Source organism: Pogona vitticeps, chromosome 3, assembly GCF_051106095.1.
Source record: "Pogona vitticeps strain Pit_001003342236 chromosome 3, PviZW2.1, whole genome shotgun sequence".
NCBI classification, from domain to species: domain Eukaryota; kingdom Metazoa; phylum Chordata; class Lepidosauria; order Squamata; family Agamidae; genus Pogona; species Pogona vitticeps.
The window spans coordinates 8,584,927-8,657,015 of NC_135785.1; the positions used below are offsets into that span (position 1 = coordinate 8,584,927).

At 43.5% G+C, this 72,089-nt stretch overlaps 1 long non-coding RNA gene across 2 annotated transcripts; it reads right to left on the reverse strand.

The window, feature by feature from the left end:
- Nucleotides 1–8,400: 8,400 nt before the first annotated feature.
- Nucleotides 8,401–43,626, reverse strand: LOC144587979 (uncharacterized). 2 transcript variants are annotated; one of them, XR_013543249.1, is made up of 3 exons: nucleotides 41,252–43,626; nucleotides 9,633–21,316; nucleotides 8,401–9,522 (listed from the first exon to the last, which is right to left on the reverse strand). It is a non-coding gene; the product is annotated as an uncharacterized LOC144587979 (long non-coding RNA). The 2 variants fall into 2 exon arrangements; XR_013543248.1 differs by lacking the exon at nucleotides 8,401–9,522 and having other exon boundaries at nucleotides 9,552–21,316.
- Between the last annotated feature and the right edge of the window lie 28,463 nt (nucleotides 43,627–72,089).

Consider the following 72,089-nt stretch of genomic DNA (forward strand, 5'->3'; position numbering starts at 1 on the left):
CTGGCATAAGTGGGATTCTTCTTGACAGCATATAATAACAGGAAATGGCAGAAGCTAATGTGAGAAGCCTTTGGGTTTCTGTGTAAGGCTGCTCCATGTGGTGAGCCGAAGAACTACACTTGCGTCATACCTCTGGGTTGGCAGGTTTATCTCTCCAGTCCTTTGGCTGAGTCTGTCTACCATACTGGATCCCAATGGAGAGGAGGGACTCTAGGAAGACAAGAAACCAGCATCTCCTGGGTCAAAATCCTGGCCTTCTAACTCATTATTGTCTGTGCTGTCTGGCAGTGCTTTTAAGCAGATGTTCTTGCACCCGTACCTAAGAGTGCCAGGACTGGTTCCAGGGTCATTCTACATGTCAAGCATGCACATTACTGAGGATGTGCAATGCTTCCACCCACCCCAGAAGGCTTCATGTTCCACTTAAGAAATTTGTTGTTGTTGTTTAGTCGTGCCTGACTCTTCGTGACTCCATGGACCAAAGCACGCCAGGCCCTTCTGTCTTCCACTGCCTCCTGGAGTTGGGTAAAATTAAGAAATAGCCTACCAATTTCTATGAGGGTTCATGGCACATATTTTGGCAGTATGTTCAGATACAAATCATGTGAAGACCTTCTGGTGCTGGCCAGGAACAACCTAACCTATTCTCTGGAACAAAATTTGGAGAAATTCCATTTCGGTAATGGTAGAGAGGTTCAGGAAATCGTAATCCGCAAATAAGGATGACAGTGATTTTTTACCTGAATGGAGTTTTCTCTTCTACCTTGAATGTTGGTTTGTCCATGCCTCCCAGGCTACAGATTGCTGCCCATGGCTTGGCGCTCATGGAGGAGCATCTGAAAGGAACACGAGAGGCAGCAAAGAGCATAACAGCTTCTACTTTGCTTTCTGTATCTGTCCAGTCACGTGTCCCTTCCTGGTTACATGAGTGTAGGTAAATAGCACTGTCTGGAGGTCATCAGAAGAGAATCCTCTCTAGGCTCCTTTGCATGGGAAGGCAGACCATACAGAAATTAAGCAGAGGGCCTGCTTTGTGGTGGCACCTTGACTCTAGAATGCCCTGCCCTTTGAAGTTCACAGGTTGCTGATGGGGCTGCCATTTTAGCACCAGGTAAAGGTAAAGGTTCCCCTTGACAATTCTTTTCCAGTCGTGTTCAACTCTAGGGGGCGGTGCTCATCCCCGTTTCCAAGCCATAGAGCCAGCGTTTTGTCCGAAGACAATCTTCCGTGGTCACATGGCCAGTGCGACTTAGACACGGAATGCCGTGACCTTCCCACCGAGGTGGTCCCTATTTATCTACTTGCATTTGCATGCTTTCAAACCGCTAGGTTGGCGGGAGCTGGGACAAGCGACAGGAGCTCACTCCGTTGCGTGGATTCGATCTTACGACTGCTGGTCTTCTGACCCTGCAGCACAGGCTTCTGCGGTTTAGCCTGCAGTGCCACCACGTCCCTACAGTGCCACCACGTCAACATTTATTTTTTCTGGGTGATTTATTTAGTTCTCTTTTTACATTCTGTGTTGGCTTAAGCATAGTCTGCTCAACTTTTTTAACTGCTCGCATCTTAGGATACAAAGGCATGTTAAAAAGATTGTGGGTAGATTTTTTTTTAAAAAAAAAATCCCATTGCTTTCTCAAAATGTTCCTCGCATTGTAATGTTATATATCTTTCAATCAGCTCCCAGAAACAAAAATAAAAGGAATTTTGCTGAACTTACTAGAAAGACCAGAAGGCCCATCTCTCTCTCTCTCTCTCTCTCACAATGTGACTTCACTCTGACTCAAGTAGGAAAAAGAAAAAAAGAAAATTAAGGCAACCACATTCTGCCTTTGAGTCTATGTTTACATACCAATGCTAGTGGAATTCTCCCCTTGACTCCTGCAGTGCATTTCTACAAGAGCTCCATATGGTTGGAATATTCTTTAATCGCCAGCAAATGTCAAGGACATGTCACCCAGTGAAAGTGTGCAACCAAAGAGGAACAGCAATGAGAAAGGATGAGTCTTATCCAGCCAGAAGGATATTTTAGGATTGGTGTTTCACCTGTCACTTGTTCAACACTTCGGACTCATGGCTGAAGGTGTCACAAACTTAGAAATATCAGCTTTAGAGAGATCTCAGTTGTAGTGTCTTTCTTGCATTTTGTTTGTGCTTCCATGTTTTCTGGTTCCATTCTTTGCCAATTTCTTTTCCTTATGCTTTCCTTTCCTATCAAATTTTTTTGGGGAGGGGTATTTTCTTTGGGGGGGCATGGTTAAATTTCATTTTCTAATACTGCTAAATATTTATATGCATAGGTCATATGTGCAGGACTTTGATGTGGTGGCGCAAAATAACAAAAGGGAGCTTGAGCTATGACTGGGAGATAGCAAGATAATCATGGCGTATAAGGTCTCCGAGTCCGAATGAAGCTAAATCGGCTGGTTTGGCAGACTAAATAGATTAAGTAACTATAATAATAATTGTAATAATGTGAAGTAAAATTCTGTGGATGGAACTAGAGGAGTAAATAGGTTAGTGCTGATAGCAGAGAGATATGGGAACTGTGAGGATGGGTAGCCCTCCGAGATGTTTGCCTAAGAAATCTGAAGGGACTTAATACAAAGACCAGTGCTTCTTTGGTAAGGCACAAACTTACGTTTAAGGAACCCCAGTTGTTGGAAAGGTATTGGAGCAGAATGCTGGGTAAGATGTGTTCTTCCTGAATTCCAGCACACAGTAATAACCTTATACATCCATCACAGATTAATGATAGGTAGATCAGTATAGAGTTATCATTCAGACCTGGCAGATCTCAGGATTCTCTGACTCAAAAAAATGTATTGAAATGAGTTGTTTACCTACAAAGAAAGAGCCTCGTGGCGCAGTGGTTAAACTGCTGTACTGCAGCCAAAACTGTGCTCGCGACCTGTGGTTCAGTTCCAGGTAGCCGGCTCAAGGTTCACTCAGCCTTCCATCCTTCCGAGGTCGGTAAAATGAGTACCCAGATCGCTGGGGGGGAGGGACTATGTGTAGCATGCATAATTAACTTGTAAACCGCCCAGAGAGTGCTTGAAGCACTATGGGGCGGTATATAAGCAGCTTGCTTTGCTTTGCTTTTACAACATGTTTAGAAATGTCTATTTTTAAGAAAGCATCCTCATGTCACTCATTTTAGCACTTATTAACATATCGATTTTTAACTGTCACGGATGATGCACAAATGGGATGAGACCAGCATATGTGAGAAATAGACAGACCTGGTCATTTCTGTGGTGTGTTCACCGCGTCCGTTTGTGGTGGAATGTTCCGGTACAAATCATGTCTGGACCTACTACTGAGGGCTCAACAGAGCCAATCTCTGGAACAGAACTTGGAGAAGTTCTCCTTTTGAGTCGCGTTGGTAGGGAAGGTTTCAGGAAAGCATACTCCAAAAAAGTAACTTTTGATTTGGACGCAAACCAAAGCGTTCTCGAGAGCAAAGCCAAAAATCTACCAAAGAAACAAACAGCCGTTGCCCTAAAATCCCTCTCAGAATGGGAATGGAAAACAGCAGAACAACACTATAATGTGCCAAATTACTAATAGCTAAGGAATGGAAGGCAACATTAGCCCCCTAAGATTGGCGAGATACTGACAGTGGAGTCAACGTAGTCATCAGTTAAGAACATTCTAAGGGATGTCCACTTTTGATGTGGCCGTTCTGTTTCAGGAGGTAATTAATTTTTGTGGTGGAAGAGTGGGGGAAGAGGAGCACACGCTAACCTTCCCTCCCTTCTCAGTCCAGAGCTTGGAAGCTCTTTGGAGTTGGCTACATCTTCTAAGCACTTCTGTGGTGCTGGAGGAGACTCTTGAGAGTCCCCTTGACTGCAAAGAGAACAAACCTATCCATTCTGAAGGAGTGCTCACTGGAAGGACAGATCCTGAGGCTGAGGCTCCAAGACTTTGGCCATCTCATGAGAAGAGAGGACTCCCTGGAAAAGACCCTGATGCTGGGAAAGTGTGAAGGCAAGAGGAGAAGGGAACGACAGAGGACGAGATGGCTGGACAGGGTCATCGAAGCGACCAACATGAATTTGACCAAACTCTGGGTTTCAAAATGGCCGCCGGGTAAACAAAATGGCCGCCTGCTGTGTTTTCACATGAATTCCTCACTGCACAGGCAGCAAAAATGGCCGCGCTATGGAGGATCTTCGCTGGACAGTGAGTTTGAAGCCCCTAGGAACGCATTAATCTGGTTTTAATGCATTTCTATGGGCTTTTAAAATCGCATCATGACATTTTCGTTCTACAGCGATTTCGCTGGAACGAATTAACGTCATGATGCGAGGCGCCACTGTAGTTCAAAAAAGTAACTTTTACATGGCAGCAGGAGCTGTTCGAGGAGGTACCTCAAAGAATCTTGAAAGAGATGGCGAATATATAAACATCTTTCATTCAATGAGCAAAGTGACAAAGTCCTAGAAGCAATATGTCACACCATATGAAGTTTTGCAAACAAAAAAAGGAAGATACCAGTGTCCGTCTCTCTACCCTCTTACCCCTCAATTGGCTGAAGTATTTCTTCTGCTCCATCCACTGGAAATCAAAATGGAGAGACTGGGTTGCAAACACACCTCCTTTGTGTGATTCCACGGGGTGATCCATGTTGCAATGAGATAGCATCTGCTAACAATCAGGCCACTTCAAGATGGCCGGGAGAGACCTGAGACTCAAGCTTCTTCTTGTCAGCATTTCCCCAAGAGGGACACTTGAACTTTTGGGGAGACAAGGAAAAACTGACTGGCAGCAGAGAACCCAAAGCAGAAGCAGAGATATTAGGAAGCAAATGAAAACAAAATCTATGGCCCCGATGGAATGCCGTGAAGCATTCCCATCCCTGCCTCCCTTTCTGCCTTCACATCTTTCTTCAGCAAATGCTTTAATCTTTGTATTCTTGGAGGCTTTCACGGCTTTGTATTCTTGGAGGCTTTCACGGCCGGAATCTGATGGTTGTTGTGGGTTTTTCAGGCTCTTTGGCCGTGTTCTGAAGGTTGTTCTTCCTGACATTTCTGCAGTCTCTGTGTCTGGCATCTTCAGAGGACTGGAGTAGGAACTCTGTCCATGCTCTGTTGCTGTTTCTTGCATAGTTGAGTATTTATGGCTGTGGGAACAGCTTTTGTCCTTTTCAGGAGATTGGGTGATTATGGTGATCAGCATGTTTTTTGTTGTGGGTGTATTGTTGTGATAAGGGGGAGAGATTATCTGTCACTGTGATTGATGGAGGTCTTTAGCTGGTCTTTTTTGTGCAATGATCCCTGGTCCTTGTGCTCACTCTGTCATATGTGCACTATTCACAACTTAGCCAGAGTTTGGAAAAATCACTTCTGTGGCCTACAACTCTCAGAATCCCACAGCCACTGGTTCCATTCCCAAATCTGCATGGATGCTTTTCCAACCCCTGGTGTCATCTCACCAAGCCTTTCTTCTGCAGCCTGGCTTTGTTGTGGGTGTGATAATCTCAAGCCACTTTCAATCCAATTTCAGTTTCCAGTCCAAATTTGGCTTCTGAGGCCAATCCAATTGGCTGACAATCTATAGTTTGTTCTGGTAGTGGAGAGATAGGGAAACTGTCAGGATGAGAAACATTCTAAGATGTTTGTCTGGGTGTGGAAGAAAGGCCATCTTCTCCTTTGCTTCAGGCAGGAAAGTATTTTTTTCTTCCTCCTGCTATGGATAGGTTCCATCTAGAGATGGGCACTAGTTTAGCAGCTCATGGAGGTTCATTTGCTGGCTGAACATGTGCTCTGCACTTCCCTGTCCTGCCTCCTCTGTTGGGCGCCCACTCTGGGGCACTGACTGAAGGAGGCAGGGCAGGGGAGACCAGGTGCTGCCTCTGAGTGGGCACGCACCAGAGATGTGGGCCTGGGAAGAGCTGAACATCTGTTCACACAGTAAACGAACCTCCATGAACTGCTGAATTGGTGAGTTTTGCCTGTTGCTGGTCCCATCCCAGCCAAATCCAAATCTTCAGTGTGAACATCAGTGAGAGTGCCCATTCGTTCAGAACTATGTTGATGAAATTGTTCCACGGGGGTGGGAGTATTAAAATGGACCTGCTGGCCCTGTGATGCTGGATTTCTTTGTGGTAGCTCTGATCAAACACTCCATTAACCCTTCTGATACATCCATAGATTCAATAAAGTCTTCCATAGTTTTTGGGCATCCATAGGTTGGGCTTGGTGGGAGAGGCATTAGGCATTCTTGTTAAGGAGAAAGGTGGGGTAAAAATCAATCATCAGCGTTTGTTATAATCTATCTCTCTATTGATTGCTGATTTGAGGACCAAAGTCATTGAAACCTAGAAAATTGAGTGTCATCTCCAGAGTCACACGTGCATTATTATAAATAATAATTGTGTGCTGTCAAGTCAATTCTGACTCATGGTGACCCTTTCCAGGGTTTTCCAGGTACAGAATACAGTACTCAGAAGTGGTTTACCCTTCCCTTCTTCTGGGGACACCCTGGGACTGTGCAGCTGGCCCAAGGCCACCCAGGTTGGCTCTTCTCCCAGGAGGCTCAATGGGGGGAATCAAACTCTCAACCTCTTTCTATGAGTTATTGGCTCTTGTCTCTATGTGCTGTTTTAGGGCTACATTGCACTCGGTTCCTTTTTGCGCTGGAGGTACAGCTCATGTACTGGGGAGTTTCATCTACCTGTTTAGCCCCCCCTTTTTTCAAATTTAGAACTGTAATACTTGTAGACTTCTAAATTAGGCAGTGACTATATATGGATAAAACTGGCCTTCTGCTGAAGATGCAGAGCTGGTCTCCTGCCATTAAGTGGATGCCGAAAAGTACTTGGTGGGCAGGACTGTACATGTCAAACTGCCTCTCCAAAAATTCGCTGCTGCTCACAGATATTCCCTAATGAAGGCGAGATGAAACCTCTGAGAAAGGTAAAGGTTCCCCTTGACATTTAGTCCAGTTGTGTCCAACTCTAGGGGGCAGTGCTCATCCCTGTTTCCATTTGCTCCTTGCACTACCTTTATTTGCCTATAGATGTTATAAAAATGCATGATTTAGGGGTGGCAGCTTGCAAAAAAAAAAAAGCATATTCCTATCAAAGCAGACAGAAATATATACACACTGTCATGCAGACTTTGAAAACTGAAGCCAGTGTAGAAATGGGACACAACACACTTGAGATGGAGGAGATGAGAACTGGAGAGAAATCTCAGTTGATAGATTTGTGCTTCCCTGTGAAGTAGGCTGTGCACTGGGATCGGAGCTGCAGACCCAGCCATTGTAATTACTGCTGGCAAGGCCCTCTGTGGCTCAGTTTTTGCAGGTCCAACGGGATACCATTCTCTGCACAGTTGGCAGATAATGAATGCACCTCTCCACCATCAAACTGTGTCGCTGCTGCTACTGCTACTACTGAGTGCGTCTAGTATGTGGGTTGGTGAGGACGGAGAAAACTTGGATGCAGTCTACTTTGCTGAGTGCAGAAGCCATGAGCGGAGAGTGGGTTTTCAGCCAGAGGAAAAAGCTGTTTCAGCAAAACCATCTCTGTATTCATCTCTCTCCAATTGTGGCACAGGAAATAATTTTTGCGCATCAAACAGAAAAAGCACGAACCCGTTCGGGAAGCTTCTGGGAAGGTGCCCCCCCCCCCGCTCACTGGGGAGTATCTGCCCTGCCAGCAGATTTGCACGCCGGATGCTGAGAGAGCGCTAGCTCTTTCTTTCTCACCCTGGGGCGGCTGTCAAGATCAGAGCTGGTTCTCCTGCTGAGTCTTGCTCACCTCCCAGGGGGGAGCTATTTACCTGCAGCCTGGGCTCCCTTGTTCGAACAGCTCTTTTGCTGATGAATGATCATGTTTGCAAAGGACCCTTCTCTTAAACCACTTGGTTGAGGGAGATCTGTGCCTCTTCTTCTGCCCTGCCAAACTGATAGTCAGCGCATGAAGATGGTGAAGAATTCCATCAAGGGACTTGGAAAACTTAGAGTGGGAACTCTGCTCCGATTCATCTTGCGTTTGGGTTTGTTAGGTTTCAAGTGGGAAAAAGATGGGAAAGTGTCCCAATGTGTTCCAATGCATCCAAACGTCTTGGTAAAAGTTAATTGGCACACCTCCCAAGACTCCGTGCAAGAAGAAATGTACTTTGCATTGAAAATTTGCACTTTTCTGAGGTTCGGGAAGTGTTAAATTGCATACAAAACTGTGTGCTCATTTTAAAATGGGAATGGCTAAAATGCATAGAACAGGGGGAGGGGAATACACACAAGTACACTCTATTCAGTGAAATGAGTTGGGAAAATGCAACAGAAAAATAATAACTCTGGGTTGCAAACTGGCTGAACTTGCATTTCTGATCCTTATGTCCTTGGCTAACACACTTCAAGATCTAGAAAAAGCAATCACAAAGGGTCTCGGTTATATGATATATTTATGTTTCCTTTACACGATGCTAGAAGCATATTAGAATCTGAAGGAGGTGATGCCTTCCTTACAGAAAAGGATGTCAGAATAAACACATTATTTTTTATCGTTGATGGCAAAAGGTGTCTCGAGGCACGGAGACAGCCTGCCAGAGAGGGCGAGCAGCCTCTACAAGCTTTTCCGCTGGTACGAAAAGACAGGAATTTTTTTCACAAAAGAAAAATGACATTTGTGAGGAAAAGAGGTATTGTGCAAATCACACGCTTTTCGGGGAAGAAATAAAAAGTATGGGGCCAAAAATACTGCATTTACAATTTTTTTCCTAAACTGTGAAAACAGCACAAAAAGTCCTGTCATCTCACCCAGTGGGGAGAAAACTTCTGAAATCTTTCATCCTTGGTTCCAACAAAACAATTGGGGGGGGGGGTTGTAGGTTTTTCGGGCTGTCTGGCCATATTCTTGAGATTTTTCTTCCTAATGTTTTGCCAGTCTCTGTGGCTGCCATCTTCAGAGCACAGGAGTCAGAACACTGTCTGTGCTGTGGTCTAGTTTGTGGGATAGTTGAGAGTATTTATAAGCTGTGGGGCCAGCTTTTTATCCTTTTCAGGAGATTGGGTGATTATGGTGATCAGCGTGTTTTTGTTGTTGTTGTTGTGGGTGTAATACTCAACTATCCCACAAACTGCACCAGAGCACAGACAGAGTTCTGACTCCTGTCCTCTGAAGATGCCGGCCACCGAGACTGGTGAAACGTTAGGAAGAAAAGCCTCAAGAACACGGCCAGACTGCCCGAAAAACCTACAACAACCATCGGATCCCAGCCGTGAAAGCTTTCGAGAATACAAAACAATTGGGCTCTTTTTGAAACTCCTTGTGTCTGCTCCAGTAAACCTCATACTTGCTTCCCCTCTCTGGACACTTTTTCCCCTCCAAAGCTGGTATGTTCCCCTAGTTATTACAATGCCTAATGCTGATCCTCTTTGCAAGGAACAAGTGATGTTTGTTCAGTGCTTCTGGCTCATGATTCCGGCTTCAGATTTTTGTCTTGAATTCTTGCCTTCTCTACTCAGGCATTCCTTTGTTCCGACTCTTCACTGTTTACAGCATGTTTCTTTCTGAAGATAAAAGAATAGAAAGGCTCCAATTCATTTTTAATGCTGTTTATGGGCTTTGAGAAGGTTTACACACCTCTAACCGTTTCAAAGAACCACCGCCGTATACACACCTCCGCCTTAAAGATGGCCCCTTGTTGCGACGCCATTCAAGCTCCCGTCGGTGTCAAGAAAAAGAAAGAGGTTCAAGAGGCACCCCTACTAGGCCAGACATGAGAAGGATACTGGCTCCGTAGACTCACTGTAGGAAACTTCCAGCAGTTATGCTAATCCGCGTAGAAACCATCGACAGAAAACCACCGAGAGTCAAGTTGTATGCTTCCGTTTCATCAGCTGTAAATGTATAAAGTACCACAAAGAAAGATGATTTAAAATCTGCGATGTGAGAGCAGTTACGTTGCCCCATAGTGCCATGCCAAGTGAAATGAGCAAACTGAACATCTTTTGGGAATAAATGTGCAATTCAACAGGACCTTTCCCTCCAACTGCTTAAGAAACAGGTAAAAATGAAAGTCTTTAAAGCAGATTTTTACTAAGGTGGGCCAGGGATTTTTAGTTTGTTTGATTGTTTATTTTTTATCTAAAATTGGTTTTTCATGCGGCCGAGGTTGAACTGTTGTTCAAATTGTATGTTTGTTTGATACCGTGTATTCCTTGACTGAATTTTATTGTTGGAATCCTTTCTCTGCACTACGAGGTGATATCCAAGTTGAATTAATTAATTAATAGAAATCCAGCTTGTTTGTTTTAGCTCCCAGTGGGCTGGCAGAAACCAGAATATTTATTGTTGTTGTCTAGTCGTTAAGTCATGTCTGACTCTTCGTGATCCCATGGACCAGAGCACGCCAGGCCCTCCTGTCTTCAAAGGCCTCCCGGAGTTGGGTCAAATTCATGTTGGTCGCTTCGGTTACACCGTCCAACCATCTCGTCCTCTGTCATCCCCTTCTCCTCTTGCCTTCACACTTTCCCAACATCAGGGTCTTTTCCAGGGAGTCTTCTCTTCTCATGAGATGCCCAAAGTATTGGAGCCTCAGCTTCAGGATATTTATGCTGTAGTACTTGATTGCATGGTATTGAAGAATTGTGTATCCCATCTCATCTGGTTCTCTCTTGGACTACCTTCTTCCATGCCTGCAACCAGAAGCCTCAAGCAATGCTTCTTCGCCATCCTTCTTAGAAGAACACCACTGTTTGTCTCGTCCTCTCCCATGCAGCTGTTGTTTCCAGTGGCTGCCAGTCTCTTGGTGCCCTGTAGCATGGCAACATGGGGTGCTGGAGGGTGAGGCTGGTCTCCATCCACAGAAGTACCAAGGAATCTGTTTACATCCCAGGACTGGGAAGTACTGCAACTTATTCTGATCTGAGGCAGAGCTGTAGCTGACATAAGACTTTGCCTGTAGTTTGGTCCCCCTGCTAAAGACTTTAGATGGCAATTTATTTGCTGTAAATGTATTTTATATATTTGTATTGACGTAATGGAAAGGTATGACTTAACTCTCGGTGGCGTTTTGCCAACTGTTTCCATAGTGATTAGCCTTAGGCTTCAAAGCTCCTTGTGGGGTTATTCGATGCAACCAGTGAGCAGTCCCATCAGGAATGTCCTCCTTCAAAATCTCCGTGCGATGGGGAAGACGGCCACTCATGCATCACTGCAAAAGAAGAGTGATCTCAAAAGAGGACAGGATAAAGGCGGCATATGCTAATGGGGACCGCTGGATAGAAATTCAGGAAGGGCTAGAAGTGAAACAGAAATTCAGCCTTACAAATTGCCCTATCAGGGAAAGGATGGGATCCAGTGACCAATGTGTCACCTCAGCAGGTGGGATTGTGTTAAGTCTACAAGACCCTTCCTCCAGATAGGATGTTGCCCTCTAGAAATGCCTCACCTGCCTCTCCTGGCAGGATGGGATCTGTACTCCAGGACACTTTGGGGTTTAATGAGTAAGGAAGCTGATCTAAGACCTATTTTGTTCCACCTACAAGTTGGGGAAGAAAAAAGAGATTGTACCTCTTTGCTCAAAGCAGGTGTTTCTGTGGCCCTTTACAGACTTTGGGAAAGGGTCCCTTCCAGCTGTGCAGTTCTAAGATGATGATCATCATCTTATTTGGGGCTGAAGGGCAATCATGTAAATCGTTTCTTGACAGATGGGGAAACAAAAAAGGAGAACCCATGATTTGCTGATCACTACATCATGCAACAAAGTCAACAGAGACTGCCAAAAGTTTTGTGTAAGTTTAATGGGGGGATGGAGTTCTCTTTTTAACGGCCTTCAGATGACAAGCCAGAGATTGGAAAAGTGTAGACTGGGGGGCAGGTGCACTTCCTCAGGACCTCCAGTGGGAAACTCCCCAAACCCCCATATCCGGCTGTTCACTCTAGCATTTGGCACCCAGTAAGACCATAGCTTGGTTTCCCATCTTTCTCTCCGTGGTGTACTGTAACCTGCACAGGAAGGGTCAAAGCCCTGGGACTTGCTAAATAGCAAGGACCGTGAGATCCTCTGCCACTTACATCAGACTTTCCTATTCTCTCTAAGTTTAGCTGAAGTCCTCACAGCAGCTGGGAGAGGAACAGAATAGCTTATTGTTCCAAGCCATCCCTGTTGTCATGTATAGTGTTTGAGGATGGTGGGCAGTTGAGTGAGCAATTAAGCATTGTTAGTATTACAATCAACCCTGAGTGCTCACTGGAAGGCTCCAATACTTTGGCCATCTCATGAGAAGAGAGGACTCCCTGGAAAAGACCCTGATGTTGGGAAAGGGTGAAGGCAAGAGGAGAAGGGGACAACAGAGGACGAGTTGGACGGACAGGGTCATCGAAGCGACCAACATGACTTTGACCCAACTCCGGGAGACAGTGGAAGACAGGAGGGCCTGGTGTGCTCTGGTCCATGGGGTCATGAAGAGTCGGACACGGCTTAACGACTAAACAACAACAAGCATTACAAAATACCTGCTCCTCACTTGTTGATCTGGACAGATTGGGCTGCCTGCATTAATATACTTTCTTTCCAAGAGAGCTGGCTATGGTGATTGTCCATAGGTTTAGGGTCTTCGAAGGCAATTTTGTGTATTGACTCCTCCCTGAGATTTTTTTTAATATATAGCAGATTAAAAATACTTTAATAGAGGTGAATTAATAAAATACTCATAGTTGAATACACAGGCCTGGGGGGACTCATTCAGACCCTGATAAGCCATGTTTTGTCATGATGTCCAAACTCAGCCATAAAGTCTGCAAACATACACGGCCATGGTGTCATGCTTTAAGGAAGGCGTCCGACCCAAGAGATGAAAACAGAGCTGCCAAATACTGGCTACGGATTTGTGGGGATGTCCTCCCGTCTGTGCAATCACATCCCATTCTATAGCGTCTGTAGTTATTTTTGGAAATATTTTGATCTGGCAACCAATTTCTGTGGACTGAGGACAAAGGCTCCTGCAGAGCTGGGTAGGAGAAATTATTAAGAGCGAATGGGCATTTCGTAGGCAACGGAAAAAGAAACTGGGAATCAAACGAATGAGTCGCAGCAGAAGTTTAGAGAAGGGAAGGGGGAAGAAATGGGCACACATCACATGTGCAAAGCCATCAGTCACGTGGGAGACTCTCCCCCCACCTGTCTTGGCAATCAATCCATGCTTCAAAGGTAACTTGAAAGTTAACCCTCCTGATGTAGGGATTGAGTTTTGAGCCCCAGCAGCTCAAACAGGAATAGAGATTGCCGCAGATAAGGGAATATATGAGCTCTCCAGGTTTGAATTAACCAATCAGACCTGACGCAACCCACAGTCTGCAAGAGATACGGGGGTGGGTGGGTGGGTGTTGAGGGGGAGGGAGTTGCCAGAAATGGGGAGATGGAGCCATCTGAAGGGACAAACCCATTGTGTTAGAAATTGAGGGATAAAACAGCCACGGAAACTGCCTTGAGAACAGTCATGGAAAATCTTCGCAACCTGGTTTAAGGAGAAAGAAGGGATAAACAAACAAATAAACAAGAGGTTTACAAGGGCTAAAGCATGTTTTGTGTGTATGTTTGCTGCTTTTTTGCTGTTCACATTTTAGAATTGATTTCACCTCCCCTTCTCTGCTTCTCGGGCTGTATTCCCTACTCACCAGCCGCATGCTCCTCTCCTCCTCCTCCTCCTCCTCCTCCTCTGATTGATTGATTGATTGATTGATTGATTGGACTTTTATATAGCCCATCAAGCTTCCAAGGCCACTCTGGATGGTTTACAAATATAACATCATGAACAGCTAATTAAGACAGTGAATGTAATAATTATGAAAATTAAAATTAAACACATATGCACCGACAAAATTAACTGAAGTACTTAAAATAATACGAAGGCAAGGCAGCAGAAGTGATAAAATACATGTTAAAGCAGCCGCTGTGTTAAGACGTTATGAGGTCCGGAAAGGCATGTCTGAAAAAAACTGGTTTTCAGGAATCATTTAAAAATTCCCAGCGAAGGGGCCAGTGAAATTTTAGATGGGATCACTCCAAAGATGGGGAGCGAGCACTGAGAAGGCCCGGTTTTTGGTCTTCTCTTTCTAGGCCTTTCTCAGGGTTGATATTCTCAATTGCCCAGCCCAGGATGATTGTGTAGGGTGGGCAGATCTCATTGGGAGGAGGTGTTCTGTCAGGTATTGAGGTCCCAAACCATTTAGGGCTTTATATGACAACACCTTGAAACTTGCACAGAAATGAACATATAGCCAGTGCAGGACAGCCACAGTAGGGGAGATATGATGGTGTTTCTTCACCACTCAATCGTCTTGATGTCATATTTTGGACCTGCTGAAGTTTCTGCATCAGCCTCATAGGCAGCCCCACATAGAGAGCATTACAGTAGTCTAATCTTGAGACTACCAATGCATGGATCAGCATGGTGAGGGATCTGGTGTCAAGGTAGGGACACAGCTGGACAATCCACCTCAGATGGAAATAGACAGGGCAGACCACAGACACTATCTGGGACTTTACTGATCACTGGGTCCAGAAGTATACCCAAGCTGTGATCCTCATCCTTAGTAGAAAGAACAGCCCCCACAGAAGGAGAGGGAGGCCCCCGTTCCTCAGACACCAGGGACACCACCCACAAGACTTTTGTCTTGTCCAAACTCAGCCTCAGTCTATTGTCCCTCATCCACTCCATCATGGCATTCAGGCAGGACTCAAGGGACAGAATGGCATCCTATGCAGAGGGATGGAAGGCGAGAGAGAGCTTGGGCGTCATCTTCATATTGGTGACACAAAGTTCCAAAACTCCTAATGACTCCCCCCTCATATAGATATTGAACAGCACTGGGGAGATGATTGACCCGTGTGGGACTCTGCAGTTGAGAGTCCAAGGGGTGGACATCATCTCCTCAAGCTGCACTATTTCAAGATGGTCCTCTGGAGCCAGGCCAAAGACGGGCCACCGATCCCCAATCCAGAGATCCTCCCCAGAAGGATACTGTGGTTGATGGTACTGAAGGCCGCTGAGAGATCGAGGAGGACCAACAGGGATATTTTGCCCCTGTTGATCTCCCTCAAAAGGCCATCTTGCAGCTGTTTGACCAGTACCTGGCAAATGCATGGCCTTCCCTGCCCCACCTCCTTCATAGATCAGCCACTCAAACAAGGAGGCAGGGCAGGCAACCCCTGGGGATTAGCTGAACAGCCGAAGAGGAGGAGAGGAGCACGTTCCAACTAGAGAGTGATGCCCATCTCTGCCATCAAAACATAACTAAAAAGCATAAACAGTTGATTAACATAGACAGAGAGAACAGTTCTATCAGGGTTCTTTTCCATAGTGTTGACAATCCTTTCCGCAGAGTCCCTCTCCATGTGGAATGAGCCTTAAAGGTCCTTATGACCCCTTGATCTACAGGCTGAATTAGAGCTGTTGTGTTTTGGGGCATCTAGACCACTTCAAAGCCTTTGATGTTGAACCCATGTCCTGGTTCTGGGTAATGAGGGGCACTGTATTTATTGAATATTTATTGATTGAAACATTTATCATTTATTTATTGGTGGGGACATGTAACAGTTAATCAAGTCAGGTTGCAATACCTCTTCCCCAGAGATGCCCATATCTACAGGGTGTTCTGCTCTCTATTTCCCAGCATTCAGAACAGATTCCTGTGACAATTTGGGGCTCCACTTTCTTCCCTCTTGATCTTCACACCCTGCAGGTGTGATTCGGACAGCTTTGATTGGATGTTTTAACCAGGATCTCTTTTTAAAAATACAACACTACAAATCTGATCCCAACCCGATGTGACAGTAAAGTGGTTTTGCCCATTATGTTTTTGTCGACACATATAACAACTTTTATCAAGGGACACATCTGCAATTTCATGTTTTTCTTTAATTTTTAATAAAAGGACCTGAGCGTAACTTTAGAAGGTTTGTTTATCAGCTGGATGCAACCCCCTGTTTCTATCAGAATGAAACCAGTTGATGTAACAGGATGGTTCCAATACCCTGCCCAGCTAGGCTGGAGAATGGGAAGATCTTGAATAAGGCAACCTTTTCTCTTTCTAAAACATTTGGCCAACTTCTTCTGAGCAGTGGTGGAATGCCATGATTTGAAGGGCAGGCGTATCTCTCTTAGTTCTTCAGGGCTACCAGTCTTTAAAAAAAAATACACAACTGACTTAGCAAGGATTTGCATTTCCAAAACAGTTGATAAATTAGCAATACTACAAAGATTTCCCAAATTACATACTCTGTATAGATATATGTCAACTGATTTCTATGCACTTGCAAGATACTCATGCAAAATATTGCTAGCAAAATAAAGCCTCACAAAATCTCTTTACATTGAAAGTTCCTAGAACAATTCTGAACATTATTTTCAGAGTCATCTTTCATACAGTCCAAGATTCAGAAGCCAGTAGTTCTAGGAGATAAAACCTTAAAAACATAAAATAAAAAATAAAAACATAAAATAAAAACATAAAATAAAAAAAGCAGGATATAAATATACTATTATTACTACAAAGAAACTGCCCCCACCTCCTACCTCTGTGTAGAGATAAAGGGAATGTCATTACATAAATCAAGGTGATAAGAGGCTGGATTTTTGTTCATGGGGATGGGCAGGCAAAGTTATGTAGTGTAAATTATGCCCATGTAAGGACAATGACATCATCCAATAGGGGGAAACTGCTGGTAATTAAGGAATTTTTCTTTCGGGTAGTAGGGCTTGCATAACTCGCCTGCAATCAGTCCCATTGCACATGAATCAAATGAGCTCTGGGTCTAAAGGAGGAACTCTTTAATTACCAACAGTCTCCCCCTGCTGGATGACGCTACTGGCAGGAGTAGGTTGCTAGGAATTAAAGAGTTCCAGCTTCAGTCTCAGGTCTTTCCTGGCTTGCTTGCAATAAGACTAATTGTGAATGAATTGCAGATAAGTCATATGAGGCCCAAAACTGAAGGAGAAACTGTTTAATCAGGGGCACTCTGCCACTGCCACTGATAGCATTACCTATTTGTTGCGGTTGTTTAGTCGTTAAGTCATGTCCAACTCTTTCTGACCCCATGGATTCCACAGCACACCAGGCCCTCCTGTCTTCCACTGCCTCCCGGAGTTGGGTCAAATTCATGTTGGTAGCTTCAATGACACTATCTAACCATCTTGTCCTCTGTCATCCCCTTCTCCTCTTGCCTTCACACTTTTCCAACATCAGGGGCTTTTCCAGGGAGTCTTCTCTTCTCTTATGAGGTGGCCAAAGTATTGGAGCCTCAGCTTCAGGATCTGTCCTTCCAGTGAGCACTCAGGGTTGATTTCCTTCAGAACGGATAGGTTTGTTCTCTTTGCCGTCCAGGGGACTCTCAAGAGCCTCCTCCAGCACCACACTTCAAAGGCATCAATTCTTCCGCAGTCGCCCTTCTTTATGGTCTAGCTCTCACTTCCATACATCACTACTGGAAAAACCATAACTATTCACTATGTGAACCTTTATAGGCAAGGTGATGTCTCTGGTTTTTAGAGAGGTGGCTAAAGCCCTCCTTTAAGACATTGAGCCTCACTGGGGCCTGCCACTAGGGATTGACAGTCACAGGGGTCCCCTTTTGGTGTCCAAAGTGTTGCAGCACCTAGTGTCAGCTCTAAACATCTCATGGCGGTTCCATACCCCATATCGTCCCCAGGCCAGTGGCATGCTTGGGAGAATGAATGGGCACCTTAAGGTGCTTATTGCAAAAATCTGCCAAGAGATTATCCTTAAATGGCCACAGGCTCTTCCATGAGCCCTCACTGTACTACGCAGGACCCTCGGAGGAAAATTGAAATGATCACCCTTTGAATGTTTATTTGGCTGCCCCTGGCCCTTGGTTTCTGGTCCAAGTGCCCAGAGGGGGGAGGTAGTGTATGGAAAGGCATTGTTTTCTCAGTATGTGCAGTCTCTGTCTCGTTTCTTGTCTTCTTCTCATTCTGCAGCCCTCCAGGAACATCCATTCAGCCTTGATGGTCCAGTCCATAATGTTGAACCTGGCAACTGGGTGGTTGTGAAACAGTGGGAGCAGCTGCGAGCCAAACAGCCGTTGGAATCCCACTGGAGCGCTCCTGGGCAAGTCCTGCTAACTACTGACACTGCAATCAAGTGCAATCAAGAGTAAAATTGTGGTTACACCACACCAGAGTGAAGAAGGTTGAACCTCCCAAGGAGTGGACAGTGAACCCTGATCCTGTTCAGAATCTGTTCAAAAGACAGGGATACCATTCAAATGCCTGTGGACCCCTGGACTATTTGTATTGTTCTCATTGCAATCGCTCTCTCAATTTGTTTGTTCTGCTTTTTCCACCAGTTTTCCTGCTTTTGGGTCCATGACCCCTCCCCTATCTATTACACTTTGTTATCCCAGTGCATGCCAGTTTGGAACATAACTTGTTTCAGCAATTCGTGAATGATATCTCACAGGTTGTTATTGTCATTGACCGTTGGGTATGCAGCCATGGGACATCTAGTGGCACATGGGGCTGGCCCATCATACACACTGGGGCCCTAACTCTGAGAGGCTGGAACCACACCAGGGTTCAATGGGCATGTGGCAGATATGTAACCTGTCACTTTGATCTCTCCCAGTATGCCCTAGGGAAGATATGGAGGCAGTGACAGATTTTACTTTCTTGCGCTCCATGATCACTGCAGATGTTGACAGCAGCCATGAAATCAAAAGACGCCTGCTTCTTGGGAGGAAAGCGATGACAAACCTAGACAGCATCTTAAAAAGCAGAGACATCACGTTGCCGACAAAGGTCCGCATAGTCAAAGCTATGGTTTTTCCATATGGTCACCAAGGGTTGGACATGTCTTAATGACTAAACAACAAAAGTATGCCTTAGCCAGGTCTACTGAGTGACCATTATCTGCCTTTTCCGTACAATGGTATCCAGGTGTCACCAGAAAGCTTGCCATGGATGGGAATGGTGATGGGTACGATCACTATTTACAGGCTTGGTCATCTTCCTGACCCTGAGTGTTCTAATCTGCTGCTGTATTCCAGCCACCCCTGCCCTGATGCAATGTATTTGCCCTCAACATTTTATTATGAAATAAAACACCTTCGTGGACATTGATGCTACCTGCTTGTTGCAGCTTCTAGAGGGGGGAATGTAAGAAGGGAGCAAATGCTAAAGAAAAAGTGCTTCTTGAATCTCTGGGAGTAAGAGTGTTGTAGGCATCCTTCAGTCTTGAGAGACGATGCTAACGTGCTCTGAATGGAGGTCTTGGAACAGCATCTAGTGTGGCTGAGGAGGCCAATTCGAGAGTGACCATCCCTTCCACACTGAAAACAAATACAATCTGTCCCCTGTCCAGCTCCTTGGTTTTGTTGCTTTTGTGACTTCCTCTTTGCCTCGGCCTGCTGGACAAGGATCTCTTCAAATTGGGAGAGGTCGTGATGCACCGCCTGCCTCCAGGCTGAATGCTCAGATATCAACGTTTCCCATCTGTTGAGGTCCATTCCCAAGGCCTTCAGATCCCGCTTGCAGATCTCCTTGTATCGCAGCTGTCGTCTCCCTCTGGGGCGATTTCCCGGCACTCATTGTCTATACAGGAGATCTTCTGGAATCCGACCATCAGCCATTCTCACGACATGCTCAAGCCAACGTAGACGGTGCTGTTTCAGTAATGTATACATGCTAAAAATTCCAGCTCGTTCCAGGACTACTGTATTTGTAACTTTCTCCTGCCAGATGATACCAAAAATGCATCAGAGACAACGCATATGGAAGGTGTTCATCTTCCTCTCCTGCTGTGCACAAAGGGTCCAGGACTCACTGCAGTACAGGAGTGTGCTCAGGACACAGGCTCTATAGACCTGGATTTTGGTTTATGCCGTCAGCTTCTTATTGAGCCATACTCTCTTTGTGAGTCTAGAGAACATGGTAGCTGCTTTCCCAATGCGTTTATCCAGGTCAACATCTAGGGAGAGAGTGTAAGAGATCGTTGAGCCAAGGTACACAAAGTCATGAACAACCCCCAATTCTTGCGTGGAGATAGTAATAGAGGGAGGCGAGTCCACACCGTGGCCCATGACTTGTGTTTTCTTCAGGCTGATTGTTAGTCCAAAGTCTTGGCAGACCTTACTGAAATGATTCATGTGTTGTTGGAGGTCCTCAGCAGAGTGGGCAACAATGGCTGCATCATCGGTGAAGAGGAAGTCCCGCATGCATTTCAGCTGAACTTTGGTCTTTGCTCTCAATCTAGAGATATTAAAGAGCTTTCCATCTGATCTAGTCTGGAGGCAGACACCTTCTGTTGCAGTTCCAAAGGCCTGCTTCAGCTTGACAGCAAAAAAGATCCCAAACAATGTCAGCGCAAGGACACAGTCTTGTTTTACTCTGCTTTGGATGTCAAAGGGATCTGATGTTGAGCCATGAAAAACTACAGTGCCCTTCATTGCCTCATGAAAGGACCTGATGATGTTAAGGAGTCGAGGTGGACATCCAATCTTTGGAAGGATTTTAAAAAGGCCATCCCTGCTAACCACATCAGAGGCCTTTGTGAGATCTATGAAGGCCACAAAGAGTGGCTGTTGTTGTTCCCTGCATTTCTCCTGCAACTGTCGGAGGGAGAATACCATGTCAGTGGTGGATCTTATGTGTTATATGTGTTACAAGGTGGCTATTCACATACACTAAACAAACAACGTTATTTCTTCTCTGCTGTTGTTGTCAAGGTTACTAGCCACAAGGGCCGGAGATCTTCGCACAAAAAAAGACCAGCTAAGGACACCCATCAATCACAGTGACAGATAATCTCTCCCTCTCCCCCTCCCCTTCCCCCCCTCCCTCATCACAACAAAAACATGCTGATCACCCTATCTCCTGAAAAAAGACAAAAATACTATCCAACAAACACCAACAGAGCATGGACAGAGTTCCTACTTCAGTCCTCTGAAGATGCCGGCCACAGAGACTGGCGAAACGTCAGGAAGAACAACCTTCAGAACACGGCCAAAGAGCCCAAAAGACCCACAACAACCATTATACTTTCTTAATTTATCTTCCCTCAGTTCACTATTTCTCCAGATTTGTCAGTCAAGTAACTTCCCCCCTCTGAACCCTTGGTAATATCATGAATACTCTCCCATGTCTTTTCCCTGAGGGAAAAAATGTACTTCACCTGAAGGCAACAAAATGGATGCCCTCCTCAGGGCCATGGTTTAATTACCTGTCATTTCCTCAGGTAGAGAGGATGCCCCTTTTACCTTCTGCACTGGGTTTCTTTCCAGCCTTGTGAAACTGGAGGAAGTCTTCTTGCCTCCTCATCAGGATATGCTCAATGTTTCAAGAACTGGGGGAAATGTAGAACAAGGTCAGCCGGTTAAAACGGGCAGAATATGTTCTGTATCACTGCAGATTTTAGAATCAGGTGCATTTGATGCAGACAGGAGGTCATAAAACAGACAGAAAATCTACGTGTTCGGATTTGCATGTGTCCACGTTGTTTGTGAAGGCTGGCAAATTTGGATACACAGCAGATGCACAGAGCCGCACAATAACGGCTGTTCTTAGCCCACTGCTGGGACACAGCCAAAAATACTCAGGTTTTTTTCGCAAACAGTTTGGGTAGTGTCGATAAACAACGCAACCCTTCCAAAACAAAACAGAAAGAGAAGAAAAGGGGAGAAAAAGAATTCCTTGAGAAAATATTTGTCTATTCATTTACATGTCCTTGCTTGTCCTTAGTCTCCATTACCCTCACTTGTCAACAATGATATAATTGCATATAGACTAATCAGACAGGCAATCTTAGAATCATAGAATCATAGAGTTGGAAGGGGCCTATAAGGCCATCAAGTCCAACCCCCTGCTCAATACAGAAATAAAAATTAAAGCAGATCTGACAGATCGTTGTCTAATTTTCTTTTGAATGCTTCCAGCGCTGGGGTGCTCAACACCTGCCAAAGGAAATTGGTTCCATTGTCATCATACTGCTCTAGCAGTTAAGAAGTGAGTGAACCCTAGTTTCGCTGGATTATTCATGAAACTACATAATTCTAAAAAAGTAGCCAGGAGAGAGGCAGAAATTGTTGTGGAAGATCAACCAGAGAGTGGCTGGGGACTGAATATTCACACAATCTCAAGTGATGGGGTGGGGAAATATAACTCCCAGGAGTTCTTGTTTTTGCCTTGCAAATGGAAATGACAGAAATTTGCTATAGCAGTATCACTTCCCTGTTAAAATGTAAGAGTTAATAAAAACCTTCGTTAAACCACTGGAAAAAAAATCACACTTCCTCAGACTATGCATCACCCTTTTATAAATTCTGCTGAAAAAAATTGTCCTCAAAAATTATGGCGGATGTCCATGCCGAGTCTGCTTCTATGAGACTCAGGTGACAAAGTCAGCTGGCAGGAGCAATCGGTTCGTCAGCCTTCCTTCATGCAGCAAAACCAGGTAACCCCCTGTCTTATTTCTCCCCCTTATGGTTCCTCTCTTGAAGTCCACAGCCGATCCTCTACCCACCAAACTGGGCACTGGAACAGAGTTAAAATACTTGTATAGTTTAGCTACATAATATGTTTTATGAACTGGTTGTACATCTTTAAACTGCATTTTGTATATTTTAGCCATAAATATGTTTTATGAGCTGCTCACCCGACCATAATAAATACATTCATTCATTTAGAGTTAAAATACTAAGTGTTGAAAGAGATATAATATTTTAAGGTAGGGGTCATCAACCCCTGGTCCGCGGCCCGGTGCCGGTCCGTGGGCTTGCTGGAACTGGGCCATAGATATGAATCTCCGCCCGCTCCCCCGCGCATGCACGCGCAGTGGGCGTGTCACGCTCTCGTGGGAGGTGTGTCGCGCCTGTGTGGGAGGGTGCATCATGCCCACGGTAGGCATGTCACACTTGCATGGGGTGTGTGTCCCACTCTCACACTCGCACACACACACACACACACAAGCATGACGCTGCCCACAAGCACAACATGACCATCGCATGATTGTGACATGACCCCCGCCCCCGCGCATGGCACTCATTCCCCCCAGCTGGTCCGTGGCCCCCAAAAGTTAGGCACAACTGTTTTAAGAGATTTAGTAATGTTGTCATTGCCCTCCAAACACAGTAAATGTGCATTTTTGCATACAGGGTCAAATTTTTTAGAGGGTGGCAGTGGTGGTACAATCTTTCCACACATTTTTGAGCAAGGTTACAACTGGATCAGATGAAGCTCAGCCATGTGGGGTGTGTATTGGCTAGCACCTGTGACCTCAACTGCCATAATGCACAATAGTCTCTGGAGTGGTTTTCAACTTCCGGATATGTTTGACTGATTGTTTGTTTGCAAGGTGAGGGACGAATGTAGATATATGAAAATACACAGCAGCTTTTTCCAAACATAAAAAAGGTAAAACATGAATAGGGTGCTTGAATGCATGGGGGAATTCCTTGTGCAAGAAGCAACACATATTTGTATGCGTTCATCTCATAGACATCTACATCTGTTTCACTGGAACCAGTTCAGTGTATAGGAAGCAGAGTCAGGAGGCAAGTTAGAGAATGCCACTTCAGGCTACAGGGGGGAAATCCCACTCTGAATTCTCTTTTCAATAAAAAGAAAAATTCCCTGCCAGTTGAAAGCAAGACCTGCATCTGTTCTAATCTGTTATGTTGTTATATGCCATCAAGTTGCGTCCAACTCATGGCGACCCTATGGATGAGCCATCTCTAAAATGTCATGTCCTCAGCTGTTGCAGACTCAAGCCCATGGTATCTTTTAGGAAGTCAGTCCATCTCACATTTTGTCTTCCTCATTTCCTGCTGCCTACCACCTTTCCCAGCATTATTGCCTTTTCCAGAGAATCCTGTCTCCTCATGACATGCCCAAAATACCTAGAAATTCAACATTTTTGCTTCCAGACACAGGTCAGGTGGATTTGATCTGGGACCCACTTGTTCTGTCTTTCTGGCCATCCAGGATATCTGTACAGTAGTGCCTCGCATTGCGACGTTAATTTGTTCCACAAAAATCGCTGCAGAACGAAAACGTCGCTATGCAATATTAAAAAGCCCATAGAAACACATTGAAACCCCTTCAATGCGTTTCTATGGGCTTAAAACTCACCGTTCAGCCATTTTCGCTGCCTCTTAAGCAAGGAATCCCTCCCTAAACACAGCGGGTGGCCATTTTATTTACCCGGCGGGCATTTTGAAACCGCTGATCAGCTGTTTTAAAATTGTCACTTTGCGATGCTCGGTTCCCAAAGCAGGGAACCGAGCATCGCAAAGGGAAATTCCCCCATAGGGAACATCGCAAAGCGATCGCTTTTGCGATCACAAAAAATGCATCACAAAGCGATTTCATCGCTAAATGGAGCGATCGCTATGCGAGGCACCACTCTATAGCTCTCCTCCAGCACATTTTCAAAAGAAATATTTTTGTGTATATGTTCTAAAAATGTTCTACCCATATGATTATGTGTTCTGCTATGTTTCCACTTGGAAGGACCTTTTTAGGGAAAAAATGCAGGGGAATGTTCAATAATCTATTCCACCTGCTTAGTTCTATCTTACCCTTATACAAAAAGGGATGTGGTGGTGCTGCGGGTTAAACCGCATAAGCCTCTGTGCTGCAGGGTCAGAAGACCAGCCGTCGTAAGATCGAATCCACGCGATGGAGTGATCTCCCATCGCTTGTCCCAGCTCCTGCCAACCTAGCAGTTCGAAAGCATGTAAATGCGAGTAGATAAACAGGTACCACCTTGGTGGGAAGGTCACGGCGTTCCGCGTCTAGTTGCGCTGGCCACGTGACCATGAAAACTGTCTGCGGACAAACACTGGCTCTAGGGCTTGGAGATGGGGATGAGCACCGCCCCCTAGAGTCAGACACGACTGGACTAAATGTCAAGGGGAACCTTTACCTTTATCCTTATACAGTGGTGCCCTGCATAGCGAGCGCCTTGGTTAACGCTGAATCCGCATAGCGACACATTTTTTGCGATCGCAAAAGCGATTGCATCGTGATGTTCTCAATGGCTAAAAATTGCTTAGGGATGATCGCTTACCGATTTTCGCATAGTGATGTTTTGGGAACAGCTGATCGGCTGTTCCAAAATGGCCACCGGAAAAATGGCTGCCCTCAACGTTTTCGCGCCCTTTACTCGCTTACTGGGCAGTGAAAATGGCGGCTGCATGGAGGATTTCCGCATAGCAGTGGGTTTACAGCCCATAGGAATGCATTAAACGTGTTTTAATGCGTTCCTATGGGGTTGTTTGCCCCGCATAGCGACGAATCCAGATAGCAACGATTTTTTTGGAACGGATTATTGTCGCTATGCGGGGCACCAATGTACATCCATAGATCAAGAATACAAGGAGTAATAAATATAAGTAGTGTGGGAAAGAAATATTCTTGTTTTCCTCTGCCAATTATTTTCCAAGTTTGCACGTATTTTCCTTTCTTATAAGATTGCTTTGTGTTTCCCCCCCTTCCCCCCCTCCCCACCCCAAAAATCTGTACATATTTTGCTGCCCACCTGGTCAGTTTGGCCCAATGCAGTCTCATGCCTTTTCTTCTGCGGCCAAGAGGGGCCCAACAGACCGACTCTCTGTTCATTACTCTGACAGCTTTATTGCAGTGGTAAATTATGAGCCTGGCATTGTACGCTGTTTAAACGCCTCTTGTCTAGGAGATGCTTTTCCTATTAGGAGTTCATTTTTATTGTTTCTCAGACAATGGCCTGTTGTCCCGAGGATGTAAATCCTGAGGACATACTGTGCTTTGTCCTCTCCCCCTGCGCGTCTTTGTCCTCCCTCTGAAAGGCAGCCACTTTCACGCGGCTGTGTGTTACCCTGTGTAGAGCAAGAACAGGACAAATAGGTGAGCCTGGATACAGGACAATGTTCCAGACAAACATTACATAATGTCTGTGCACGCTCACTTTCGGGTCCCTCCCTTCTCTATCCAAAAACTGGCTGGATAGCTCAGTGAGTGCAGTCTTTGGTAGCAGAGCCAGAGGTTGGATGTTTGATTTCTCACTGTGTCTCCAGGGAGATGAGCCAGCCTGGGTAGCCTTGGGCATGCTGTTCAGTCCCAGGGCAGCCTTGGAAGAACGGAAATGGGAAACTACTTCTATGCATTCCCTATCAAGAAAACCCTGGAAAGCAAGCCATTGTTTTTTATTCTCTAACCCAAATGATTGGATTACTTCTCCATAGGCTTTATCAGGAGACGGAAGAAGCTTGTCTGCAGGTTTGGTGAGATCAGACTCAGGTGTGTGGATGCAATTTGTTCAAGGAATGATTTTAGATTGGAGTACACTCCTGTACTGCAGTGAATCCTGGACCCTTTGTGCACGGCAGGAGAGGAAGCTGAACACATTCCATATGCATTGTCTCCGATGCAATTTCCATATTGCCTGGCAGGACAAAGTTCCAAAGAGAGTACTCCTAGAACAAGCTGGGATTTTTAGCATGTATACATTACTGAAACAGCACCGTCGTGAGAATGGCTGATAGTCGGATTCCAAAAGATCTCCTGTATGGAGAATTAGTGCAGGGAAACTGCCCCAGAGGGAGACGACAGCTGCGATACAAGGAGATCTGCAAGCGGGATCTGAAGGCCTTGGGAATGGACCTCAACAGATGGGAAACATTGACATCCGAGCATTCAGCCTGGAGGCAGGCGGTGCGTCATGGCCTCTCCCAATTTGAAGAGGCACTTGTCCAGCAGGCTGAGGCAAAGAGGCAGTCCCGAAACCAGTCATAACACGGAGCTGGGAAGGGGACAAATTGCATTTGTTTTCAGTGTGGAAGGGATGGTCACTCCTGAATTGGCCTTCTCAGCCACACTAGATGCTGTTCCAAGTCCTCAGAGCATGTTACCATAGTCTCTTGAGACTGAAGGATGCCTAATCTAATCTAAGATTTCAGCTCTCAAGAGCTGATCAAAGGAGAAAGCACAAATGAAGCGTCTTGAGTGGGAAAGCATACTTTACTCATATTCAAATAGCCTCAGGTGTGGTGAGTGGGCATGGGGTTTTTGGAATTTGTGGAGCACTTGCTTCCCAAGTTTGCAGGAATTCTCCCAGACAGACCTCTAGGCCCTTTAATTAAGACCTCATAGCCTGGGTAGGTGTTTTAAGGAAATTAATTCAGACTCCAGCAGCTATTTTGATCATTTGGAAAAGACAGAGGAAAGTTATGGGTGTGTTGGACTCTGCCCGTGAGGCTCTGAACAGGAAGACTCGCAAAAGAACTGCCAGACCCATAAGCCTTTGTAGGCCCTACAGAGTTAAGCCTTGCCCATCTATTTTCCCAGTCTTCATGAGAGGGCAAAAATGGCTGCTGGAATCTGAATTCTTTGGCTTCTACATGGCTTTGTGTAGCCTATGTTCATCCCACTTCTCTGGACAGAAAGACATTCTGGTTTCCTTTGGTTAATACGGTATCAACGTATTTGCTGTTATTTTCCCAAAAGTGGAGGACTTAAAACATATTATTTAAAAGGTCCAGATAATAATGAAAAAGAATTATGATGTTGAAACCAAGAAGCAAATTGCATTAAAAGCAATTCAAGGCACAGCAATATTTTAAAAAAAGGATAGTTGATTTTTTTTAAGAACTACAATTTAACTTAAAGAAGTTGTGCCCCACTCCCACTATGTACCCACAAGCAAGCAAGCAAGCAAACAGAAAGACTAGTGGGGACAGTGGGAAGAATAGAAGAGTGGTAGAGATGGGGAAGGGCTGGCTGAATAGTGCAGTGAGTTAGCTCTCTGGCTGAGAGTTCAGTGCCCCACTGTGCATTCCAGAAGAGCCAGCCTGTGTAGCCTTGGGCAAACTGCACAGTTCCAGGATGCTCCCAGAATGATAAAGCACTTCTTAATACAGTACTCTCTACCTAGGAAAACCTGAAAAGGGTCCCCATAAGTCAAAACTAACTTGACAGCACACTATTATTATTATTATTATTATTATTATTATTATTATTATTATTATTATTATTATTATTATTATTATTATTATTATTATTATTATTATTATTATTATTATTATTATCATCATCATCATCATCATCATCATCATCATCATCATCATCATCATCATCATCATCATCACTGTTATTCGGATCTCAGAAATCACACCATCAGAGCTACAAAAAACGGCAATATTACGAACAGCATACATACTGCGCCGATATTTAACAGATACTTAGGTTTTTTGTTGTTATTATTGTTGTTATTGTTGTTGAAGTGGAAATGTGAGCAGCCATCTCCCCACAACCTTGCAGGCTGCTCCTGCTGCTTTATAGAGACAGCCAGGGTTTCTGAGATCTGTCGTAAAGGAAAAGTAACGTTTCCACAATCTGGTCCTTTCTCCCAGGATGGCTACTTCACCTTCCATCTCCATGGGCTGCAAGGCTCATGTTCACCGATCATCCTTTTGTGGCTGGCATTGCATACAGTACAATATACCGCAGCACTTGTGTCCTGGTGGCGGGCCAAGGCAGACTGGGGTCTTTTCTTGCAGAGAGAACACACTTTGGAGTTTCTGATTCTTGGAGCCCTGGATTGAGCCAGGAGTACTTCTTGGAAGGGAAGGGAGAGAGGGAGAGACATGGGGTGACTCGTTGGGTTGGAGAACAAAGGTCCATTGAGCGATGATGACCAGCAATTCTTGTCTCTCTCCCTTGAAATGAGTCAGGAGTTCAATTCCCTCGTGCCCAAAAAGACAGCAAGAAGTCTGCAGACAGGCCCAAGCTGGGTTAAAACACACACACACACACACACACAAAAACCCAAATCTCACAAACGCTCCCTCCCTTTGCCCCCGTGCTGCCCCCGTCTTGGTGGGAGAAGGAAACAAGACTCCTGGCGGCCGTCTCTTTAGCCTGGCACGGAGTCACCGGTTCCTTCCGCACCTGGCTTGGCTCAGTGCTCTCCTGAGAACCAGCTCTTGGACAGGAGCCAGTTCCGATGGGGTTGAGGGACGGGCCACGTCATTCCATTTTCCTCTCCCCTTCCCTAATGAGGAACCGTGAGGAATGAAAACGGGGAACCTTCTGTCCCCTTTGGATTACCCTTCCCAGCATCTCACAAGGGTTGGTGGAATTTTGGGAGTGGTAGTCCAAAAACTCCAACCCTTCCCATTTCTGCCTTCGAACATCACACTCGTACCACGGTTGGGCTAACAGAGTCGGGAACATTTGCCCTTCGGTGAGTGTGAGTGGCTGCTGTCTTTGGGTTTGCAGAGGAACAGAATTCCCCCTATTGTCTTCCTTCTATGGGGCACCGCCAGGGGTTCTGCAGTGCTATCATGACTCTGATATACCATGTGCCGTTCCCCATCTTGGGTCTGAGTTTAACTGTAGATCTCCAAGGCCAGCCCGTTTCTGGATCTAGCCTGGGAAAAGTTCTGACGAACTCAAAAACTTTTCTGTGTGTCTGAATGTACAGTTTATCTTAATAGACGCATTACGCCTTCTGTGGGTTGTGTTTTATTTTTACGGACGTAGCCACTTCTTCCTCCCAACTGCCTTTCACAGAGGCTCTCAGCTAACATCAGGGACACACACACAGACACACACCACCGCCAAGCTAAATTCCAACTGAGGGAGGCCTACTGGAGGTGGAAGGGGGGGGTCACCTTTTCCTTCTGGGAATTCCCATTGCTTTACCTGCTACACAATGGCCCTAGTACGGTAGCCGGGTAATACGATTTTCAGCGGAGATTGAGAGCATGACTGTAAAAATAACACAGTTAGAGTCACCATGAAACCAGCTGTTTTCATGTTTAAATGGAAACCTAATTTTGCAACAAGCCAGGGGTTAGAGAAGGTGTCGGGGGGGGGGGGGGAGAGAAGGTGGCAGAATGGGAAGGTTGCAGCTGCTGGGGTCCCAGAAACTCCAAAGCACCAATATGAAACAGAATTTCATTTTAGAGGTGTTCTTAGCAACAAAAACAAGGCTCAAACAGTTTACAGTCCCTGGTAGTAGAGATGGGTGGGTTAGACTTTTTCTGGTTTATTTCAGTTCTGCAAATGTTTATTCCTAAACCCATTTTCCCCCCTGCATCAAGCTGCAAATAAAAATACACTCTCAGATTTAAAAAAAAATCATTGCTTCGTTTTGAGCAAGCCTTGTGACAAAATATGTATTTTTGCACATATGTCATGCTTAACATGTACTTTCATGTGAATTTTATCATGTGCTGTCTATTCTGTGTACATTTTTCCTTGGAATAGTAAAGGCAGACGAACACATATATAGAAAGAGGAGCAGTCTAGACATTAATTTGTACCTGAAGAAGCCACTTGTACAGGTAATTTAATTAATTGCCCTTGGTACATTAAAAAAAAGCCTTGATTGGAAATAGGGGATAAATAGGGACTCCCAGCATTCCTGTGTTTGCTAGGACCGATGGACGTTGTAGTCCAGCAGCATCTGGAAAGCCACACATTGCCCAGAATAAATTGCTTTGTTAGGCCTGGATTTCATGAATGCAGTTTTTCAGCTGGTTCGACCTAACAGATGCATTCTGATACCATTTTGAGCTGCAAAATTCAAAGTACAGACATGCAGATAAAAGGCTGCATGGGTTAGTTGGGGCAAAATAAAAGGCAGAGGGACAAAAAAGAGAAGATAAGGAGATTCAGATAGTATAGTCTTAGCACAGAAAAAAAATTGGGATTAGAAGTTGTGTCTGGAACTTGTAAGGAAACGGATTATGGTTAAACATTAGGAATGATAAACGCTTGGAAAAACTCCCTTGTTTCTGGATTGCAGTGTTTGTAATCACACGGCCATCCTGGGAATTTCAGAGAGTAGTAATTTTTTTTAAAAAAAGATTTTTTCCAAGCTCTGCAGAAACCTCATGAACACACAATCTATTCAATAGCGGAACATACTGACTCCGGGTCCTTGGGCTTTTCCTCACTTGGAAGTATTTACCCAGAGAGTAAGTAGCTATGAACCAGGGACATAGTGGTTTTGTTCTGCTTTGCTGAACCTACATTGAGCGGGTGGAACTGGATGACCTCAAAAGACCCATTCAGATTCAATGGTTCTCAGGAGTATCTGGCCAGTTGTGTTCGAAAATAGACAACATGGACAATATGGGTTTAGTCTAAACCAGTGGTTCTTAACCTTTTTGAAAGAAACGCCCCCTTGAGCCATTGAGGAAGTTATCATCGCCCCCCTCCCCATGGTGATGATATTTATTTATTTATTTATTTATTTATTTATTTATTTATTTATTTATTTATTTATTTAAGACACTTAAATCCAATGACCCCTGAAAACAAAATTCAATTCCAAGAAAATGAAATGCCCCCCAAAAGTAACATTTAATAATTTAGTTGCAAGCGAATTTTAAGACACAAAAAGAAATACAGTATAAAAAGGGCATAAAAACAAACCGCAATGCAGGAACTAAAAATTTCAAGACAAAAATTCTGAACTAAATTAAGATTGGAGGAAAATATATATTCATGCACACTGTAAAAAGGCTGCAGCCATCTTCACAGGTTTGGCTTGCTCCAGCGGCCCCCTGCCACCCCCCTTCTGCTCCAGCGCCCCCACACCGCCCCTTTTCATTCTACTGCCCCCCTGAAAAATGAAATCGCCCCCTGGGGGGCATTATCGCCCACGTTAAGAACCACTGGTCTAAACCAACAACACAACTCTTAGGTGCCCTGTGGCTGCACTTGAGAACATTCCCTTTTTTGGACTATGATTCCCAGAAAACTGGGGCATTCTGGAAACCGTAGTCCAATCCCTCCCCTAGTTCCCAAGTACCAGCTGTAACAAACTTTGATATAAACATGGAGGTTGCCGGGGGGTAAGGAACCATTAGAGGACTGTTTTTCTCTGGTGGTTCACAAATACTTAACTTGCACCCGAAGGGCAAGGCTCAACTTTTACCACTGCAGCCTCCACTGTACCTAAACAGACCTCCATTTATTTCTAATATCCTCATGGAATCCTGTTCTGCTGCTGACCGTTCTTTGGCATAGGAAGCAGGAAAGTTTGCTCAGTGTTTTTCCTACTCCAACTTTCTTCCTTCCTTTCCCCCCCAATCCTCTGCCCCCTCCACTTGTGCTCTGACAGGGTCTGATGGCCACCTGGCATTTGTTTCCCAGGTAACAAGAAGCCTTAATATTTAGATGATGTCTGCAGGAGAAAAGTCCGTGCTACAGAAAACTTTTAAGGGTAGAAAGCAGACTTAGTATGCTTTATCCTGCATGCTAACAGTTTTCCAAATGTAGGTCTCCATAGCTGGAAAATTACTGTATTTTTCCGTGTATAAGATGCCCCCATGTATAAGATGTCCCCCCCTTTTCTTACCCAAAATTAAGAAATCTAAGCTGGGCTTAGCAACTGTAGGGGAAAAGGGATCAAAGTGCTGCAGGATCGCTTTGATCCCTGCTTTCTCCCTGCGTGCTAAGACTCGTGGGGCTTAGCAAAAGGAGGGGGAAAGGTATCAAAGCAATCCCACAACTGCACAATCATCTTGATCCCTTTCCCCTTTATACAGATACGGGATTGCTTTGATTCTTTCTCCCCTCTTTTTGTTAAGCCCCATGGGACTTAGCAAGCAGAGGGGAAAGCAGGGATCAAAGTGATCCTGCAGCGCTTTGATCCCTGCTTTCCTTTTGCTATGGATTAGCAAGTGGAGGGGAAAGCAGGGATCAAAGCCCTGCAGGAACAATTTGATCCCTGCTTTCCTCTCCACTTGTTTTTGTACTCTCCTCAGCTTACTTCAGTTTATAAGACGACCCTCAATTTTTAGTCTAAATTTTTAGACAAAAGTATAGTCTTATACATGGAAATATATGGTACCTTTTTTGGACTATAATTTCCAGAATCCTGCAGGGACCAACTACCAAGTTAGACATGAAAAAGACCAGATTCAATAGTAGTTCAAAGGCCAGTCCAAGGGGCAAAATGGATGATATATATATTTAGAAGTGGTGTTCCTTCAATGAATGAAAGACACCATTACAAATCAAGGATACAGAGGGAAACAGATGAGACAAAATGTATATGCATGATGGACGCCCATATAAACCTTAGCATAGGCTTCTCAAGTCATTATTACCAAATGTAATACTTCTACTGTTATCTACTGCCTCTATTATTTTCTTCATAACAATCAAGCTTATATTTCATCCCAGTGATCAGTACCCTAAAATAACATTGCCCATATGTAGATATATCATACACCCAAGAGCCAATGAATATTTGCAATGTTCTACTTGTGAAACTGATATTTCATTCAACATTTCATTCCGTTTCCATATGTTGGACAAAGTGGATGTGTCCATGAAAGCTTACATTAAAATATAATCGTTTTAAAGGTGTCACATGTTTTTGTCCTATCTTGTTTCATTTTGTTTCTTTAGATTTTGCCCCTTTTTCATAGCACTGGCTTTTCCTCACCTATGGATCTTGGATTTAGACGTGCTTCGTTGCCTGATTGGCCACTGGAAGGTAAACACAAGTTTATGTTGCGGGTCTGATTGCTGAGACACACACACACACACACCCCCGAGAAGGAAAAAATGAACTGATAGCATGGAATAGGCTTTCCTCATAATGTCTAGTTTGATCGCAAGAAATGCTGTTGCAGATTTAAGTCAGTGTAGAAAATAAAATAATAATAAAAATAAAAGTCATCTGCGATGTGTTAAATGGATCAGAAGGAAGGGCCAAGAGTGTTCCTATTGTTTAGCACTCCAGAGTTTTGGATGGTATCATATGTATTCATTCCAATTTCCTTTTCTCTGTAAATGGGGAGGTGGTGATGGAAAAGGAGGCCAGGATTCTTGAACTGTTAAAACATGCAGTGTGTGGAACTAAATACAACAGCATATAGAGTGTATCGCTTCAAATTCCCAGCCGGTCACCCTTCGCTTTACCTACAATGGTGGGAAGCCTCCTGAGGTCTAAGGATGATGATGATCCGTTCCTTCCCCAGGACCTTGGTAGATTCCACGGACTCCCATGCCCTGCCTGCCCCCTAAATAATTTCCTTTTTTAGAAAGGCTTTTATATCTTTTAATCTGAAAATGCTCCCCTCATGCTTTACCAGTGTCCACAAAAGGTAAAAAAATATATATAAAGAAATGGGGGTGGTACAGAGGTACCCCAAATACAAGGAAAAACTTCCTCTTACATCCCCAGATGGTCTCAAAGGGTTTTCATCGGACTCTAGCACGCTGACAGAACTAAACAGGCGAAGACTTGCATTGGCAAGGTTTATTTGAAAAATAAACTCTTAGGATCTATTTACAGTACTTGGTTTTGGGAGCTGGTAGCAGAACATAGCACTTTAGGCAAGGAAGCAGAGTTGGTCCAAACAGGGATCGCCCTGCATCTTCATTAGGATCTCCTCACGATCCCCAGCAATGTTTAGTGTGGTCTAGGTATCTGGTAGCAGAGCCAGAGGTTGGGAATTTGATTCCGTCCTGTGAGAAGAGCCAGCCTGTGTAGCCTTGGGCAAGCTGCACTGTCCAAGGAAGCCTCCAGAAGAAGCGAAGGGCAAACCACTTCTGAATATTCTCTACCTGGAAAACCCTGGGAAAAGGATCACCATAAGTCAGAATTGACTTGTGACAAGCGCATGAGTATTAAGTCAGGATATGAGAAGAATTCTTGCAAAGTTCCTCACCCTCTTCAATGCTGGCTCTCTCAGCCTCCGGAGAAGCTTCTACAAGGATCCTGATAGCTTAGTGAGATTCTTCGCTTGCTGCAAAGAGTCAGACAAAAGTCCTTCCCGGGATTGGTAGTTTTGCTATCCCTTAGGTCTATAGAAGGCTCCTCCTAAAGAACTGTCCCTCCCAGGAAGCATTGCAGTAGGATATGAAGGCTTAGCCTTTTGTTTCTGTCCATGGAGTTTTCTTGGCAAAAATATTGGAGTGGCTTGCCAGTTCCTGCTCCAGGTGGAACATGTTTAGCCAGAACTCTCCATTATGACCTGTCCGTCTTGGTTGGCCCTGCACAGCATAGACCAGACCTGGGCAAAGTGCGGCCCGAGGTCCACATACGGCCCGCGAGCTGCTCCTGTCCGGCCTGCAGACAGTTTTGAACATCAAAACCATTTATAGCTTTTTGTCTGAAGTTGATCAGTTGCTTATCTTTAACATACCGCAAAAAACCTCTTTAGTATTTGTGAAGATTAACAAATTTAAAACAAGAACAATCATAACATCACTGTTTTATTTTATTTTTAAGTAAATTTGGTTTGGTCCCCAAACACAGTTCAGATTTTTCATGTGTCCCCCCCATAGAAATTAATTGCCCACCCTTGGCATAGACCATACCTTCCCTGAATTCATCACCTTGCCAACAAAATGTCCACATACTCAAAGCTATGGTTTTCCCTGTAGTGATGTATGGAAGTGAGAGCTGGACCATAAAGAAGGCTGACTGCCGAAGAATGGATGCTTTTGAACGGTGGTGCTGGAGGAGACTCTTGAGAGTCCCCTGGACTGCAAGGAGAACAAACCTATCCATTCTGAAGGAAATCAACCCTGAGTGCTCACTGGAAGGACAGATCCTGAAGCTGAGGCTCCAAGACTTTGGCCATCTCATGAGAAGAGAAGACTCCCTGGAAAAGATGTTATTAAAGGGTGAAGGCAAGAGGGGAAGGGGACGACAGAGTACAAGATGGATAGACAGGGTCATCGAAGTGACCAACATGAATTTGACCCAACTCTGGGAGGCAGTGGAAGATGGGAGGGCCTGGCGTGCTCTGGTCCATGGGGTCACAAAGAGTCGGACACGACTTAACGACTAAACAACATGAAGGCTTGGACGCCACGCAGTTTTAAGCTACTCAGTTCTGGTCCAGATTAGGTCTCTGTTGGCATGAGTCTGTGGGCTGCAATTCCCAAAATTTTGCCAGGGGAATTCTTGGAAAATTCTGGGTGTTGGAGTAACAAAAACCCAAACAAAAACAAAAGAAAAAGAATGGCACATCCCTATATTTGATCCCAAGCCCCCCCCCCCCCCGTTGACATGCAATGGAAAACCAGAACAGCTATAATTTTTTTTTTTCATAATGATATACGTGAAATTTGGAGACGTGATAGGTCCAAAAAATGACCAGCCAGCTTCAATGGTTTACATATTAGGCACATTTAAGATATGGGATCTCCCCCCCCCAAAAAAAAGAAGGAAAAAAAAGTTGAAGCAATTGGTGCCCTTATGTGTTTTGCCACAAATCAGTTTGAAACTTTGCTTCGCTTCATTCCTGAACCAAATCTGAGCATCCTGCTTCGCTCCAGATCTCATCCAAAGTGGTCTGAATTGGGCTGGTAATTTGAAATCTATCAGAATCTGGTGCACCACAGCTTTTTGAAAGGATGAAAACACATGATTTCCTCCAAGGCTTTCAGAAGTATATTTCTCAGAGGGTAGATAACTTTCCTCTTGCTTTCCCGAACTACCAACAGACTCTTGGGCTATTACCTTCGTTATCCCCACCCAGCGCGAAAAGGGCTGATAGAAGCTGTAGTCCAAATACCTGGTGGGCACTAGTTTGGGGTTGTATGACTACAGAATACCAAAACAATAGCTCTCTTTCTTCTTTTGCTGTCAGCCACTGCTGCCTCCTACTCGATATTGCTGAATGCATTTTCAGCTGAAACAACGACTGTAGGGTATGGTCCTTTTTAAGGAGATTAAACATTTATTTTTCTTTAAGGAATGCATGCGCGCTACCAACCCACAATGCTCTGGATGCTGGCACAGGACAGGCTTTTGCAGAAGACACGAATTTGTGGTAGAGAACGTGAAAAAGAGCCTTCATGTCTAGGAAGGGAGGGTGCTTTCGAATAGGGTGGTAAAATAAGAAGAGAAGCGTGCCCTTATTTTCAGCTTTGCTACACTGGTTAGGAGTGTGACCCAGAAGGCAAGTTGCAGGCAGAAAGAAAGGGGGCACCTGGGCCTTCAAAGAATTCTTGAGGTTAAAGGAAGGAAAATACCCCAGATCAGGTGATCACCCTCTTCAATTCCTCCTCTGTTTTAGTGCTACCTTCCAGAGAGCGTGTTGCCTAAAGAAAAATCTGCTGACAGCCTTGTTTTATTGAAGGCTAAGCATCCGTGCTCGAAACATCTCTTCTTTGAGGCAACAGAAAGGGGGATTAGCAGTGAAAAGAACTTGCCCATGTGTGGAAACGTCCTCGGCAGGAGAAGAGGCGGTTTCTTGAATGCCAGCAAAGCCCCAGATTCCTCTTGCTTTGTCACTCCCACGGTCCAGATGACATGGGATTTTCGACCCCAGGGTTTTGTTGGCTTGTCACGATCAGAGATTTTTGTGTTCTGATAGAGCGGTAACTTCTGAAATGCGTTTCTGGGCAGTTTTTTTTTAAAAAGTCTTTAACTCCTAGAATCCTTCAGCCACCATGGCCACTGAGCTTGCTTGCTGGAAAACTCCAAATAATAATAATAATAATATTCGCGAAGGCTTTCACAGCCAGGATCTAATGGTTGTTGTGGGTTTTTCGGGCTCTTTGGCCGTGTTCTGAAGGTTGTTCTTCCTGACGTTTCACCAGTCTCTGTGGTCGACATCTTCAGAGGACTGGAGTAGGAACTCTGCCCATGCTCTGTTGGTGTTGGTTGGATAGTTGAAAATTTATAGCTGTGGGAAATAGCTGTTGTCTTTTTTTCAGGAGACAGGGTGATCAGCCTGTTTTTGTTGTGATAAGGGAGGGGAGGGAGAGATTATCTGTCACTGTGATTGATGGGTGTTGTTAGACCAGCTATCTCCTGAAAAAACAGACAAAAGCTGTTTCCCACAGCTATAAATACTCAACTATCCAACAAACACCAGCAGAGCATGGACAGAGTTCCTACTCCAGTCCTCTGAAGATGCCAGCCACAGAGTCTGGCAAAACGTCAGGGAGAACAACCTTCAGAACACGGCCAAAGAGCCCGAAAAACCCGCAACAACCAATAATAATAATAATAATATTTCAAAATCTGGTTCTGGAGCATCCTGGGGTTCTTTGAAAGCTCACATAGGATAGAAATCTTTATGCTGAGTCAAACCATTGACTAGTGTTATCATCAATTCCAAATGGCAGCAATGGCTGTTCTGGATTTTCAGCAGGATCCTTCTCATGCCCTGGGTGGGGATCCCTGGGATTCCCAGAGTGTACTCATGGAGGTTTGGTAAGATCCACTTTCCTGTCACTCACGGGAATCTCCAGTCACACATGTTAATGCGGGGTGTATCCTATGCATCCTCTCTTTTGACATGTGGTAAAGCTGGAATCCAACAGGGCTAGCCAGATCTCTCTGTGTGGGGGTCAAGGTAATTCTGGGGAACCTGCAGGCAGGGAGAAAAGTTGAAGCCTCCTTCTAAGCCTTCTTCTAGACCAGTGGTTCCCAACTTTGGGTAACCCACATGCTCTTGGACTACAATTCCCAGATGCCTTCACACACCAGCAGTGCTGGGATTTCTGGGAACTGCAGTCCAAGAACATCTGAGTTACTAGGTAGAGAGAATCACTGTTCTGGGACTTCCTTGCCTGCCCCTATGCTCCCAGGGAGGAAGCTACTGCACTGTTTTATAGTGGAGGCATGGCTGCCTCATTGCCCTTGATGCTTGATAGCACAGGAACCTCTGTGGCAACTCTTCCCAGGAGGCTTTGTGTCAGGAAATAAGGCCTAGAAAAAGGAATAGAAGGGAAGACCTCAGCCTTTCTCTAGGTGAGCAAAAGGAAAGTCTCTGCAGGTGGTTCTCTGCCAGCGTTTGCTTGTGAGCTGAGACTCCCAGAATGCTATCTAGGGGATTCTTGGAGGATTGTGGGAGTTGGTGTCCAAATAAACGAATGAACAAACAAACTAACTAATGAACTAATGAACTAAGTGGTTGTTGTGGGTTTTTCGGGCTCTTTGGCTCTTTGGCCGTGTTCTGAAGGTTGTTCTTCCTGACGTTTTGCCAGTCTCTGTGGCCAGCATCTTCAGAGGACTGAAGTAGGAATGCTCTTCAGAACACGAAAAACCCACAACAGCCATCAGATCCCAGCTGTGAAAGCCTTCGAGAATACATTGAACGAACGAACGAACGAACGAACGAACGAACGAACGAACGAACGAACCAACGAACCAACCAACCAACCAACCAACCAACCAACCAACCAACCAACCAACCAACCAACCAACCAACCAACCAACCAACCAACCAACCAACCAACCAACCAACCAACCAACCAACCAACCAACCAACCTGTCTTTGAATGGCATATCCCTATGCAGGATCTTTCTGAGGAACCAAAATAGTAGTCATTAACTGAAAGGACCTGACGAGAAAAATCACGGAGCTTATGTTCCCCCTCCATTTATACACCATTTATATGTAATCCTCACAAGCCACAACAGAACAACTCTATACAAAGCTACCAATTTTCATGAGTGAAGTGTATAAAATATCCCTCTTTCTGACAACCCCCTCCCCACAAAACTCTCCTCCCTGTTCCTGTTAAAACATTTCCCTACCCTGAGGTACATTTCCTCATGGAAGACAGCTGAGAATCAATTCCCTCATAAAGGGAACACTCCTTCTGGGCCCGCGGCTTTCACATGTAAACAGACTTTCTCTGCCAAGCAGTCACCAGATAGTTGGGAGTCTCTGTGCTAAGCTGATCTTGGCTTGGGGGTCAGTTTTCCCAGGAGGAGAAAACACGGAGTCCTTACGGTAGTTCTGCAGTTCCTATTTATTTACAAACAAATTGAGCAGAAAGTTGCTGGCAAGCACCCAGGCAACCACGGCAACTTTTTAGAGCAGGCTGTGTTCCGACCAAAAGCAAACAGCCTACTCTTGCAGTTTTGCCTCAAGCTCCTTCTGGATCAGACATCTGCAATAACTCAGATTTCAGATGTTTTCGGGGTGTGCTTCCGTGCCCAAATTCTGCACGAGAGGCATGTACTTTCTACTTTTTTATAGGGACGTGGTGGTGCTGCGGGTTAAACCGCAGAAGCCTCTGTGCTGCAAGGTCAGAAGACCAGCGATCGTAAGATCGAATCCATGTGACGGAGTGAGCTCCCCTTGCTTGTCGCAGCTCCTGCCAACCTAGCCGTTCGAAAGCATGTAAAAATGCAAGTAGATAAATAGGTACCACCTCAGTGGGAAGGTCACGGTGTGCCGTGTCTAGTTGCGTTGGCCATGTGACCACAGAAGATTGTCTTCGGACAAATGTTAGCTCTGTGGGTTGGAAATGGAGATGAGCACAGTGCCCTAAAGTTGGACACGACTGGACTAAATGTCAAGGGGAACCTTTACCTTACGAGAGACACGCACTACGAGAGCCACTGAAGTCTAACAGATAGAGTGACAGACTGGGTCCCAGGAAATCAAGGTTCGAATAACTGCTCGGCAGTGGAAACCCATTGGGGAGTGATATGCCTTAATTCTCTCTGATACCTTAAAAACCCAATTAGGGTCGCTGGATGCGACTTGATGGCATGTATGTATGTATGTATGTATGTATGTATGTATGTATGTATGCATGTATGTATGTATGTATGTATGTATGTATTTATTTATTTATTTATTTATTTATTTATTTATTTATTTATTTATTAGATTTTTACCCCGCCCCTCTAGACAATGTCTACTCGGCTTACATAGATAAAAGCACAACAATATAACATATATAAAAATCACAAAAATACAATTATAACAATTAATTCCAAGCGACACATTACCAAGATGGCATGACTTTAAATATATATATATATCTATGTAACATTATATGTTACATTATATGTAACAACAATATAATGCATGCAGGAGTGGTTAGAACTTGGAAAGAATTACTCTTGGGTTCCCAGAATCCACCAATCAACGCGGACAGTGGTCATCCTGTCTAGAGGAATTCTGGGAAGTGGAGTCTTTAAAAGTAACTTTTTCAGATTCAGACAGAAGTAGCCGTAATCTGCTATTGATATCCAAGTGTCTTCTGAGCCTTAGTGCCTATTTGAAGCTATCAGGTGTTCCAAAAACATGGAGAAAGGGTAATCTCATTTTTCAAAGGCGTTTTCTGTGTCTCCCCGCCTGTGGCTGTATTCCCAGATTGCCTGCGATTAGGATAGCGCCAGTAAGCACTGCATATTCATTGGAACCGAGACTGAAATATATCTTGGTCAAGTCATAGCCCCACCAGTGCTCTGACAGACAAATTAAGACATGAAGAGAAAGCCAAAATAAACCTGAGTCAGAAAACTGGAGACATGACACCATAGCTATTAGTTCAACGGACGGCATACCAATTTTTATCCATTAAGTTCAGCTCAACGTCCCCAAAATGATCGGTCGATGCATCGGCCGTTGCTTTATTGCATTCTTTTTCTTCCTCCTCCTCCTCTGTTTCTCACTAAACAAAACAGAATGTGAAAGGGAATAGAGAGGAACAGAGCATCCATCAAAGTCGCATGTCAGCCTCGTAGGCTAAAAAAAATGGCAGATGTAAAAGCAAGAATACGGCCACCTTCTTGAATCAGATTAACTTTCTCCCCACAACAGTATGCAAGATTTTCCAGACAAGCTGACGGAGAGACGTGAATAGAAACCGCGATAATAAATACAACCAAAGGGCAAAAGCCGCGGGAGCTAATGCTTGCTTGATTGAATGCATGAAGAAGTTAATGCGAACACTCGGAAGGCACCCTTAATCTCATTCAATAAACTAACTTGCCAGCTACACTTGGCCTTCCTATAATAACCATGATTTCTCTATACACTGTTGGAGTGTGACATGTCCAGAGGGACTCTCTCATTAGCAAAAGTGCTGTTTGGGGCAATTATGGTTTTGGCTGCTAGATGCAGGGTTGTGTTTACAAAAGTCCTTGATGACTTTAATCATCTGAGGCGTATCTTCTGCTGCTGAGGTGCATCCTGCAGTATGCAGCCTTTGTAGCTGGGGCCCTGGCGTAGATGTTCCCCGAGTAATTCTTCTACTTCTAATGGGAAATGCAAAAGCAAAGCATGCAGCTTATAGACCACCCCATGTGCTTAAAGCATTCTCGGGCCGGTTTACAATTGAATGACGCCCGGGTGGTGAGCAGAGCTATGGCTTCAATAGTGGAGTTTAGCCACTCTACGGCAAGGACTCGTGGAAAGCAGTGGGTGAGGATAATAGGCTCATTGCAGAATTGCCCACTAGCAGCTCTCAGTGCCTCAGTCAGTTTCAGATACGGCAGGGACGGACCAAGGATGATGAGAAGTTGAGGAGAGCTCCCATCAGTTTCAACCAACATAGCTAATGTTGAGGAACGATGGGAACTGGAATCTGGTTCCTGTATTCTGGAAGTGACGGCCAGCGCATTTACGTCCCAATCTGAAGGACTGTCGTTTTCACACGTTTTAACTCAACAGAAGGGGCTCGTCTGCCGTCAGAGTTCAATCACAGGGAAAAGTGTCTCATAGCTGTGTCACAAACATGGGACTCCATACCTCTTATGGAATTTGTTGTGATGCCCCCAAAGTAACTCTTTACTGGGAACATTGCATCTTTATAGAAACTTGTTACTTGCAAGGAACTAATTTCATTCGCCTTCGCGAATACATTAAACTAATTTCATTGTTTGACACCTCTTTTTTTTTTAACTTTCAGAATCCTCTTTTGGAAAAAAATAAATTTGTGAAGTTTAGAGCTGGGAGAGAGAAATTCTCTCAAAACGCCTTCCTGAAGCATTATTTTACCCCCTTTCTAGAAATAAGGAAGAACAAAGGATAAATACTGTTCATTACTCATAAAAGTAATGATGACACCAGTCATTATACCCTCCTTATCCCAAAAAGTAATGTGCTGCCGGTAACATCAATACTTGCAAAATGTTATTTCCAAGCTTTGTAATTCATAATGTATTATCCCCCAGACATGTTTTATCTGTCATGTTTCATTGTGTTTTTCTATTGTAAAATTTGTGGTTTTAATGGCTGGCATATATTTTAGAAGATCTACACCACCCTGGGCTGTTTTGCAAATAAAACCAAAAAGGGACAGGATAACGGTATATGTCCTCTTAGAAATAAATAAATGGATTTGAGGAGCGTTATGGGGCTGGAGAAGAGATAGAAAAGTAAGGCTGCTTCTTTCCCCCCCCCCCTTTTTATATTTTTAATAGGAGACACATAAACTCTGAAACATTCAGGTTCAGCTTGAGGTAATGAAGTGAATTTGAACACTCTCCTGAATTTATCTTACAACACCTATCTCAGCAATCATTTCTACATACAAGATTTGGCCCGGATTCTAATGCATTATTTAGAAGTGGAATAAGAAAGAGCAGGAAAGGGGGATTAGAGAATGCAAGGGGGAAAAAAAAAATCAAAAAACAGATTTATCATTCCCTCCTTTAAGGCTCATTAAGAAAAGAGAATCTCTCATCCTTCACTTCCATCTCAATCAAAAAAATATAGGCTGCCACAGTTGTCCGTATGCACAGTTGAGGAACACCTCTTTTGTAAAGTTCGTAGCTCTTAATTGCCCATCCAAACCACCCTCAAATACAGCCTGAAACAGCTGAGGGGAAAGTGGCTGATTGAGTCATACAGATGCTAGAAGAAAGGATGATAGGTGGGTGGCAGAATAAGATCACAGTTTTCAGTTCCTGGGCTGGCATTTCCAACTGGGTGTGGGAAAGATACTTACCTGAAGATGCAGGGGAAAAAAACTCAGTCTTAATTTTGTTGCATCTCTACAAATAATTCTTGAATAACCATCCCATTCTTTCTTTATAACAGGTTGGAAAGCTTTTTCTTCCTGTATGGACATTCCATATACACTTTTCATAATGTAGGCAAGTACTTACACACTTTTCAAATATGAGAGTGGTCAATCTCTAAAGGTCCAGGGGGGCACACATATGCTTCCCTGGATCTTACAAGGCAACTCCTGTTTTTGTGGGGGCCCAACCCCCAATTGTTTTCTTACACAAATTACAAAAAAAGAGTTGTCAATGTTTTTATTTGAAAAAAAGTGAATTTGTAATCCAAGTACCCAAAAAATTCAAAAATGTCTTAGAGAGGCTGTTGGGTGCTGGTGGTCACTCAGAACATAGTGAAAGCTGTCCTACACATGGAGTTTGAAGTCCAAAACTTTTTTTAAAAAATGAGGAGGTGTATGGGAACCCCACAGGCCTAATGCTTGCATTTTGCACAGATTGTCTCCATTTGCTAATGCATGAATGCCTTTTGCTCTTGTTCGGAACACGGTAAGGCCACCACCATTCAATGGCGTGGATAATTGTGGCCTACACAGAAATTCACTGTACAGTGGTGCCTTGCAAAACGATTGCCTCGTGGGACGAAAAACCCACAAGACGATTGGTTTTTGCAATCGCTATGGTGCCTTCTAAGACGGTTTCTTCTATGGCCATACTTCGCAAGATGTCACCCCCCCCCCCAATGCCTCGCAAGACGGATAAATTTCATAGGTTCCCATAGGGAACCTCACAAGATGATTTTTTCGCCAGACAGCAATTCTCGCGGAAGGAATTACATTCATCTTGCGGGGCATCACTGTAGTACACTATAATGCAGATTCCTGTACTCTAGGTAAGATAATGCAGTTCAGAACTAAGTGTTTCAGCTGAAGTTTATGCACTTCCCACAGAAATTTTGCCCAGAGCGCATTCTCGTGTTATCTCCTTGCCCTAAACCAATAGTCTCAGCTGGTATATTTCTCATTCCCTGTTAGATGGGTCACTCAGAAGGCTAACTCACTCAGTACACATAAATGGCTTTCCAAGTTCTCTTGTTCTACATTGGCATCCAATATTTAGTGTTTAAAACAGAAACTAGCAATTTCTGTCAGACAGCATGTTTTCTCGGCAGTCATGCTGACTTGGCGAATTTTCACCTCCTTCTTTGCTGCCATTGTTTTCTGTTGAGAAACGATAAGAAGGGCACCTTTTCTTCTGCCTGTTTTTTCCCCTTGGCTTTGTTTCCTGAAGTTTTCACCCCCTCCCCTGCACTTAGGACTCTGCAGCAGACAGAAAGGGATTCCACATTGCCACACTGTTGTTTGGCTAGATAATGACATGGCTGGGAGAGAGACTATAAGTGAGGGTGAGGGATGGCAGATGGAAGAAATGGTAAACTGAGGTACGAGGGATAAGTGGCGGTCAAAGTCCAAGTGCTACAGAGAACTCCATTGAAAGCAATGTCATCACTTTTGAATCATGCCACATTCCTGAAGAGATCTGATCCAGCCATGGTGAAATGTTTGTTAGTTACATCCCGGATGGATTACTGTAACACACTGTACATGGGGCTGCCTCTGGAAAGTGTCCGGAAACTTCAGTGGCTCCAAAATGGAGCAGCCAGATTGCTAACTGGGGCCGGTCACAAGGATCACATAACCCTCTTGTTCCAGCAGCTGCTAATCTGATTCCAGACACAATTCGAAGTTTTGGTTTTAAGCTATAAAGCCCCAAACAGCTTGGACCCAAGTTATCTCAAGGACCGCATCTCCCTTTATGTGCTTCCTGAGGTGTTAAGATCATCAGGTAACACCTTTCTCTCAGTCCCGCCACTTTCACAGGTGTGTTTGGTGGGGAAGCAGGAGAGGGCCTTCTCTGTTGCTGCTCCCAGACTCTGGAACTCTCTCCCACTGGAGGCCAGCCTGGCCCCATCTTTGCTGTCCTTCCACAAGCAGGCAAAAAACCTTCTCTTCAGGCAAGCTTTGGCTCAGTGACTGGATGCCTGAGCGGGGTTTTTAGATGGACTGTTCTACCTTACTGCTTTGAATGTGTTTTGGTATTACTTATGTTTTTTTAATGTGGTATTTATTTGATCCTTTTTAAAGTATGTGTATACTTACAGTTGTTAGCTTGAAATACTGTCTTTTAGTGATGTAAAACCTGCATTTGGTTCTTTTAAGGAAAAAAGGTGGGGCGATAAAATATTGTAAGTTTTATTTATTTATTTATTTATTTATTTATTCATTCATTCATTCATTCATTCATTCATTCATTCATTCATTCCATTTATACCCCGCCTATCTGGTCATTGTGACCACTCTAGGCGGCTTACAACACAAAATACAAGAACAATATAAAGAAGAAATGTTTACACAATTAGAGAATTCTACAAGAAGAAGAGCAAACAAAATAAATCATAATAGAGAAGTAAGTATGTAAGTAAGTAAATGAAATGAAATGTGAACTCAGTGCTAAAATACTGAATTAGATACTGCTCTTCAACCAAGGTTGCTTAAGACTAGAACAGGCTCAGCATCTAACTTGACTGGCGGTTCAACAGAGATATATTAAGCGCAGGTTTCTTGGGAGAGTCAATCAAGGTTAAATATTGGATTTTATCTTCTCTCTTTTTTTTAATGGAGGTGTGCACTGGGCCTATATTCCCAGCACTGAGAGCCCGGAGGTAACTCTTGATGTATATCCTGTACGATGCAACAGGAAACACAATCTGCAAGTCTCTTTTTTGACTCGTCATCGCCTCGTGTCCCTGTCCAGTCGTAACCCAACTGACTGCTCCCCATGGACTGAGCAAATCAGCTTGCAACCACATCAGACTCCGACCACTAGGATACAGCCGTCTTTTCCCATCGTTCTAAGCCACAAGGAGAGATGTCCTTTGGAGCGGCAATAAGAATCTGAGAGCTGCCGTATCTCATACCGACAGCGTGTAGTTCACTGCTGACTCGCCTGCAGGAAACATATGTCACCAGTTAAACAGATCATGAAAGCTTCAATCGCTTCCTTATGCTGGAGCCTGGGCAGTCTGTCTCTCTCTCTCTCTCTCTCTCTCTCTCTCTCTCTCCTCCGCCCCCAATCCTTGCAGCTGGCTTCAGATACTCTATGCAGCAGGATGATTGTAGGGACCATTCTTGAGAAATATTTCTCAAAGGAGGACATGAGCATGCATGCACATCCTCAGTGCAAATCTCATTACAGTTGGCCGGGGACTCCAAAGGCACCCTATTATCTCAACTTCATTTTCTCTCTCATCTTTTCTCTGCTCTTGGTTGCAAGATGGCCTTGGCCTCTGGAGAAGAGGCGAGCCATGAAAGAGCATCTGGGAAAGAAAAACAGCCAGCTGTCAGCGCCTCCTTCGCTCCTTGGCTTCTCCTGACACTGGGTCCCACAACCTCGACTCCCTTTTGAGACATCCTGTCTGCGCTTCTTCTTGTGGGAGAAAGGATAGGAAAAAGTCCACCCAGGTCCCCATTGGCCGGGTATCAAAAGCCACTGAGATCCCATGTTTGTCCTTCATCTGGCTTTCTACCATGGCAAGTCTTAAAAGTCTCCGCCAGTGGTACCCTAGGTCTCATTCTCCATGTGGTAAAAATGGGACCATGGGTGGATGATAGCTCTCACAAGGCTAGCTTTTGCCAACCCTTCTTCTCTTGCATGTAGGCATGCAAAAAGCCAGCTATTCCTCGCCTGCGCCATTTCCTCGTGGAGTCCAGCATCTGTTTCCATCCTGTTTTCACACGAACCTGCTATTATCATTATTACTTTCAAAAGGCGCACAAATTTTGGATGTTAACACCCTATTGAAGTACTTATTTTCGAAATGCGCTTTCTCTCAGCAGACATACATTGGAACGGATGTCAGGGTGTGCTTTTTGAGCCAAGAACTGTTTTGGGACGTTCAGGAAGTGCAAAAGGCACGGGGTAATTAAGTTCCAATTCACACATTAGTCCGGGAGGTGCTGATCGGACGTATTTTTACTGGCATCCGCCAAATAGAAATTTCTCCCACATCTCCCACCTGGATGGTTTTCAAGCTCCCAATGCTTCTGGGTCAGTTTGTGGTCTGTTCCTATAAGGAGTCCCTATAATCATCATCATCATATGCCGCCAAGTCAATTCTGACTTATGGAGACCCTTTTTAGGGTTTTCCAGGTAGAGAATACTCAGAAGTGGTTTCTCCTTTCCTTCTTCTCAGGGTGCTCGGGGATGGTGCAATTTGGCCATGACCACACAGGCTGGCTGTTCTCCCAGGAGGTCCAGTGGGGAATCGAACTCCCAACTTCTTTCTCTGCAGCCAGATACTTAAACCACTGAGCTATCCAGCCAGTCCCTATTGCTTTCCCAAAATTAGATTTACGTACCAGCCTGCTGCTTTGATATGGAGAATATCTTTATTTCAAGGGTGGGAAATCTTACACGTTCCCGGTTCTCCTGGTGGCCAGGCACCTTTCCCATGACACCATAACTTTGTGGTTGTGTATTTTCCCCCCCGAATTCTGAAAAAACCTCTTCTAAGGCTGGTTTATGGGCAGTACAAGCTTTTAACTAAAATATTCTGGTATGAAAATATGCTAGCAATTGTAAAGAAAATAGGAAAGGTTCTTAAATGCAAGGATGTGTCACTGGGAAACAAGGCCAAGAACATCCATACAATAATATTCCTAATTACAATGTATGAGTGTGAAAACTAGCCAGTAAAAAGAAGGTTCACGTGTGTGGGGGGGAAATGATCCATATAGAATGTGGTGTTGTCACGTTTTACAAACACCCTGGAATGCTGGAAAAATCAAATCAGAAAAACTGTGCTGTGCACAGAAGGGCAGGCTGGGATCTAGGAGACCTGGGTTCAAATTCTCACTCAGCCACAGAAACTTTAGGTGGTAGCAGTGCTAAACTACTCCTTGGCCATCTCACAGACTTCAAAAACCCCGATGAGCATCACAATAAGTTAGAACTGACTTGATGTCACCTAACAACATAGCACAACATAACAGATCAAATCAAGCCCTAACTAAGAAGCTAAGATGAGTAAACTGAAGCTATTGTGCTTCGGACACGTCATGGGAAGGCAAGACGCATAAGTACAAAAGACTATAATGCTAGGAAAAGTGGAGGTTCGTAGGAAAAGAGGCTCAGCATAGAGTGGATTGACTCAGCAATGGAAACCACAGCCTTGAGTTTGCACTTTCCGGGGAAAAACTCTTCTAAGGAACACTTGGAGATCATGAATTCATAGGTTCACCATGAAGACAGATACAACTTGATCTACAACTTGACCTGCACATAAAAATCTGGATGTTTTTGATCCCTCTCTTTCCCCCTTTGCACCAGTCATCATGGCAAGGTGGCAGTGAGCACTGAGCCTCTGAAATCACATTTGTCCCCCCCACACACACACCTCAAGCTAAAAGGACTTCTTGCGGAACTTGCCATCCCCAATCCTCAAGCTCTTTAGTATCTGATTATGGCCTCCCAAACTTGCTTTTTATTCTTCATGTCTTCAGTACAGGGATAGGAAGTGTCTTCTCCAAGGAAAAGCGGCGTATACTTGGGGCGTTCAAGACACCAGGATTTATAAAGCCAAAATATGCAGACATTGGCCACTGGCTTCAGGATTTCAAAAAGCTGTGGTTCAGAAAATTAACTTTTCCAAACTTTGGCAAATTCTGATAAAAATGCAAAGTGTGTGTGTGAGAGCGAATCACCCATTTCCGAACCAGAGCAAGGAAAATTTGCTTTTCTGGCTTGCACCTTCCAAAACCCTCTCTGCTCCAGACAGAATGGCTAGTGGCCATGTTGGCCTGGGGATTCTTGGAACTGTAGTCCAAAATAGTTCCTTTTTCAGACTCTGAACACACACACACACACACACACACACACACACACACACACACACACACACACACACACACACACACACACACACACACACACACATCTTTATTTGTGAAGTAAAAACAGGATATCTGTACTTTGATGCCATGTATAAATATTTGCCATGTTATCTCTCTTTCTCTTATGTCTGATGAAGTGGACCTCTCAACAAAAGCTCACATTAAAAATATATAAGTTAGTTTTTAAGGAACCACTGTGTTTTTAGTCTTCTTCTTTTTAACTTTTTGTTTTGCTTTTACTTATAATGCTTGCACAGACTAACACAGCTACTCCTTCTACAACCAAAAATGAGATTTACACATGTGCACATGCATTTAACATATCCTCGAGCTTAATCTTTAATGTCCCACCTCACTGTTCATAATTCACGGATTCATGCAACAGTATACAAGTGTTTTATGTTTTCACCCACCAAAAGCTATTATGTTGGGTATTTTAAATTATCGTTTTATTTGTATTACTATCTGAAAGGACCTGACGGGTCATCATTTTGAAAATTAAAACTAGAAATTCCAGAAAAGAAGTTTTTAAAATGTGTGTGTGTGTGTGTGTGTGTGTGTGTGTGTGTGTGTGTGTGTGTGTGTGTGTGTGTGTGTGTGTGTGTGTGTGTGTGTGTGTGTGTGTGTGTGTGTGAGAGAGAGAGAGAGAGAGAGAGAGAGAGAGAGAGAGAGTGAGTGAGTGAGTGAGAGAGAGAGAGAGAGAGAGAGAGAGAGAACATTTCTTTAATATGGTCAAAGCAACTAGCCTAAACGTGGCTTCTTTTTTAAAAAAGGATTAGACTTTTTTTCCCACAAAAAAATACATTTTTAAAAATTTATTATTCATACCCCTATGCCAACCATTTTTCCCCAAAAGGTCACCAAAGTGGTTTAACATAAATGTTAAATTAAACAATCAAAATGTAAAAGGAAAGCAAAATTAATAAAATAATTAGAACACAGCATACAAGAAAAAATTAGAGTGCTAAGTTAAAAAAATATGTTGGAGATATTACAACGATCTGATGCCCATTCCTGTTTGTTTGGCCTTAACAAGTAAAGTAATTTTTACACTTTTATGCTGTTCAGTTGCTCTTCAGAATCTTGGCTCGCTTGGCTATTTTCTGGAAAGCAAAAAATGCTTCAGTACTTTGTGAGCCAAGGAACACAAAATCTGTGCTACATTAAACCTTGCATTTACCCACTTCGGCTGTCCCCTTGGCACCCATCGCTGACAAATTACTGTCCATATTCTGACCCATCTCGCTGTCCCTGTGCCCTGCCTTTTAAGAATGTTGACAATTATCTCTGCAAGTTTCAGATCTCAGTTTTCAGATTCCTTCTCCAGGGTCTCTTAAGCAGTGGTTTCCAACCTTGGGTCCCTGGGTGTTCTTAGTTCTTAGCTTCGGTTCTTTTCAAGAAGAAAGGTGGGGTAAAAACATTTAAAATTAATTAATTAATTAAATGCTAACATGAGCTGGTTTATGGAGAAAGCCAGAGAGTTCCAGAAAAGCAACTACTTCTGCTTCATTGATTATGCAAAAGCCTTTGACTGTGTGGATCACAGCAAACTATGGCAAGTCCTTAAAGAAATGGGAGTGCCTCAACACCTTATTTATCTCCTGAGAAATCTATATGTGGGACAGGAAGCAACAGTTAGAACTGGATATGGAACTACTGATTGGTTCAAAATTGGGAAAGGAGTACGACAAGGCTGTATATTGTCCCCCTGCTTATTTAACTTGTATGCAGAACACATCATGTGAAAGGCCGGACTGGATGAATCCCGAGGTGGAATTAAGATTGCCAGAAGAAATATCAACAACCTCAGATATGCAAATAATACCACTCTGATGGCAGAAAGTGAGGAGGAATTAAAGAACCTCTTAATGAGGGTGAAAGAGGAGAACGCCAAAAATGGTCTGAAGCTCAACATCAAAAAAACTAAGATCATGGCCACTGGTCCCATCACCTCCTGGCAAATCGAAGGGGAAGATATGGAGACAGTGAAAGATTTTACTTTCTTGGGCTCCATGGTCACTGCAGATGGTGACAGCAGCCATGAAATTAAAAGACACCTGCTTCTTGGGAGGAAAGTGATGACAAAAGTAGACAGCATCTTAAAAAGCAGAGACATCACCTTTCCGACAAAAGTCCGCATAGTCAAAGCTATGGTTTTTCTAGTAGCAATGTATAGAAGTGAGAGCTGGACCATAAAGAAGGCTGACCGCCGAAGAATTGATGCTTTTGAATTGTGGTGCTGGAGGAGACTCTTGAGAGTCCTCTAAACTGCAAGGAGAACAAACCTATCCGTTTTGAAGGAAATCAACCCTGAGTGCTTACTGGGAGGACAGAGCCTGAAGCTGAGGCTCCAATACTTTGGCCATCTCATGAGAAGAGAAGATTCCCTGGGAAAGACCCTGATGTTGGGAAAGTGTGATGGCAAGAGGAGAAGGGGACGAGAGAGGACGAGATGGTTGGACAGGGTCATAGAATTTGACCCAACTCCGGGAGGCAGTGGAAGACAGGAGGGCCTGGACGGCTCTGGTCCATGGGGTCACAAAGAGTCGACTTAATGACTAAACAACAAACAACAACAAAACTCCCAGAAAGTTTCACAACTAGCTGTGCTGGCCAGGATTTCTGGAAGTTGGAGTCCAAGAACATCTGGGGACCCAAAGTTGGGAACCACTGCTCTTTAAGGTTTAAATCTCACAATGGAGGGAAATGTATTTGGTTGGTAGTTTGCATGGTGCAGGACTGTGCAAGCGCATGAATATGGAGTCCCCATGAAGCACATACAGTACTGTATCTTCCTGTTGAACATCTGCAAAGGGCTAAGAGACTATTGACTCCATTATTTACAATTTACTCCTTCTACTCAGCCATAGCTCATTCCCTTTGGAGATTTCTAGCCTGGTACTGCATTTTTGATATGTTTACTGACTGATGTTTGCTTTGGTGCATAGGTAAGGATCTGTTTAAACTTTATGTTACTGTGTGTTTTTTTAGTTTCAAATCTTGAAGTTTTTAAAAACTTGTACATCATATTTTACTGTATTGTTTAAGTATCATTCTATGACCTGGCATCACAAAAATAAATAATAACAACAGTTTAAATTATTGTTGGCAGGCTATTGCAAGACAGCTGGGTTTTTCTAGTATGTATTCTACCATAAGAGCAATGCTTTTTTGTTTTTGAATCATTAGGAGGTAATGCTATTGGAAAGTATAGAAATGCTGCATAAATACAGGAGGCAGAATTGGAACCTTTGACTATGTGGAATAGTGATGGGTTTAGGGACACTAATGCAGTTATTCTTGGAGGTCTGCAAGACACAGCAGCTCTGAGGATGCAACAACCAAGGATTTATATTTCTGTTAAAATTCTATAGAGGATTGTTTACATCTAAATTCTAACTAGGCAAAACACAGAATTTTATTGAGTGGAATAATAGGCTCCAATATATTGCATTTTTCTGGAATTTGATTGATTGCCTTTGTTAACAGAGCATAAGGTACAAAATAAACTAACTACAGCAAAGTGTCATGAGTGCAGCCGAAGATCTGGAACCTGAGGAGTTAACTGTAGCTGTAGAATCGCCTCCAGATTCTCCTCCCCTAGTAGACAGGCTGAGGGCCAGGCTGAGGGGAAGACTTATGACAAAAAGGTCAGAGGATCGCTTGAAGGCTGCCCGCAGAAACATCCAATCAACTAGCCCTGAGTTCTGACAGGATGAAAAGGCTTCCAGCAGTTCAAGGACTGTTTTTACTGTATAAACAGCTCTCAGACGGCTGAAAGTCCATGGAAGCAAGAAGTGAAACCTCTGGCTTGCATCCATGCTCTTGACTACCTTGAACCTTGTTCTCTGGACCCTTGGCTTTGGACTCTGACCCTGGACTACATTGTGTGAGTTGGCTTTGGTATTTGGATATAGGCTCTGCATTCTCTGAATTTCTGACATAGGACTGGCTTATCGGACTCTGCTGTTGTAACCCCCGGGAACGTGACACAAAGGGAAAGACACTATAGCTAAAAACCCAGCTCCCAACCAACTCACTTTGATATGCAAGAAACCACTTTACAACTAGTTTAAGGTAGAAAGATTTTAAAAAGCATCTTTACTCACAGTTAATCTTCAGTTACAATCAGAGGCGTAAGGAAGATTAGAAAGAAGGAATTCCAGCCTTTAAGCATGTGGCATGCTTTGTCTGCCATGGTGGAGGGCAAAAGCAGAGTTTTACATGTGTACTCTCAGCAACAGTTAAGAAAAAAGAGAAGATAGAAACACGGCAGGAAGCAGAAACAAACCGGAAGAGGAGAGGGGCAAACCTGTGGGAAAGAACTTTGCTAATTGCTTGAGGACCAGGGAAGAGAGAAGAGGGAATTCTCTTGAATCCTAAAGATGGCCTCCTTTCTAGCACATAAAGTTGTTGTTATTCCAACACATAATGCACTTCATCTAGGAGCAAATAATCTTCTGTTGTTCTGACTTCCTTCTGTTCGACATCACATGGACTGGTTGCTCAGAGGAGACCCAATCCAGAATCATGTTTGTTGCCCCAGGGGATTGCATAAGGCCTACAGTGGTAGCTGTTTTCCGGGCTAAGGTGAATTCAGGTTTCCCCCCCATTGGTTCAACTGAACATGACGTGGACGATTCATGACACACTGAAAGTGCTTCTGTATGTGCAGAAAAAACAGAGGAGGAGGAAAAACACTTTTTAAAATTGATATTCTCAAGGCTCTGGCCACCTCACACTTCAGAGCCTGAGAATATTGTGCCATAAAACAGGTGTAATGCTCCAACATAAAAAGGACAAAATTAGAGAGATAAAATATAGGTTGCAAATAAAAAAACACAACTAAATAAGTAAATAAATCTATAAACATTCCTTTTGTTCACGGCCCCTAAATGTGTGCTCTCGTACGAACATTTTGCATCATTGGCAGGATATTTAGCCCCGGGTACTGACAAGAATAGGCCTGTAAAACAGCTATCGGCCAAGATAAACACACACAGCCCACCAAATATCAGAGCCCACCAACAGGTTCAATAAACTTTTTTTCTTGGGGGTTAGTGCTGGCATGGATCCTAGAACTGGGACTGCCATCTGCTTAGGACATGATTAAGGCTGCTCTTTCGAAGGAGATGCTTGACAACGTTCTATTCGGGATGTTGTAGTTGTATCCTGAGTGATCGATCTTGTGTTGGGTAGGAGGTTGGACTCCCTGGAAAAGCCCCTGATGTTGGGAAAAAGTGAAGGCAAGAGGAGAAGGGAATGACAGAGGACGAGATGGATGGACAGTGCCATCGAAGCGACCAACATGAATTTGACCAAACTCCAGGAGGCAGTGGAGGACAGGAAGGCCTGGCGTGCTCTGGTCCATGGGGTCACAAAGAGTCGGACACGACTTAAGGACTAAACAACAACAATGGGAGGTTGGACTAGATGCCTCATGCCTGTTTAGACCTGTTTCCATTTCCGTAGTTCTTTGAATACATCAGTCTAGAGCAAGGCTGTTTTTACAGCCTTTGGACTCTCTGTGAAACCCACCAGCCCTTCTAAAGGAAAGCAGAAGTAACTCGAGAACCTGTTCAGAGACTGGCCGTCTTGGGTGTGGGTGGATCAGCCTACAAAGCATCTGTTGAGGTGGAGGAGAAGAGCAATGGGCAATAATAATAATAATAATAATAATAATAATAATAATAATAATAATAATAATAATAATAATAATAATAATAATAATAATAATAATAACAACAACAACAACAACAACAACAATTAATAATAATAATAATAATAATAATAATAATAATAATAATAATAATAATAATAATAATAATAATAATAATAATAATAATAATAATAATAATATGCAACACATCTCCGTCTCAGCAATAAACAAATCCTTGTAGCCCAATCAACGAACCATTAAAGGCTTCCCTTGTGCTCTCTGGAGGTTCAGGAAAAGCAAAAGTACTTTTTCCCATGGCTTTTTATTCCCTCTGTCCCTGCTGTTCTGTATCCTCACACACACACTCCCTGCTTACTTTCTCTTCATCTCCCCTGACTTTCTCTCGGAATTTGCAACCATAATACTGAAGCTTCTGGAAGGGACCATCTCCTGGCTAAACAAAGCATGTAAAAAAAAGAAAAGAAAATGCATGTCCTACTGTTGGGCCAGAAATGTGCGGAACAGCTCTTTCTTTCTTTCTTTCTTTCTTTCTTTCTTTCTTTCTTTCTTTCTTTCTTTCTTTCTTTCTTTCTTTCTTTCTTTCTTTCTTTCTTTCTTTCTTTGGGCTACCAAGGCCACTCTGGGCAGCTCACAACACGATAAAGCAGACAACATTTTAAAAAGCATTAAACATGAACAGATCTACAAAGACCAAAATTAAGCATACCAATCTTAAAGGGCAAGGATGGCTTGATGCAAGTAGAAACACAATCAGACATGGGCTTTGATTGTTTGTTTGATCCGTGCACTCGATGATGCATATATTATATCTATACGTCAGTGTGGACAGGCCCTGAATGAACACTTCTTTTTCTTCAAAAGCACTACTGGCTTCTCTTCTAAGACCAGCTGAAGGGAATGCTGCATTATAGAAGAGAATCATACATACCCTCCGGAAATGCATTTCTCTTGTGTCCACTGGAGGAAACCAAGCAAGGTTAGGTTTTAATACGCTCCTGGCTGGTATGTAGATGTCGGAGATACTGCGATGCACCCCTTACCCTGGAAAGTGTGTTCTGTGTTGTCAAGTCAGAACCAACTTACAGTGGCCCTAATAGAGCTTTTCCAGTTAAGTGAGATATTTAAGGAGTGGTTTTACCAGTTCCACTTCCCTCCATGAACTTCCGTGGCCAAGCGTGAATTTGAGCCCTGTTCTCCAGAGTCCTGGTCCCTCACTCCATCCACTATGCCCCACTGGGAACCACTCTCCCGGCAGAACGTCTGTGAAATTCCACGAGGAAGTGATACTTCCAGGAGGAAATCATGCACAGCCCAGCAAAATCCAGAGTAAGAAAGAAAAAGGGGTTCTTTCTCAGATTTTTAACAACATATACTGTAGGTATCAGTCTTGCAATCTTGCAGGCAACATTAGGCAAGCTTTATTTTATGACCCATCAGAGTGTGATGGGCAGGTTCCTCCTTTCAGCTGTTATCAGATGCCTCCTCCTTGCTTCGGTTTGCATTTCTGGTGCTGGCTGCAGCTCAAAGGAAGAGAGGCAGTGCCCATCAGTTTGGGAAGATAGCTGTGAGAAAATGCAACAGGAAATTTGCTATTATGGAAAAGAGCAATCTTGACATTTTAACACTGCAACAAGGCAAGAAGGGCTGTCTGGATTCCCTCACAGATAATGTCCTTTTATGACCCACTTCGTGCACGCTTGGTGTGGTGGTTGCCCATATCTGTATAGTTGGGGGCCCATTTATCTGTGGTTTTTTCCTCCCTTTTCAAAAACCATACTGAATTTTGAGGGCGGGGGGAGAGATACATTATCGCAATCTGTTGTGCAGCATATACGGTACCTGCCAAGAGGCATTTCATGTATATAAGAAAAGGAAGGGCTGACATTTCAACCCTTTTCTGAAATTGAAATGCATGCCAGTCAGAGCTTGGAAATAACTATTTCTAAATAACTCTTTATTTATTTATTTATTTATGTATTTATGTATTTATTTATTTATTTATTTATTGTTTGTTTGTTTGTTTGTTTGTTTGTTTGTTTGATCAACTTCTATGTATCTGGCTACAAGGCCATTCGGGGTGGTTTACAACAACAACAACAACAACAACAACAATAATAATAACAATAACAATAACAAACAAAACCACCACCACCACCACCACCACCACCACCACCACCACCACCAATAATAATAATAATAATAATAATAATAATAATAATAATAATAATGATAATAATAATAATAATAATAATAATAATAATAATAATAATAATAATAATAATAATAATAATAATAATAATAATAATAATAATAATAATAATAATAATAATAATAATAAAGACACAAACTAAATATGTCGTCAAATTATAACCATCAGTGGTAGATTTAAACCAAAAATTAAGCAACATCAAAAACAAATCAAAATAAAAAATAGAACATACACTGTAAAATAAAATCAACATACATATAAATAGTTAAGAGGTAAGATGGTGGAACAGAAATAAACACTGGAGGGTGCAATATGTTATTCAGATGTCAATTCCAGAAAAGCCTGCATAAAGAGACATGTACTCAAATATCATGTAAACATTCCCAATAAATTACTTGCCATTTATTCCTTCCTCCAATGAAAAACGGGCATCTATTTTTCATTGTACCTCAGCCAGTGATAACATCTCTCCTTTTGCCGTGTAACTGTAACTTTTTTATTTACATACTTCAGTCATTCTGGGAGTGTGGCTTCTCTAAATGGCAGAGAAGCTGAACAGTTTTTTTTTTTTTTTAAAAAAGGCAAAAATAATGTTTCCAGAAGAAATATGTAGCTTACATTTTGATGACAAATAAAAAGAAGTTGTTAAAGTTTTTTTTTTTGTATCTTGGTTCAATCATAATAAAAATGGAGTGAAGACAAGAAATCAAAAGAAGATGGTGAGATGTGGGAGGGCAGCTATGAGGGAACTCAAAAAGATTCACACGTGTTGGGATTCATAACTAGAAATCAACACCAACATAATCTCTGCCGCGTTATTCACAATTACTACTTACAGATGTGAAAGCTGGACAGTGAAGAAAGCTGGCAAGGGGAGATACTTGATTCATTTGAAATGTCTTGGAGGAGAGAATTACATATACCACAGACAGCCAGAAAGAAAAATAAATGCTCAAATGAAGTGTCACTCAAAGCAGAAATAGCTAAATGGAGGCAATCAGATTTTTTTTTACATCATAAGAAGACAGGAATTGCTGAAAAAAAAAGACAATGGCCTAGGGGAAGTGGAGGGCAGTAGAAAAAGAGGGAGACTTAACATGAGATGAACTAACCCAATAAAGGAAGCCACAGCCTTGAGTTTGGAAGCTGAACCGTTAATTATTTACCTTTCGGAGGTTGTTCATTGACAAGCTTGGCATAAGTTGGAAGGGATTTGATCATACAAAACCACATCTGAGCATTGATGATAAAATGCATTTCCTTGGGGAGCTGGTTCATTCTTTATTTGTATCAGAGCATTGCGTAACAGCCAAGCCCTAAGATACAATCACATCTGTCCCAATCCATTCTTGACAAGAACATTTCACTCTCCAAAGACCTTGGTAGGAGACAACCCACCAATCTCAAGCAAAACTGCACGAAACTGCAACACAAGTAGGGGCACTTAAACCCAGCCACAGACCCTGATGCCAACTCTGTGCACACATCTAAAATTGTGGACATTTAGGCATCCTTCAGTCTCAAGAGACTATGATAACGTGCTCTGTATGGAGGACTTGGAACAGCATCTAGTATGGCTGAGAAGGCCAATTCGAGAGTGACCATCCCTTCTACACTGAAGACAAACACAATTTGTCCCCTGTCCAGTTCCCTGATTTTGTTGCTTTCATGACTGCCTCTTTGCCTCGGCCTGCTGGACAAAGGTCTCTTCAAATTGGGAGAGGCCGTGATGCACCTCCTGCCTCCAGGCTGAACACTCAGAGGTCAAGGTTTCCCATCTATTGAGGTTCATTCCTAAGGCCTTCAGATCCCGCTTGCAGATCTCCTTGTATCACAGCTGTGGGCTCCCTCTGGGGCGATTTCCCTGCACTAATTCTCCATACAGGAGATCTTTTGGAATCCGACCATCAGCCATTCTCACAACATGCCCGAGCCAACGTAGACGTCGCTGTTTCATATATGACATACATATATGTCATATATGTGGACACATATGAAATCAAAAATGTTGAGATACTCAGACTACTTTTGACCATAAGTGGGCTACTTAATAGTGCTATCTTGGTCATTTGCTAGATCTTCCTTTACAAATGTGATGGGGCACAAGTTGTATGCACATAAGTGCTGTGTTGACTGAATGCAGCATTTATGGGAATGGGAAGATAGCACACAGGACTCTAGCCACCTAGAGTGGTCTTAATTGACTAGATAGGCGGGATATAAATAAAATAAATAAATAAATTTTGCTGCTGCTACCCCATACCTCTGAGCTGTTGAAACAGAGAGCAACAAGCAGTTGAAGGGTGTTGGTTTGGCATTTCATCTGAGATCTGAAATAGTCCTAACCGAGAAGTTCAACCAGCTCTACCTGACCTAATATCTAAGGGGTAAATAGAAAGGACTAAAATACTTAGCAAACCTGCTGATGTAATACATTGCGCTTTATCTTGCAGTAAATTCAGAGCACAAGTTGGCAATTCCACCGCTGATGCAGTCGGTTCCAGATGTACCCAAACTGGTTCTGTACTGCACAAGCAAGCATCCTCAACTCTTCTGCTTAACTCGTGCCGTACACTGCCACGACTGCTGAGACTAGCAGTCTCTGTTTTGCAACCAATTGCTGCAGAAATGGGTATTATTTTTGCTGACTCTTCTGGCATTTGGCTAGCTCAGTGGATGGGCCAGCTTTTAGGGTGGCTGGTCCATCCACAGTGTTTTGGCTCCTCCTGAAATTTTGATCACATCATATTTGCCCCACCCCATTGCTGGCATGCAATACTCTTGTGCATGATACTCGGTGTTGTTCAAATCAGAGGGAAATCTCTGAGCTAGGCATAGCATAGTCAGCAACGGATATTAACAAAGCTCGTCAAGTTACTTTTAAAAAATAATTATTTAAAATTATATAGCTCTGATATCCACAGCTAGTTGCCAGTTGCTGTTGCCAAAATCCGGCTGATTAATTTAACACCTGTGTAAGGGAAACCTTAGGGTAGCTCAGTGGTTTAGGTCACAGAGGTTGGGGGTTTGTTTCCCCACTGTGCCCCATAGGAGAACAGCCAGCCTGTGTGGCCTTGGGCAAGCTGCATAGTCTCAAGACGCCCCCTGAAGAAAATAATGGTAAACCACTTCAGAGTATTCTCTACCTGGAAAATCCTGGAAAGGGCACAATCAGTTAGAATTGACATGGCACATGATGCTGCTGCTGCTGCTGCTGCTGATGATGATGATGATGGGAAATATTGTAAGGACTGCACATCCAGGAATCCAACCAACACTTTGCTAATGAGCTGAAATTTGCTGCTAAAACTTAACGTTATTTCCTTTTGCTGTTGTTTAGTCGTTAAGTCGTGTCCGACTCTTCGTTTACAAAAGCATAAATCAGCAATAGGGGCTATAAAACAATTAATAATTTGATATTCATTCTGTTTCAATTAAGGAAGGGATCTCTATATTACTTTATAGTAGTAAATTAACAAGAGATAATTTCATTCCTTCTGTACTGTAAATGTAAATTTTATAGGAGTTTATTTTTCCACTCGAGATCGGCATGAGCTGAACTACGAACCAGAAAAAACTGACTAATTGGGCTGGTTTGTGGTTCAGTTTGCAACCTCATTAGGGGATCCTGTTTTGCCAAAATGAAACAAAGCACATTTTAAAAAAAACCTTATTAACTATTTATGTAACATGATCATTTTTCAATAAGGCTCCATCTCTGATTTAGAAGATGATATTGTCTTAATCAGAGGACTTCCCATTACAGGTTATACAACTGGCAATAAGGATGCCAGCCTTAAAAAACTGAAATTTATTCTTGTTTTTCTGCCTCTTGTCTAGTAGCTGAAAATGGTTATGATCCTGGTTAAGAGACCCCTTTCTTGCTCACTCCTTCATTCCCTCTGTCTTTCTTATATACAGTATGTTGCTTCATTCCTTGTAAGCAGTTGCAACTATTTTATGTTCCTCAGGGAAATCAAACACATTTAAGGCCATTTTGGGCTGGAATTACCCTTTTTCAATGTTGCTCAATTTGTAAGAATCATTAAAAAAATATGAAGTAAATTATCATGGAAATAACTGAAGGGAAATCGTAGTTGTGGCTTTCAGCAGAGAGCCCAAATTGAACAGTTTCAGCTAGCATATTTGTAAACAACCCATGATGGAGCTGCAGGGCGTTTTGGGGAGTAAACTACAATAATCTCACTTTCTCCTACCTGGAATTAGAAGAGATGTTGATTGGGTTCACCTCCTGTTACGACTGTTGGAGTGGTTCTGAAGAGGCAGGAATGAAGAGAGAGGCAGAGAGAAAGAAAGAGAGAGGAGAAAGGAGAAGTGGACAATCATGGGACATGCAGGGCACAAAGTCTTGGTGTTGATATGTGCTGTGAGGGCAGATCTCCACTAGTAAAGTTAAAAAACCACACAGTCGTTTTCAATTGTATGTACTTTCTGAAAATCCTAGCAGCAATCCCACTCTACCCTTTATTTCTATCAGATGTGCGTTGTTTTCCTTCTCTGTATGGAAAGGAATATGTATTTTTTTCATATGCGTTTTCTTTTGACAGTCCAATTTTCGATAGACTGTACATTTCCTAATGCCCACGTTTTTCTTTGTGACTAAAATGGGTTTCTCTCTGTTATTCAATTTACACGTTGTGACCTCTTTTTTAAAAAACGTACAGATGGTTTTCATGTGTCTTTGCTCCCTCTTGTAGAAAAGAAGTAACTTTGCTTTATAGGATCAACTCGAACTTAAGCACGCTATCCATATGTAGAAATCAGTTGTGGGATGCTCAGTTTGAAGGTGAGCTTCAGAGATGCTCCCTGTAGTCAGCCCTCCCACATAAGAAGAGTATAAAAATCCAGGGGGTTTAATTTATCTATATCAGCAAATAAAGATCAGGTGTTTTGTAAAGTTAATAGCTCTTAGTTACCCATTAAAGACAAAATAAATCCTCAATACAGTGGGGTTAGCTTGCAAAAATATACTTTTCTTGGGAAAAATACACTCTATCTGAGAAAATCGGTTTTGCTTAAATGTATTATGAGACTGGCTAAGCGAAAAGGCAATCTTGGTAGGAGAGGAGAGAGATGATGTCATAGTTCCTGCTACTTATTACAGGCTTTCAACCCTGCAAGCCCAGGCTCCCTTACATCACTGGTAGAAAGAAAGTTTCCAGATAGAACTGTGGTTCCCAGCCTTGGGTCTCAAATGTTCTTGGACTGCAACTCCCAGAAATCCTGGCCAGCACAGCTAATGGTCAAGTTTTCTGGGAGTTTTAGTTCAAGAACATCTGGAAACCCAAGATTGGGAACCACTGGGCTACAGGAATGCCTCGATTTCTCCAAAACACTGATGCAAGATACACTTTGTCCCAGAAAAGAATCCAGAATCCAACACACAGTTTTTTCATGCAGAATCCCAGTTCCAATGACTTCTTTTCTAACCTCCGTGTTCTGCATAGGAGGAAGAACTTAAGCAATCTCGCCTAAACCATTTAAAACAGTTGCTGCTGCAGCAGCAGCATTTCCCTCTGAAGCACCCTGCTGGACAGATTTCTGTCTCTTTCCCTTGGCATACGGCTTGATTCCTTTAAGTGAAAATATTCCTCTTAATGCAAAATGCTGGGTTTTAAATGAGATGCATGGGTGCAAGCCATTGCTTATCGGGCTATAAGCATCTGTCAGTATCCGCATGGGGCATTTAACCTAAACTGACCTTCTGGCAAGTTAAACCTCTTGTCCTAGCTTCAGCCTCTTCTCTGATTATCAGTGACAAGGGAAAAACAATCATTCTCCATTTTCTCAGTGACAGCCTCTTAAATATTTCATGGCTCCGGTTGTGTCACCTCTTATTCTTCTTTTCTCATGGCAAAACAAACCCCGCTCCTTCATTGCCCCCCGCACGCCTTACAGTGTGTTGTGTTTGCTGTCAAAACCTGTTATCCCTGATAACCATCTCTGGAAAGGTCTTACCGTTTTGTTCATTAGGAGAGTTCTCAAAACTTTTCTATATGGTGAATTCCTAAGTGGAAAATACTTCCTGATTTCAGAGTATTATGCCAAAGGGCCTCAGTTATGCCCAGTGTGATAATTGGTGACTTCTGGATCCCCCCCTCGCATTCCCTCCCTTTACACATGAGGGTGCCACCCCAGTGGGTGAATTAAGTGGCATTAAATGTACACGCCACTTGCCAGCACTTTTAACACAGTGGCATTTTCAGCATGGACCCTAATTGGCAGCATAATGTTCAGTAGCATTACGGAAGGAAGTCAATAACAAATCTCTTGCTTCCATTGAGTTTGCAACACAAACTTAAATCCCAATATAGCTAGAATCCTCGCTTACAGTATAAATACCTCTCCTACATTTTTTTTCTTTACACAAGCAAAAATGCAAGGTGCTCTCAAAGCCAGCATGGGAAAAGGATCAAAAGCAGTCTAAGCCTTATGTGTAAAGATATCTGTTGAACCATTACAGAAATTTCCTTGGAATGCTGGTGGAAAATAGGTAGCTAGAAAAGGGAGTTTATATATACACCCACAAACATATCTTATCTGTTGTCAAGTCACATCAAACTTATAGCATCTGACTTACAACTCTAATAGGGTTTTCAAGTTATGTGAGATATTTAAGGGGTGATTTTACCAGTGTCACTCTCCCAGTGAATATCCACGGGCAAGCAAGAATTTGAACTCAGGACATCGTTTTAACCACTACACCTCACTGGCCCAATATATAAACCTACCCAGAGGTGTTCTGTTTTTCAGACGTCCATGCAGAGGCCCTCTACCTCTTCTAAGGAAGCAGGCAGGAATGGGATGGCTGAAGAATAGGCTGAAGCACCAGTGATAGATCGGAAGAAAATGTACTTTATATTACAGTGGCCCAGCATTCAGGGTGATATTTAAAAACAAAAGTACAGTGGTGCCTCACTTGATGAGGATAATTCGTTCCGTTCAAATGACTCTTAAGCGAAATCCTCGTCAAGCGAAATTTTAAAAACCCATTGAAATGCATTGAAAACCGGATCAATGCATTCCAATGGGCAAAATACCTGCTCGTTTTGCGAAGATCCTCTATAAGACAGCCATTTTCTGGTGCCTCTAAAGCAAGGAATCCGTCCTAAAGAACAGCGAGGAGCTATTTCAGAGCCGCCAATCAGCTGTTTTAAAATTGTTGTCTAGAGAAAAATCGGTTTCCGAAGCAGGGAACCGATCATCGTTAAGTGATTTTTCCCCATAAGAACATCATTTTGCGATCGCAATAGTGATCACAAAAACTTCATCATAAAGCAGTTTTGTCATTTAACGAGGTAATCCTTAAGCAAGGCACCACTGTAATGTTAAAGTGACTATTACAGCCATGTTGTGAGAATGGCTGATGGTCAGATTCCAAAAGATCTCCTGTATGGAGAATTAGTGCAGGGAAATTGTCCCAGAGGGAGACCCCAGCTGTGATACAAGGAGATCTGCAAGTGGGATCTGAAGGCCTTAGGAATGGACCTCCACAGATGGGAAACCTTGACCTCTGAGCGTTCAGCCTGGAGGCAGGTGGTGCATCATGGCCTCTCCCAATTTGAAGAGACCCTTGTCCAGCAGGCCGAGGCAAAGAGGCAGTCCCAAAAGCAGCCAAATCAGGGAGCTGGACAGGGGACAGATTGCATTTGTCTTCAGTGCGGAAGGGACTCAAATTGGCCTTCTCAGCCACACTAGACACTGTTTCAAGTCCATACAGAGCACCTTACCATAGTCTCTTGAGACTGAAGGATGCCTTAAAAGCATTACAGCAATCTTGGCCTCTATTCTGTTCTATTCTATTCTATTCTATTCTATTCTATTCTATTCTATTGAACCACAGCAGCAACTTATTAAATTGGAAAGGTCTGAAAACTGTAAGTGTAACTAACTGTTTTTCAAAATAACTTTCCAAGTTCTGGTATAAACACTCCAAGCAATTAGACTGGCCAGGATCTTATTACTAGCACATAGTGTAAGTCAAACAGCATGAATCACAGTGGCGAATTGCTGTTAGTTTAGAAATCAACACTTGTACTCCTTAATATACATGAAGCCGTGCAACTAATGTGGAAAAAGGAATGCAGGCATCAATTGTTTGACTAGTGGCAATCTGATATTGTAATTTATATTATTGGACCTAACCCAGTGTAGGAGTACAGGAAGCAACAACATTGACACTCAAGCTAACTTTTGCTAGTACTGCACAGAAGATAGCAATGGTAAAGCCCTGCTGAACTTTCTTTACCACAAAAATGCTCTGACAAGGGAGTACAAAATGAAACAAGAGACAGTGCTAGAAGATGAGACTCCCAGGTCAGAAAACACTCAGTCAGGTACTGGGGAAGATCAAAGAGTTCCATCATTACTGACACAACTAGATTACAGCTGAAAGGAAGTCTAGTGGCTGATGTGCACAGAAGTGAAAGGAAAGTCCAATGCTCCACAGCACATACAATTGGAACATGGAACATGGGAAGTATGAATCAAGATAAACTGGAAACCATGAAGCATGAAATGGGATGTTTAAACATTGCAGTGTTTGGGGTCAGTGAACTAAAGTAGACTGTAACTGGATATTTTCAGACAGACAACTATAAAGTGCTTTATTTTCAAAATGACAGACCCAGAAGAAATGGAGTAGCTATAATACTAAGCCAAGATGTAACACAAGCAGTTAGGGACTATAATTAAAGATCTGACAGAATAGTACCAATCAGATTCTGTGGAAACACCTATAAACATAACCATCATTTATGTATTTATGTATGTATTTATATGCCACCTTTATCCCCTTAGGGGGCCCAAGGCTGCTTACAACAGATAAAACAGATTTAAAAGCACTATATAAATATCATATTAAAAAAATTAAACATATATTAAAATTAAAAATCAAGTTTAAAAGCAATTTAGAGAACATTAAAAAATGTGTAAGACATTCAAGTCTATGCTCCAGCTACTGATATTGAAGAAGATGAAATGGAAAGCTTTTATGCAAGCATCCAAAAGAAGATTGATCACACACCAAAACAAGATATGCTTATAATCATAAGTGACTGGGAAGCAAACGTAGGGAAAAAACAGAAACAAATGTTGTTGGGAAATTTGGCCTAGGGGACAGAAATGGAGCAGAAGAATGGCTGAAAGATTTTTGCAAAGCCAACAATCTGTTTATTGTAAACACATGCTTCAAGCAACTGGACAGACACATATACATCACCAGATGGTCAATACAAAAATCAAATAGACTATGTACTTGGAAGCTGCAGATGGAGAAGCTGTATTCTCTCTGCCAAAACAAGACCAGGAGTGGACTGTGATCACAAACTGTTAATATCCAACTTTAGAATAAAGATGAAAAAGAAAAGACTCGTGGTACCAAAATATAATTTAAATAACATTCCTGATGGATTTAAAGTCCACATAAGGAACCGATTTGCATTTCTAAACTCAATTGACTGTGATCCAGAAGCACTGTGGATTGAAACCAGAGATATTATTAGGGAAGAATGCAAACCTGAGGCGTGAAAGATTATGCCCAAGTATTTGTAGCTGTAAACCTGCTCTATGGGATGATAGCCCAATTGTGCCTCACTCTTCTTCTACTGACCAAGAGAACTTTGGTCTTCTGGTAATTAATTACTAACTGCTCTTGATTACAGTAGGAAGAAAGCCCCCTCTAAAGTCTTCTCAGTCCCACACATGTTAATGAGAGTAGACCCGCATCATCTGCATAAAGCAGCATTGATACATGACGTAAGTGCAGTTTGGGGGGGGAATGAAATTCAGGCTTAGATACATTTTCAACTATGTTATTAATATAGAAGTTAAACAAGGTGGGAGCCGGTATACAACCCTGTTTGACCCCATTGAAAACTGGGATTGGATTGGATAGAACTCCAGCTGGATTATAGGGGGCTCTCAGGTGGGTATTTTCATATAGTCATCTCATTAGCAGAAGCAGTCGTCTGTCTATGTTCATAGATTCAAATTTCGCCCGAAGTTTATTTCTTGGGATAAGATTGAAGGCGGACTTAAAATCAATAAAGACTGCATACAAGGCGCCTCCTGGGGCGGGGGGGGAGGAGTATTTATGAGCTAGATGTTGTAGGATAAAACCCTGATCCAAGGTCGACTTTCCTCGCCTAAATCCTGCCTGCACATCAGTCAACATACTTTCTGCTTGAAGCCAGTCCGAAAGTCACCCCAGCAGATATATTGCATACAACTTGCTGATTGTACTAAGTAGCCTTATCGGACGGTAATTAGCAGGGTCTCCTCTATTGCCTCGTTTAAATATTGATAGCATAATGGCTATGGAAGTGAGAGCTGGACCATAAGGAAGGCTGACTGCCAATGAATTGATGCTTTTGAATTGCGGTGCTGGAGGAGATTCTGGAGAGTCCCCTGGACTGCAAAGAGAACAAACCTATCCATTGTGCTGGAAATCAACCCTGAGTGCTCACTGGAAGGACAGATCCTGAAGCTGAGGCTCCAATACTTTGGCCACCTCACGAGGAGAGAAGACTCCCTGGAAAAGACCCTGATGTTGGTAAAGTGTGAAGGCAAGAGGAAAAGGGGATGACAGAGGACGAAATGGTTGGACAGGGTCATTGAAACGACCAACATGAATGTGACCCAACTCCGGGAGGCAGTGGAAGACAGGAGGGCCTGGCGTGCTCTGGTCCATGGGGTCACGAAGAGTCGGACACGACTAAACGACTAAACAACAACAACAAAGTATAATGGCTAATTCCCAGTCCTCCAGAATACACATTGTATAATTAATCCAGGAAAACAGGGAGGCCAGGACTGGAGCCCACCAGTCCAGGTTGGCCTTCAACAAGTCTACTGGATTATAATCAGCGCTAGGGGCTTTGCCCGGTTTTGTTTGGCAAATTAAGGAGGAGATTTCACCTGGGGATACTGGAGGCCAATTTGGTAAATTTTCGTAAGGTGTAAACGAATCTGAAGCACTCTCTGGATGCATACCATAAATGCTCTGAAAATACCATTCCCAGACCATGGGGAGGATGCAGCAGTCGGGTTTGGGAGAGTAGTCCCGCGTACCCCCTGCCGCAATCCTCCAGAAGTCCTCCCTGAGTCCTTAAGTTCGGATGCTAATATCAGTCATTCCCATCTCTCTCTCTGAGCTTGATACGTTTTCCTCCTAATCAAGGCTTTACAGTTTTTCTTGAGTATAAAGCAGTCTGGAGGAATCTTAGCCAGCTTCTGTGTTTTGTACCACCTGTATAGGGCTATTAGATCATGCTTTGCTGTTTCACATTCTGCTTCGAACCAGGATTTAGAGTGGACCGCTTGGGAGGGTCTGGGCTTTAACTTTCTGTATGTCAGATAAGGCTGCAGATGACAGACAGCAGTGGAGAATTATGCCACGCTTGTGACAGACAGCCAGGATGGTATCTTCCCAAAGCAAAACAGTGCTAAGGGTGTGAAATGTGATCTTCTTGACAAGGGAGGAATGCACCCCAAGGAGCCAGTGTGAGGCAACAACTTGAGGCACTTATCTGCATTTCTGAGCTCGGCGTTGTTCTCCTACCCCTGCACGCCCCCGCGGGGAGGAAGAGATTCGCAAACACACTCTGAAGGCCCTCCTCCACCACCTCCTTATCTGCTCAGATTTTTTCCAGATCTGCTGTGAAATGCTTGCATCTTCTCTTGAGCGTTGGCAGTTCCATATGTGGCCGGCCTGCTTCTCTGTAAGCGCCGAACAGATTCGAATCCAGGTCTTCCAAGGGAGTGGCTGAACAGGCCAGAAAATTTGGGGGGGGGGTTGCTGTACAAGTTCAGGGGCCGCGCCCTCCAGCAGGGATCAGAGGCAGGGTTGCGAGTCTCCAACCGTTGCCACAGGCACCGGCTCGGTGTGTACCGTTTGAAGGAAGGTGTTAGCAAACAAGAGAGCAAGCAGGCTTCAATTAGGATCCTGGCAGGGGATCAGAAAGCCACGTTCTGTTATGCTGCCAGGTCATCAATGGAGCCATCAAGCAATGCCTGCGAGGCGCCAAATCTATCAACTTCACCATATGGTTGCCATCTACCGAGAGCCATTTCCTGCCTCAATGGAGAGCTCTAGTTCCCTCCGTCCCTCTCCCCTTCCTCCCAGCTGCAGGTTTCTGGCACAAATCTTTAGAAGGTTCTTTGACTCTTTTGGATGCTTTTGTTTTTAAAAGGGAATGGCCGGTAAAGTCCACAGAACGATGCCCACTGGGGTGGAGCACAAGGCACCGTAACCGAGTAGGCACAGCTGGGGCCAGAGTGGCTGTTCATATACACACAAATGGACACACATGCACACAGGCAGGCAAGTGGGTGGAGAGGAAGCTTGACCCTTAGTGGCCCTCTTATCCTAAGGGATCAGCCCCTGGCATGGAGCGAACAACACCTGTTTAATCCAAGGCTTGGTGGCAATGGATCAAATGCATTAATTAGTGCCAGCTTGAGAAGTGCATTTTTTTTTTACACAACTCTTAGAAGCCCCCAGTCAGCATGACTACTCACTCACGCTGGAGAATTCAGGGAGCTGAAAGCTAGTGTGAATAGAGTGATGGGTTAGGAGCCCTGAGTTCAAATCTCTGCTCAGGCATGGAAATCCATTGATGGGTGGCGCTAATAATAATAAAAAAGGAGATTCTGACTAAACAGTCGGTGGAATTTCCAGATAGTGAGAGATGTGGAATAAATTACCGTATTTTTCCGTCTACAAGACACTCCCATGTATATGACGCCCTCCACTTTTCTAATCCAAAATTAAGAAATCTAAGTGGGCCTTAGCAAGTGTAGGGGGAAAGGGATCAAAGCACTGCAGGATCACCTTGATCCCTGCTTTCACCTCCACTTGTTTTTGTTCTCTCCTCAGCTTACCTCCGTGTATAAGACGACCCTAAATTTTTAGTCTAAAGATTTTAGATGAAAGTATAGTCTTATACACGGAAAAACATGATACTGAGGAAGCTGGTGATCGTCCTTGGAGGTTTCTAAACAGAGGTTGGCTGGTCATCGGTCAGGGTTGCTTTAGCTGCAGATTGGTGCATGGGCATGCCTGAAAATCAGACTAGATGACTTTACAATTTTGTGAGCCCGTGACACACTACCATTGAATATGCAGGCTTCATTTAGCCATGAGGCCTAATAGACTTTGACAGATAGAGACATCTAATCCTCTGGCAACATTAACAGCGCTGTTTTATGAGAAAGGCGGCTTGATTTTTACACTCTTGAGGGTAAACTCTGTGAAGGAAATCTGTTTGCTGCTTTTTACCTCGTCTACAACCCCAGTGTGGGTCGAAATCTTATAGGATTCCAAGGGCTTGCTTAGAGCTCCAGTTCTGCCACTTAAATGGCTCTTTTGTCCCGTTCTTTGCACAAGTTTGGAAAAATTCTGACCCTGAATATATTTGCATTGGCAGCGCCTGTAAGGGTGACATGGAACCGAATTTAAGAACATTAATAGCTATGGAAATAATTTGGCTTGATGACTGCCAGTGGGAATGACGCTTCCTCCCCAGTCTCGGGTGAAAGTTACACACGATGGCCTCATCCCAGGCCCTATATAAGCAAATGTTTGATGTTTCCTTATACAGAGCCAGGTGACCGGTCCATATAGCCTATTAATGTCTGGCAACAGCTCAGCCTATGCCCCTGCACCCTACTGAAGTCTTTTAACTGGAAAAGGTTGAGGAATTAAATCTGGGATGTTCAGCATGCGCAGCATGTACTGAATGTTTATGCGAACATTTATTATCCTCCAATATCTAGCTAGCTAGCTGCCTAGCTCAGTGTTTTAAAGTCTCCTTCTGCGGAGCCAGAGGCTTAGAGTCCAGTTCTCCACTGGGCCTCCTTGAGAGGGGCTAGACTTGATGATCCATAGGGTCCCTTTAACTCTGCAGTTCTGATATTATCTATCTATCTATCTATCTATCTATCTATCTATCTATCTATCTATCTATCTATCTATCTATCTATCTATCTATCTATCTATCTATCTATCTATCTATCTATCTATCTATCTATCTATCTATCTATCTATGGCTGTATATATGTAAAATCACATATTTTCTTTTAATTTTGCCATAATGCCACTAAATTCAGGCTGCCCAGAAGGGGGTGAAAAGTTACACCAAAAAACGTCTTTTAAACAAAACTCTTTTCTTTTAAAATGAGAACTGCTAGATAGCTCAGTGGTTTAGGGCAGTGGTCCCCAACCTTGGGCCTCCAGATGTTTTTGGACTTCAACTCCAAGAAATCCTGCCCAGCAGAGGTGGTGGTGAAGGCTTCTGAGAGTTGTAGTCCAAGAACATCTGGAGGCCCAAGGTTGGGGGCCACTGGTTTAGGGCATTGGTCCCCAACCGTTTTAGCCCTGTGGACCAGCTGGGGAGGGCGGGCCACCCCCCAGCGCATGCATACATGTGCAAAGGAGCGCTTTCTCTCTCTCACGCATGCACTCATAAGCATGCACAAAGGAGTGGGGGTGCTCGTACAGCCGCGCACATGCTCATGAGCAAAGGGCGGTGCAGCGCTTCTACGGGCAGGCTTGTGCTCATGCGCAGGTGCAAATGG